At 44.0% G+C, this 72089-nt stretch overlaps 1 protein-coding gene and 2 long non-coding RNA genes across 3 annotated transcripts; 2 read left to right on the forward strand and 1 right to left on the reverse strand.

The window, feature by feature from the left end:
* Positions 1-14342: 14342 nt before the first annotated feature.
* LOC139078092 (uncharacterized) lies at positions 14343-15978 on the reverse strand. The gene is made up of 3 exons (XR_011530849.1): positions 15582-15978; positions 15057-15229; positions 14343-14683 (listed from the first exon to the last, which is right to left on the reverse strand). It is a non-coding gene; the product is annotated as an uncharacterized lncRNA (long non-coding RNA).
* A 47-nt stretch (positions 15979-16025) lies between these two features.
* On the forward strand, positions 16026-24634 carry LOC139078170 (uncharacterized). Its single transcript, XR_011530992.1, has 4 exons — positions 16026-16728; positions 19045-19228; positions 21434-21557; positions 24393-24634. It is a non-coding gene; the product is annotated as an uncharacterized lncRNA (long non-coding RNA).
* A 28809-nt stretch (positions 24635-53443) lies between these two features.
* Positions 53444-69496, forward strand: PROKR2 (prokineticin receptor 2). The gene is made up of 3 exons (XM_008533426.2): positions 53444-57140; positions 59299-59893; positions 66100-69496. Exons 2-3 carry the CDS (start codon positions 59436-59438, stop codon positions 66794-66796), a joined length of 1155 nt encoding a protein of 384 aa, XP_008531648.2. The 5' UTR covers positions 53444-57140; positions 59299-59435; the 3' UTR covers positions 66797-69496.
* The last annotated feature ends 2593 nt before the right edge of the window (positions 69497-72089 follow it).

Here is a 72089-nt window from a genome sequence, read left to right on the forward strand (position 1 = left end):
GGTGTGGAATATTTAGATCTCTTTCACACAGATTGGATTTCTTTTTTAAATTACTTTTTTGTTACTAGACTCATTCCTGGAATGAGACAATACGCAGAGATTTGACTACAAGAGTGCCAAGGTTTAAGGCGTTTGTCCAATGGCATCTGTCAATGCCCACCAGTCAAAGACAGCCAAGCACACTCCTGTAGTCAAAGACGAAGTTAGGTTTGTCGAGCTTGCAGCAGCAAAGGAGGACACACTCAGAGGAAGCAAGGGGCCCCTCGGTGGGGGCCCTGGGCGGAGCCTCTTAAAGCATTCAGGCTTGTGCTGGGAGTTTATAGGGAGTGTTTAAGAAAGCAGAGGCCAGTTGACATCTGAGCTGTTTTTCACCTTCTGAGGTCGTTGTGGGCTTTGCTGCTTTTCAGAGTGTGGATTTGTTCTTGTTCTGGCTCATGCTCATTCCAGGCTGAGTTCATCCACCAAAACAAAGTTGTTTCTTGAATTATAAATGCAACACCATCAGCTTTTCTTTATTAATTTGCTATAATAGTTCTGATGGATAACGTTTTAGGGGAAGCATTTTCTCAGGGTGTCCAGGGACATCACTGCAATTTACTTCCATCACTTTCTCTATGTAGCTCTCTGTAATAGAAGATTGGATGATAGGTTTTTTTATGCCTCTCCATTGGGTCAATTTGGTGAATTGTATTTTTCTAGAAATGTATTAGTTTCATCAAGATTTTCAAATATACTTGCATAGAGTCGTGCAAAGCAGTCTCATGATTTTTTAAAAATTTCCTCAGTTTTGAAGATTTTTCTCCTTGACATTTCCAATTTTGTATGTTTATATTTGCTCCCTTTGTTTTTTACTAATTAGGTTAACAGTTTGTTTTGTTGATTTTTTTTAAAGAACCAATTTTTCTTATTAATTTTTGCTTTTATCCATATTAATTTCTTCCTTCTCCTTTTTCTGGCTTGTTTTTTGTTTTTTTTCTGGTTTTTAAACTTGGTTATTTAATACATTTTATTTTTCATTTTTGATGTAGTTTTTAATTCTGTTTACTGTTTATCATTCTTTTCAAGAAATTCTACAATTTCATTTAGTATTCCTTCTTTGATCCAAAAGTTTGTTTAATAGTGGGTTTTTCAATTTCCAAGTAGGTGATCTGATTTTGTAATTAATTTATAGCATTTGAAAACGAAATTAGGTTTTTTTTATTTAATTTTTTGTTGAAGTAACATTGGTTTATAACATTATATAAATTACGTTATATACATGTTATGTACTGTATATGTATATACATGTTATATAATGTTATATACATCATTATATTTCTTTTTTTTTTTAAAGATTGGCATCTGAGCTAACATCTGTTGCTATTTTTTTTCCTTCTTCTCCCCGAAGCCCCCCAGTACGTAGCTGTATATTGTAGTTGTAGGTCCTTCTTGTTGTGCTATGTGGGACGCCACCTCAGCATGGCTTGATGAGCAGTGCCATGTCTGTGCCCTGCATCTGAACTGGTGAAACCCTGGGCCACCAAAGTAGAGTGCACAAACGGAACCACTCGGCCAGAGGGCCGGCGCCCATCATTATATTTTGACTTCTGTGTAGACTACATGGTGTCCACCACCAAAAGTCTGATTGTCGTCCATCATGGTACACATGCACCCTCTTACCACTTTTGCCATCCCCCCTCCCACCTTCTCCTCTGGTAACCATCAATCTATTCTCTGTGTCTATGTGTTTGTTTGTTGTTGTTGTTTTTATTTTCCACATATGAATGAAAATCATACAGTATTTGGCTTTCTCTCTCTGACTTATTTCGTTTAGCATAATACCCTCAAAGTCCACGCATGTTGTCGCAAATAGCAAGATTTTATCTTTTTTACAACTGAGTAGTATTCCACTGTATATATATATATATATATATATACCATGTCTTCTTTATCCCTTCATCCACTGACAGCCACTTAGGTTGTTTCCAAGTCTTGGCTATTGTGAATAATGGTGCAATGAACATAGGGGTGCACATATCTTTTTGAAGTAGTATTTTTGTGTTCTTTGGATAAATATCCAGAGGTGGAATAGCTGGATCATACGGTAGTTCTATTGTTAATTTTTTGAGAAATCTCCGTACTGTTTTCCATAGGGCTGCACCAGTTTACATTCCCACCAGCAGGGTATGAGGGTTCCCTTTTCTCCACATCCTTTCCAACACTTGTTATTTCTTTTCTTTTTTAAGATTGGCACCTGAGCTAACATTTGTTGCCAATCTTTTCTTTTTTTCTTCTTCTTCTTCTCCCCAAAGTCCTCCATTACATAGTTGTATATTCCACTTGTAGGTCCTTCTAGTTGAGCACTTGTTATTTCTTGTCTTGTTAATAATAGACATTCCTATGGGCATGAGGTGATGTCTCATTGTGGTTTTGATTTGCATTTCCCTAATAATTAGTGATGTTGAACATTTTTTTGTATGCCTGTTGGCCATCTGTATATCTTCTTTGGAGAAATGTCTGTTCAGATCCTCTGCCCATTTTTTAATTGGATTGCTTGGTTTTTTTGTTGTCGAGTTGCATGAGTTCTTTATATATTTTGGATATTAACCCCTTAGCAGATATTTGATTTGCAAATATCTTCTCCCAGTTGTTAGGTTGTCTTTCACTTTGTTGATGGTTTCCTTTGCTGTGCAGAAGCTTTTTAGTTTGATATAGTCCCATTTATTTATTTTTTCTTTTGTTTCCCTTGCCTGAGAAGATATGACCTTCAAAAAGATACTCCTAAGACTGATGTCAAAGAGTGTACTGCCTATGTTTTCTTCTAGGAGTTTTATGGTTTCAGGTCTTACATTCAAGTCTTCAATTCATTTTGAGTTAATTTTTGTGTATGGTGTAAGATAATGGTCTACTTTCTTTTCTTTGCATGTTGCTGTCCAGTTTTCCCAACACCCTTTCTTGAAGAGACTTTTCTTTCTCCATTGTATGTTCTTGGCTCCTTTGTGGAAAATTAGCTGTCCATAGACGTGTGCATTTATTTCTGGGCTCTCAATTCTGTTCCATTGACCCATGTGTCTGTGTTTCTGCCAGTACCATGCGGTTTTGATTACTACAGCTTTGTAGTATATTTTGAAATCAAGGCGTGTGATACCTTCAGCTTTATTCGTTTTTCTCAGGATTGCTTTGGTTGCTATTCGGGATTTTCGATTGTTCCACATAAATTTTAGGATTTTGTAATTAATTTAATGCATTTTGATCAGAAGCCAATTCTTTAGAGTTTATTGAAGTTTTCTTTGTGGCCTAAGACATGGTTGATCTTTATGAATGTTCTGTGTACAGTGGAAAAGATGTATTCTTCATTATTGGGGTTAAGAGTCAGATATTTATAAGATCTACTTGAACGTTGTGTTGCATAAGTCCTCTGTAGTCTTCCTTATTTTCTTCCATATGATCTGTTTGGAATTGAGCAAGCCGTATTAGAATTTTCTACTATTAGTGTATTTTTTCTTTCTCCTTTCATTTCTTCTAATTTTTCCTTTATGAAAGTTGTTAAAGTGTTATTGGGTACATAAATATTAATAACAGTTATGTCTGTAAAGTAAAGACTTTTGCCATATAGAGTGTCTTTTCCTGTCTTTTTTTAATGCCTTTTGGTCATAATTCTACCTTGTCAGATATCAAGATCGAGACCTCTGCCTTCTTTCAATTTGTGTGTGCCTGATATATCTTTATCCATCCTTTTATTTTCAATCTTTTCAATCTTTTTTTTTTTTTTGGTTTATCTCGTACACAACATATTGTTAATTTGCTTTGCTACTCCATCTGAAAAACTTTTTTGATTACATTTATTGATATAATCAATATATTTTATCTCCATTCTTACATATTGTTTTATTGTAGATGTTTAAATATTTGTGTCTTTATATATAGTCTTTAATACATGGTTTATTTTATCTGCTGTCTCTTTGGGGAGGTATAAATTTTACGATTTAGAAAAGTTTGTATTACTGTTCTAATGTTTACCTTTATACTATTATCTTTATATAATTCTCGTAATCTCCCCCTTTTGACTATTGGTTTTCTATTATGAGCAATACTAAAATTTTTAAATAATGTCACCTTTCCATCTGCTTTCTCCCTCCTAGTATTTGATTTGAAATTTTTTTTTACTCCCGGTTAATACCTATAAGGCAATCAGTATGTTTATTCCACTCTATATATTCTCCCTAGACACCTTATTTTTATAGTTGAACTGTTAGAGAATATAGCCATTTCATACTACTCTATCTCCCTTATAACCGTTGCTTAATCTTACTTCCACAGGTGAATATATGCTTAATGCTCATCACTGGTCCTTATGTCCTTGTCCCTTTAATCGTTTTGGTTGTATAAGCCCATTCTATAATAGATTCCTCAGAAAGGGCTAAAAGGAATTATATGTACGGAGTTCATACATGTTCATAAAAGTTGTTTGTGGCCTTTGAACTGAAAGGTACATTTGGCTGAATATAAAATTTTCACTCATATTTTCTTTCCTTGAATGTCTTAACTATATTATTTCATTGTTTCAGGCATAAAGCATTACATCAAAAATCTGATGACAGTCTGGTTTTCTTTCCCTGATAAATGACTTGATCTTTTTTTTTCCCTGGATACCCAAAAGATTTTGTTTCTCAGTTCTGGCCATTCTGGGTTGATTTGCCTACATACACGAAGTACCCACTCAACATACAGTTTCATATCTGTTTTATTTCATAAAAATTTTCTTGAGTTATAGTTTTAGTATTTACTCCATTGTGTTGGCTTTCTACGTTGGGGCTTCCTAGTGTACATATGTCAGATCATTTTTGTTTGTCTTTTATATCTATCGCTTTCTCTTGAATCCTTTTTACCTTTTTTTGTATTTATTTATTTTAAAGATTTTGCTCCTTTGCAAATTTTCTCTTAAACCATTATCTATGGTAATTTTTACTCTTGATTTTCTTCTAGTTTAGTCTTCAGGTTTCTGAAATAATTTTTTCTATTTCTAATTTGTACTGTTTTTTTCCCATTCTTTTCAAAACTTTCTTTTGTTATGTCACATTTTCTGAGTTTTTCTAACTTTTATTTATGTTTTTATTGCTTTTATCATTTCATTAATTTCTTTTATCTTGTTTTAAAGTATGAATTTACAGTCTTTATCTTCTTCGTGAGCACGTCTTTCTTGCATGCCTTTGTTGCTTGAAAAAGGGTTATTCTGCTCCATATTCTCTTCTTCCTTTATAGTAATTTTGCAGAGGAGTCAAACTTTTCGGTGGCTCATTTTCAAGAGTGATTAAGTTTTCTCTACTCTTAAGAGGAAAGATGGGCCAGGATGGCTTTTATGGCTTCATAACTCTCAAGCTCCCTCCTCGATTGTTTTGGGAAGTGATCACAGAAGTGGTCTCCCTGAGGGGTGCCTCTGCCTCTCCCCTCCCCCACTTTTATCTAGATCTTCTCTTTCCTTTGCCCCTATTATCCCTATCCTGTTCAATTTGGATTTTATGTCCAATATTTCTTCTCAGCACAGACTATTCCTGACAGAGACAGTCTGAAGAAAGCATCTAATCCTAAGGATCAGTCTTGCAGAGAAGTGAAAATTGGGGCAAGGCAAGCATCAAGCTGGGAAGAGCCCCGCAGTACATCTGGGGAGAGGAGGAAAGGCTCACATCCCGTGTCTGGAGACTGAAGGTAGGGAGGCCAGGCAGCCCGGGAGAGTGCCATGCCCTTTCCAGAGGCCCGGGGCAGACAGGACAGAAAGTCTTGACATGTTTGGGTGACTGGGGTCTCCCGGTGGGCCTAGTCCCCACCTTCTCCTCTCATGAGAGCACAGCCCTCCCTTCTCCGCTCCAGAGCCCAACGCTGTGCTTATTCACATGTGCCACTGCTCAGAGAAGAGGAGGTGGGTGAGGGGGCACCCAGCTGCACTCAGAAGATGCCACCAATGGAAATGCCCTTAAAGGCAGTGGGCACATTTCACTTATTTAAATGTGTATTGAAGTCATACTGCGTGCCAAGCACTGCCTAGGTGCTAGCGATTCAGTCTCTGTTAAGACAATTGGCCAGAAAGACGTGAAATGCTGTTTGCAGTTTTGGAAACAATTTTTTTTTTTGAGCAAAGCTAATAAAAGCATATCTGTTTAGTGAGTAACTAACCTATGACAAGCATGTATATACATCATATCATTTAATCCCCCTCAACAACCCTGGAAACTACATAATGTTATTCATATTTTGTCTTTCATAACTGGCTCAGAGAGGTTAATGAACCAATCAAACCTAGATCTGTCTGGTTCCAGAACCCATGTTTCTGCCAATACATAAATCTGTCTCTCAGTGGGTCAGTATTGGTCAATATTGGATAATAACCATACGACTTGACCTCACCAGCATCCGTAGTTAACCACTCAACTAACTGGGCTAAAACCAGTAAATTACAAAATGCTCTAAAAAGAGAAATAAGGAAGAATGTTGGGTAAACTTCAAAGTTGTTTTGCCAAAGCCACAAAAAATGACCAACCTGCAGGTGTGGTTCCACTGCTTTCCGTCTCCCACTCCCTGAGTGAGAGTGGCTCAAAGCCTTCCTCCCCTCCATCACGCAGGGCAAAGAGCAGCCATCATGGAGGGCCAAATCCTAATGCTTATTCTTTACTGCTATAATAAGCTTTAAAAAGAATAAACTAAAGCTATATCTACACATGAAAAGCCCACAGTTCAGTGAAAAGAGTCTGACTGATTTCTTACTATTAGATTTTTTTCTCAACCTTGCTGCTTTTGTTATGTTATTGGCACTTAGTGAAGACTGACAGTGAAAATAACTTCCCAAAATAAAAAATATTGGAGATTGATGACATGGGGAGAAAATTACCCCACTTTCATGTAAACAGAGGAGGATTAACGCCACGTACAAAGTACCAAATTGGAAAGTCCAACAAGCTAGTGTCAGAAGGCTAACAATGCTTTCAAACCAAGAAGTCATGTGCTGCGGCCGCTCTAAAACAAGGCTAGTTATGGTGAGGAACGGCTCCCAGAGCCAAGGCACTGAGCGGCCGCGTGGCCACGAGAAAGGAGTTATTAATAATATTAATCACTATTTAAAAATATTAGAGTCTTCCCAGGTGATGCAGTCTTGATGGCTTGACACCTGTTCAGAATGTTAAACCCTCAAAGCCAAATCCAAATTGCTATGTATTAACCTAACCTACTCATTCTAGGCTCTGATTATACATAATATGACTTAACCGGTTCTGTATTTGTTCCAAGCGTGCGTTACCCAGCAGGGCGTACTTCTGTTTCTTTTGTTTCCTCCCAGCATCCAGGCACTATTCCAAAGCCTTTTGTTTATGTGCTTTTATCTACAAAGTATCACTGCTCTTGGGGCTGGAGGACTTGGCAAAGGAAGGTCCGTCTACCCACCAACCAGCTAAGATGAAGCAAAATGGTTTGAGGTTATTGGGATGCTTGGCTGAGAAATGCCCCTGATGGTCACAATCTCACCGGAACAAGCTGGACCCCTCACGAGTCTGACTCTAGATACTACCTCCATGATTCTGTTCATATCTTGTTTTGAAAATGTTTGTCTACATAACAGTCTCCCCAACTACTGTATCTCATTTACCTGTTGTTAACTGTATTTTATTGGGGTATAATTAATATACAGTAAAGTGTATACATCTTAAGCATACGGCTCGATGAAGTTGTACCTACAACTTGCACCTGTATAACTACCACCCAGATCAAGACTTAGAACATTTCTATCATCTCAGAAAGCATCCTTCTGCCCTTTCCAGTCAATTGTTTCTCTTTTAAGAGTCCAGCACTTTCTCTTTGTGGTTTGGCATTAGAAAGAAATAGGTCCACCAACTCAAAGGAAAAAATAATAATAATTCCTTTAAAAAATGGATGGAAGACCTGAATAGGCATTTTTCCCGAAGAAGACATACAGTTCACCAACAGGTACACGAAAGATGCTCCACATCGGTAATCATGAGGGAAATGCAAACCGAAACCACAATGAGCTATCACCTCACGCCTTTAGAATGGCTGTTATCAAAAAGACAAGAGATAGGTGTTGGCGAGGATGTGGAGAAAAGGGAACCTTTGTGCACAGTTGGTACAAATGTAAATTGGTGCAGCCACTATATGGAAAACAGTGTGGAGGTTCCTCAAAAAATTTAAAATAGAATTAGCATACGATCCAGCAATCCTATTTTGGGGTATCTAGCCGAAGGAAATGAAATCACTATCTTGAAGAGATATCTGCATCCTCATGTTCATTGCAGTATCGTTCACAATAGCCGTGTGTGTGTGTGTGTGTGTGTGTGTGTGTGTGTGTCTAGGAAATCCTGCCATTTGCAACAACAGGGATGGACCTGAAGGTATTATGGTAACTGAAATAAGTCAGACAGAGAAAGACAAATATTGTATTATCTCACTTATATGTGAATCTAAAAAAAGCCAAACTCATAGAAACAGAGAGTAGAATGGTGGTTGCCAGGGAGTAGGGGTTGGGGAAAATGGGGAGATGTTGGTCAAAGGGTTGAAACTTCCAGTTATAAGATGAATAAATTCTGAGGATCTAATATTCAGTGTGATGACTAAATACTTGAAAGTTGCTAAAAGAGTAGATCATAAATGTTCTCACCACATCAAAAAAGATGATAATTATGTGAGGTAATAGATGTGTTCACTAACCTTATTGTGGTAATCATTTTACAATATATATGTGTAACAAATTATGACGTTGTACACCTTAAACTTACACAATGTGACATGTCAATTATATCTCAATAAAGCTGGAAAAGAAGGAAAGAAATAGGTCCATAAAAATAACGACCACAGTAAAGAGCTCCCACCTCCCGGGGATGAAATTGTCGTTTTCAAAGGGTCCAATAGAGAAGAGTTACCATTTGCAAGTAGCAGAACGTGCATCTAACTAGTCAGAAGTCTGGCTCTTCTGAATAGAAACATCAGTAAAGAAATCTCCTAGCTCATTTCTCCTAGCTTAGGACTCTCATGTGAAATGAGCATTTGGGGTCAAAAAGCTCATTTTTCTCTGAGAGATGATTTTTCCAACTTTAGAATCTGAAGCATTTATAAACACTTACAGGAATAAAAAAAGGGTACCACTTCTAAAAGCCCAACAGTATTTCTTACGTTTGAGAACAAGAGTACATGGAATGAGGTCTCACAGATGAAATCTTAGGTTTGGCACCACTTGCTGTGCAATCTTGGGAAACTTACGAAACTACTCTGTGTCTCGGATTCTTCATCTGTAAAATAGGGACAAAATAGCATTTTCCTCGTACGGGATTGTCAGAACTGAACGAGTTCATATATCCAGATTAAAAACAGTGTCAGATGTATGGTAAGGGTCCGATAAATGTTAGCCATTCATCATCATCATCATCATTTTCATATGTTCCTTCTTAATCGCTGAAGAATAAAAAGAGAGTTTTACCAGTCATATTGTTTGTTTTCTCAAAATTAAAAATAGCCTTTATTTGCCAGTTATATAAATAACATGTTTACTGTTTTAAAAATTCAAAATGTGGAGAAAAGAGTAAAGAAGAATTTACAAAAAGAAAAATTCTGAGACTCTCACTATCTGAAGGTGATCGCATTTATATTTTGATAACTAGCTTTTCATCTCTCAGCATATACACACATGTAAACTTTCAAAGGTGGGATTATATTATACAAGCTATTTCATCACAGAAACTTTTCTTTGTTTTTAGTCTTTTTTCCCCTTTGTGCCTGCTCCCTCTTTTTCAACCTTCCACAATTTTCACTATGCTCATCAAATCATACACATGTGTGGCTGGCCCGGTGGCGCAGAGGTTAGGTTCACACGTTCTGCTTCGGCGGCCCATGATTCACTGGTTTGGATCCCAGGTGTGGACATGGCACCACTTGGCAAGCCATGCTGTGGCAGGCATCCCACATATAAAGTAGAGTAAGATGGGCACGGATGTTAGCTCAGGGTCTTCCTCAGCAAAAAGAGGAGGATTGGCAGCAGATACTAGCTCAGGGCTAATCTTCCTCAAAAAAAAAAAAATCATATACATGTATGTGTTTGCATATATAAAGGTTTTTTGTATTTTACAGACGTAGCATATACATATATATACATGTATCGATACATATGTATACATTTATAATATGTGTATTATATCGCTATATACCTTTGTCTTTATTTTTATCACTCTCTAGCAAAAAAAACATTGACCATTGTACACATACTATGTGCCAGGCACTCTTCTAAGCATTTACATTTGTTCTATCAACTGATACATTTCTAATACATATGTTTAAAGGCAACATAACACTCCCTAGAAAGAATGAATTACAATTTATTAAATCAATCACCTATTATTGTGGATTCATGATGTTTCAAGTATTTTTCCACTAAAATAGTTAAAGTAGATAGCCTGTAAAAATATCCTAGGAGTGGAATTTCTAGGGTGAATATTTTTAATGTTAACTATAGTGGTTTACCCCACCACCACCACTGAGTGGGAGACAGAGGGGTTGTCCCCATCATGTCAGGAGTTCCTGTGATTTTCTGCAGAAATGACTTCCAAAGTCCTATCACATCATGCAGAAGTACAGTGAGTGGACACACAGATAAGGGGGAAATGTGGCACCTTCCAGCCCCAGTAACTCCCCAGGCCGCCCTAGCCAGGGCCCTGCACAGGAGGATATCACCCCCAGACCTGCACCTCCCTGTACACATGGCCCAAATTCAGTAAGGTCCCACTCTGCAGAGAACAGAACTCAGGCCCAGGTGGAACAGAATAAGTCACAACTCAATTCACTGATGGTGATGAAATCCTAAAAAATAATCCTGTGAAGGTAGATACATAGGATACAGATTCTGCCCTAACAATTCAGTGATGCCAGAATTTCCAAGATATACCTTTTAGACTATGTGTTCCATTTCTTCACGGACTCTAGCAGACAGCAGTGATGGCCAGCCAGATACTTTACCCAGTGTGGAAACAGATGTCTGATTCTGAAGGACGCAGAAGGCATGGAGGTCTGTACGAGCAGCTCGTCCTACCCAGAGAATGGAGAACAACAGAGGAGGAGCTCTTCAACAATGGCTCCCACGAGAAGCCCCTGAGTGGCATCTCACACAAGATCACAGAGAAGAAGACACCCCCGATTCCTGCGGAGGGACTGCTCAACAGCCATTTACTCCCCAAGAAGGCCGAGTAAGCCACAGAAGCAAGACTGTGGGAGGAGCTTGGTTGCCCCAGAGAGAAATCTCAACATCTACCTCCTGATCCAAAAGATGAAGATGATTCTTAGCTCATTCACCTCCATCATGTCCCAGCTGCTTGACAAGGTTGGACCAGCTTTCTGTGGAGTTAAGCAAACTAAGAAGCTGGTGAGTCCCAAGGAGATGAAGCCTAAATCCCAATCACCTCTTTGCCCCCAAAGACCAATCTGGCGAACAAATTCCAACACACTGTAGACCAGAACTTATTAGGCAGTGTTCCACTTATCTAGTGTTTTATATATATATATATATAATTTAAAGCAACAGCAATCATTTTGCTCAGGAATCTGCAATTTGGCTTGGAGGGTGGAGCTCATCTCTGCTTAATGTGGTATCAGCTAGAGCAACTCACTGGGCCTGAGTATCCACTTTCAAGATGGCTCACTCACTAGGCTGGCAAGTTAGCACTAGCTGTCAGTAGGAGCTTGGCCAGAGTTAGCATCCTGGGGCTTCAGTGCCTTTCCACGTTGGCTTCTCTGCAAGACTTCTTGAGCTTCCTCACAACATGGCAACTGGGTCTAAGAGTGAGTGTTCCAGGAAGCCTGGGCAGAAGCCAAAAGCTTTCCATTACCTAGGCTCAGGAGTCCCAGAACATCAATTCACCACATTCTTTTGTACAAGCTGGCCATTAGGTCCAGCTCAGAATCAAGAGGAGGGCAATTAGCAGCCACCTCCCAATGGGAGGAGTGTCAGAGAATTTACTGCCATCTCTAATCTGCCACTGGTGGTGAGCTGCATCTGGCTGGATAGCTCATCCTAGGGGAAGCCTCCAGGTGCGTTTAAGTTGTGTGTTCTTGTGCTTCCTCAATAGAACACCATGCTCACTCTGTTAGGAGAGAACACTAGATGATGATATGAACGTAGATAGACTTTGAAACCCGTGTTCACCAATTCCTCATTTGAGCTGCGTCTATCCACTATCCTCATACCCTTACAAATTCTTATAAACAAGGCCTTCACCTACTTACCTTTTAGGGATCTATTGCCTAAGAGGTAAAAGAAGCACTCTGTACTAAACTGAATATATATCATGTCAGAAACTTGGACAAATCACTGGACTCATGCAAAGAGTTCATAAAATCTTTGCAGAATTTTACAAGTTTAATAACCTGATGGTTTAATATTTTTTCTTGGACTGTAGCTACAATAGAAATAGTCTGGGAATTGTATCCATTCAGCCAATAAGGACTTCAGTTCCACTAGCTATATCACATAAACTTCCCTCCTGCCCACAGCAGCCACTGTCCATTTGCATAGGATCTGAAATCAGAATGCCTCACGTGCAGCGTAATGCACTAATTTTAACAGAATTATTTTGGGACATTAAATATGGATTGTTTCTGTGGAAGCTGCAATCCTAAGTTATTAAAATTTACACATGCACAGAGATTTAATGAAGCATTCTCTCTGCAGCTCCTTCTCTCCCTTACACACATACATGCACACACACACACACACACACTCCAAATGCACCATACATTTCTCTTGATTAAAAACCCCCAAAGTGAGATAAAGGGAACTGCATTCAAGTTCTTAGAGCTGGAGCAGCCATGACCCTCCCAATTGGTTCCCCATTTGGGCCCTTCCGTACACTGAGTTCCTCCAACAGAGACACACAGAGGCCCTATCCAGGGATGGCGGTGGCAGTCCGCACCATGGAAGCAGCTCTGGCCTCTGAGACATGACCAAAGAAGATTCTAAGTCGGATAAAAATTGTCTTGATATTCAGAGGATGGAATGCCGACCTACAACTCCAGAAGCAAAATTAGTTATTAATTTTTTAAAATCATATCTACCCTTGTCTAGAGAAATCAGTAAGACCTAGAAATTAAAAAGGTGTCTTTGCAACCCAGAGAATGCTGCAAGTTTTCTGAAACTGTTGCTTGGCTCTTTTCCTTAGTGCTGTTACTGTGCAGGCTTTCTCCCTCCAAACTACGAGAGTGCCTTCCACAAAAAGTGACGCACCCGCAACTCCAGGAGCTGCCCCTGCCCCCGTCCACCCCATCAGGAAAGGTCTTCAGATCCTTTTCTACCTTCTTCCCCGTGTCCTTCTATCTCCACAGGTGGCCCCAAGCAATGGTAGAACAGAATACCTGCTATTTCCAGAAAATGTGTTGTTAACCATCTCATTTTTCACCTTCTAAATGGTTTGCTTTGGTTGCTTGATGTTTTTGTCCTTTCTTTTGGTCTTTGTGTCACAAAGACAAGACAAGGAACATAGATGTATTCCGAAGTTAAATAAAAGTATAATCAATAAGCCACCATAAATGGTCTAACCATTTCCTCTGTTTGTAAGTGTTAAAACACTGCGTGAAGTTAGCTGTGTGTATACTAACTCTTCAACCCTGCTTCAGTTCACTTCGGCCACTTCTACAGGAATGTTCCTCATGCTAGTTTTCCTTGTGTGTCTCATGGGATGTGCTGACAAAGGAAGCTGCATTCCAGACCCCTTCACCTCCCCTCTAGACCCCTAACCTGGGCCCAGGCTGCGCTGGCTCCTAAGGCCTGGCTGCCTTGCATCTGGCTCTTTGTTAAGGCTGACAGAAGCCTAATTGCATATTTCTTTTCTCATCGAAGCAAAATTGTTGGCATTCCACAGGAGCTGTTTGCTGTATAATGCACCATCTGGTCCTCTGTGATAAGGAAATAATTGATTATTTTGAAGACTCTTAACTCATCCTGTCTCTGCAGTATATGAAGAGAGAGAGGGGCCGAAATTTGCATGATAGCTGTGCTTGCACTAAAATGAAATAAGTGGCTGAAGCTTCAGGAAGCCAAAGTTCCCTTCTAATTAATTTATTTTTTAACAAATAGTGATAATGTGATTACTGTATGCCAGATACTGTTCTAGGGACTTTACAAACATTAGCTAATTTATCCTCAAAACAACCCTATACAGCGGGGGGGGAGGGAATGAGAAGTCTTAGGAATGTTCTGGTTCTTGATCTGATTGCTGGTTACCTGGGTGTGCTCAGTTTGTAAAAATATGTCAACTGTGTTACCACACAAACATGCAGTGCTCCTACCTGGTGCACATAAAAAAGCCAATTATTACAGCATCAGCTTTTGAGAAAAGAATACAGATTTATTGCGAGATCGATCTGCAAGGAGACAGGAGGTATAAGCTCTCGGATCTGTCTCCCCGATCCAGGGCTTGGGGTAAAATGTATAGGATGAAGGGCAGGGCGGTCTGAAGTGTGGAGACAGATGACTGGAGAGGAGAAGTGAGGTAATCAATGATCTGCACAAGCATCGTCAAGCTTCATGGCTCCTCATAGGACGCATGTTCACAAATGGTGGTGTTGGTACGATCTGAGGGTGGAAGTTTCAGCCCCTTGACATCAAAAGGGTCACTTATTGGGCATTTGCACAGGGCCGGTTGATGGGTTGGTGATCTCAACCGACCTGAATTGGACAAGGGCTCATTTCTCAGTTCACGAAAAACCACTCTTAACTACTCAGTTGATAAGATGGGGTCAGTTAAACTGGTCCTAGAGGGCCCATGCTTACAATAGTATGCTTATAGTGTATATGCTTATGCATGTTATTCTTCAAAAGAATTAAAACAAAAACTCCAGTGTAACAGAGGCTATTGTTTTTACCCTTTTTATAAATGAGAAGACCAAGACTTGGAGCTTGCTTATGGTCACATAGCTGAAAATGGTACCCCCAGAAGGTGTGATGCTGGACCCCAGGCTCTTACCCAGGCCTCATGCTGCCCCTTGGTGTATGGTGTTCTGGGGGAGGGCTGTGGCTGGGAGAGAAGGAAGAGAATTACCTGCCCTCCCTCACTGCTGCATCAGAAGACACCCCACAGTAAAGAAGGCCTCCTTTGGTCACCAGCCTGCTCATTGTTGATGGCTTGCTCTCTGAAGAAATAAGTTTCAATCCACGAACCCAGGAAACAGCACTGACTTGGCCCAAGTGAAGCTGCCACCAAGTGAAGTGTGCCTGAAAGGATGAGGAGGACCCCACGAGGAATTCAGGCAGTGCAGGGAGCCAGCCGACGGGCGGGAGGGGACTGCAGGTAGACATGTGATAGCTCACCGCGAAGCGGGTAATACATTAGCCAGGAGTGGCCCCCAGGGAGGGCAGCAGGAGATGTCACGTGACTGGAACCCCCACACTGGAGCCTTCGACTTACCAGACCCTAGCCCCTCCTTTCCGCGAGATGACTTTTGGTAAACTGAGACAAAAGACAAATAGACTAAACGACCTAAAGAGTGTTTAGGCGGACACCCACGCTGACAACTCTACCCCTTCCCCAGCCAGCTCAGAAAAAACCCACGAGGGGGGAAAATACCAATAAACAAAACTTCCAAGGCACATGCTGAGATGACTAAGAGCTCAGTGTGGCTTCTTCCGCCAGCTCTGGTTAGGATCATACATTCCCAGTGTCATCTTTATCTTCATCACCGTTAGTCTTCTTCACCTTCTTTAGTCTTGATCACCATTTCATCTTCATCAACAGTAACAGCAATGACATTGGATCCCTGCTCTGTGCCAGGAATTTCACTCGTGATAAAACAAACAAAAACCCTGAAAGCTGAGTATTTCCTTAACCATGCGCTTAGGAGCCAAAGCACAAGCAGACGGCAGCTACAGCACTGCAAGGTAGGTTCTCATAAAGAGTGTCCACGATGCCATCTGAGCAGAGACCTGGCTGGTAGACAAAGAAGGCTCTGATGTCACAATACACTGGCCTCCTATGTAGGAGCTTAACCTCTTCAGCTGTCCGGGAGACAAAGATTCCAGTGCAAATAGTTCTTTTAGGAGGTCATCCCAGGGAGTGGGGAAGTGAGACAAAGCAGGGAAAAGAGGCAGCACAGGGAGTGTGAAGATGTCCGCTGTGGGCAACTGGAGCTCAGCCCCGCTGGGGGCCTCTGAGAGACTGCACAAACCACACCACAGTTGTCCATCATTTCACTGAGGACTAACCGCCACCACGTGTGACCAGCCCTGCACACATGCCAAGCATGCTCTAGTAGGCAGAGCCACGGGGTTTGCAAGAGGAAGCCCGTGGAGCAAAGTAACGCGAGAGCTGAGGGGCTGCCGACAGCCGCTGACAGCCTCAGCAACATCTTTAAACCCTCGAGGCCACCTAAACAGGTTTAGCTTAATGCATCAGCCAACTGAGTCCTGTTTAATGCTCTAGACGTGGTGCATGACTCTCTGTGCTACTTCCTGTTCTGGGTGGGTCCAACCCTCCAGGTAAGACACGACCCAGAGAGCCAGCCCAGCAAGAACTAACTGGAGTGCTCTGAACGCTGCCTGCTCAGGGTGCCAGGGCAGTGATGGGTCTGCATTCCTGATTTCCAGAATTTTCTTTAAAGCATAGGGCTAGAGTAGACCAATCTCTCCAATGTAGATTCAGATCTATGGATTTATTCTAAGAACAAATTCAACTGGAAAAGTAAGAAGTCGGCATTCCTTGGAGCATGATGAGCAAGGTAACCCTTTCATACATAACGCGCATTCTTCCTGTTTGTTTTATGTCCTTTCCTGTAGTATACCCTTCCCCACTCCTTCCCAGACCTTCCTGGGCTGGGAGTTCACTGTTTGCTTCACTTGCATGTTATTTTCCTCCTCACCTACCATTGCCATAAAGGAGAGAGGGCTTATGGTCAAAGGAACTGGATCGGGCTGCTGCAACCAAGATCTGCCTCAAAAAAAAAAAATTCTGATTAACCTGAAAATTCAAAGAACAGGCACACCCCTCAGTGCTAAGATTAAGGCTGTCCGTCCACCGGGGAGGAGAAATAAACTGTGTACACCCACACAATGGAGTGCTGATATGCTGCAACAAAGATGAACCTCAGAGGCAAATGCTACATGAAAGGAGCCAGACTCGAAAGTTAGAAAGTTATATACTGTGTGATTCATTTACGTTGCATTCTTGAAATGGCAAAACTGTAGGGACAGAAAACAGATCAGTGATGGCCAGAGGCTAGAGGCAGAGGGAGGTCTGACTGCAAACAGGGCCAGCTTCAGGATCGAGGAGCCTGAGGGCTGTATGCCCAGAGAATCCCTGAGCTCGGGTTCACCCTGTGTTGTTGCTGTTTGAAACTTTTAAACATTTTATCTCTGAACTGGTGGATCAATGGAGTATGCCCCTGTGCAGAGAGGATGCATACAATATTCTTACCCCACACCGGCCCTTGCTGCCGCAGCCATGTAGAATGCTCACGATGACTCATGAGCACAGAACTTCAGATCCACGACGTGATGAGAGCACAGTGAGAATCAAGGCAAGTACAAGGAAAGCCTGTCACAGGACTTGCCGGCTCCGTAGGGTGTTGGCAGAAAGTGTGTGTATCAAGAAGCAAAATAAAAACTATCGAGTTAGTTTCGTGCAGTTTTCCATCATTATAGTAAGAACGAAATACGTCTGCCAGCACGAGCTACGAAATACGAATTGTATAATTTCACTGATGCCACATATCAGTGTGCTCTTACATTTATTTGCATTTAAAACAGGCATTATACAGCATGAAAATGAATGACAAAATTTATGCTAATGTAAAATTTTAACTTTTCTTTAGTGAGAACATTAAATAGCCAGTAAAAATCACCATGACAAGTCAAAAGAAACTGCAGAAGAAATAAAAAAGATTGTACCTTACTATCTTTACTGGCCTTTTTCCCCACATTTTGAATAGGACCCTGAAAATTCTAGAGCTAGCCCTGGCTACAAAGGAGCAGCACTGGGGGATTTGGGGAAGTGATGGGCATCATTTAATGCGTTGACTGTGGTGGTGGTTACACTCACATGAAAAAGGCTGAGTTTTACTGGGTATAAAGTAGACCTTAATTTTTAAAATGGGTGACTGCATCTGCCTTTTATGGCTTTTACTGATAACTAAAGTTAAATCCAGCAAGCCTGCTTTTGAGTGTGAAATGTGTAGGAACTGCTGCCCAGTATGATAAAATAACGAGTTCTGAATGTTCGTTCCTTGAACTTTCGGAGACTCGTGCTAACCAAAATCCCCTTCCTTCTCAGAATCTCTGCCTGGCTTTGCTAGTTTTCCCTCAAACAGAGCTGGCTCATAAAGACCACCTTCTCCCAAGGGCAGAGCATCTCTGGGACAGGGGACACAGGTGGACTCGCTGCAGTGGGGACAGCCTGCTGGAAGGCTGACATCCAGAAGTCTCATGGGACGTGGTTCCTCCTGCAGAGCAGACCAGCGTTCTCTTGAGACCATGTGGGGGCCTCTACAGGGGCCTACCTGCTCTCCCGAGATCTCCCTCCAGGCTCAACTCTGGTCCCCCAAGTCTCCTGTTAGACCTCTATGAACCTGAAGAGCAGGGCCCAGTCTGCTCGTTGCCCTGCAGGGCAGAGTAGAGACTCTGCAGGCTGGAGTCTCCTGCTTCAGTGTCACACTGTCCTCAAGTCCAGAACTGCATCTCTTCCCAGGCACCTTTAGAGACTCAAGCAGCTAGTGAATCTCTCCAACACAGTGAGTTCTTGGTAACATTTGGCCAGAGAGTAGATGAATAACCCGTGAATAAGCTCAGACACAGAGGCTTTCAACAATTAAATCTTCATGCCGTTTCCTCCCTTCTGCGCTGGAGGATCCCGGGCTCTCAAGAACTGAAGCAATTTTCCAAGCATCCTATTCTTGCCAAAGAGCGAGCCCAGAATACAAACCAATGCCTGAGTGATACCGCCAACCCCAGGGCACACACATCCCCACCCTGGCAGTAGCTGAGGCCGCAGCACGCCATTGAGACATTCACTGATCACTTCTCCATTTTCCCTCTGCAAGTTTCAGCCAACTGATAAAAGACTCGGAATGTCTGGAAGAAAGGCCCAGCTCTGTGAAGAGAGAGGCGCTTAACTTGGAAAGCCTTGGAGTTGAACAATTTCTGTCCTCGGAGGGCTGGGCTGGCATCATCCACTTGGCTGGTTGGAAGCAAGTGCCGCTTGATGTGGGCTCTGAGAAAACCCAGGTATGCCGGGGTCTCTGGTTGCTTCCTTGGAGAGTGGGCTCCCCCTAGAGTGGGCTTCACTGATGGGAGGGAAGAGGTTTGGAGGAAGCAGAAGACTGCCCACAAATCCCAGGTGGCTGTACGTGCCACGCTTTTCTCTCCCTTTAAAGAGTGTCCCTATTCTGACCCTGCCTAGTTCCCACCAACTGTGGGCATATTTCTCTCCTCTGGATGCCATGGTTGAGAACTCAGACTCCTGTGTCTTCTTGTCTTGGGAAGATGTTTTTGCCCATGATATTCATGAGCAACTGGAAGGTAAAAATCAAAATGGAAAAGCCAAATCAAATGCCAGCTTGGGGCAGAACAGCTGGCCCTCTCCTTACCCTCCATGCCTCTGACCAGTGTCCTACCTAAGCAGGGCTCTGCAAGTGGAGAAGGATGGGGAGGTCCCCAGGGCCTGGGAAAGAGGGGTGACCAATGGGAATGTGTTTGAACTCTGGCGACTGGAGCAAGGGGCGCTGGGAGCTGCAGTAAGAGATGTGAGCGCAGTTAGGGAGTCGGGGACACACCAAAAAAGCTGAAGAAGAGAGAAAGAAGGTGGCAAGTCTGTCCCAAGAAGCCATATCTGGATAATGCAACCGTTAAGAGCACGAATTTATGACTTTCAAGACTCAGGGACTTTGACCATTAGAAATAATGACCTATTTTATTTAAATTCTAATGGGAGAAGACAGTAAAAAATAATAAATATAAAAAATAAGTGAATTATACAGTATTTTAGAATGTCATAGATGCTTTAAATGTAGATCAGGGAGGATCCGGAGAGCCATTAATGGAATGGGTTACAATTTTAAATAGTGCAGTTAGGATGGCCCTTATTGAAAAGACGACACTTGAGCAAAGACCTGAAGGAGGTAAGGAAGTTGGCCACGTGGATATCTGGGGTAAGGGTTTTCCAGCTGTAGGGAACAGCCAGTGCAAAGGCCCTAGAGTGGAGAGTGTCTGGCACAAATAAGGAGCAGCAGCGGGGCCAGTGCAGCCAGGAGTAGAGTAAGCAAGGGAGAGAGAAGTCAGGAAGGGGATAGGCCACTGAAGGACTTTGGTTCTTACTCTGGGTGAAAGGGGTGACTTTGAAGGATTTTTAGAAAGGTGACATTTATGTTTTGAAAGGATCGCTTTGGATGCTGTGCTGAAGAGCCCAAGCAAAAGCAAGAGAGCAGCTCTGAGGCTAATACCATAATCCAACTGAGGGGTGGTGGCTCAGACCAGCGTGGTAGCTGTGGAGGTGACAGGAAGTGGTCAAATCCTGCATTTATTTTAAATGAGGACTCAAAAGGATTTCCTTACCAATAGGGAGTGCAGTGTAAAAGAAAGACCTTAGTAGACTCCAACTGGGGACCTGAGCAATGAGAAGGATGGAGTTGCCATCAACTGAGATGGAAAGGATTATAAGGGAAATAGGTTTTGGGGGGAAGATCAGGAGTTCAGTTTGGGACATGCTGAACTTGAGATGCCCCCAAAACATCCAAATGGAAATGTCAAGTGGGCAGCTGGGTGTTTCAGTTGAGAGAGAGTTCTGTCTGGAGATACGCAAAGGGAGATGCTGGAGCCGTGTCACGAGGGAGGAAAAGGCATGGGGTCTAGCTTCCAAGTGGAAGATTCGGAGGAGCTGGCCGGCTCATCTGTAGTAACAAGAGGGAAGAGAGTATGAGCACGTGTTGGGGGAGGGGAACCTCCTCGTAGAAATCTGTGGATTATCTCTGATGCTTCAGTTTTCTCAGTGGGTAGGAAGCAAGGTCATGAGCTGGGAGTGAGGATGGGGCCGAGATGATGAAGGATTTACGATGCTCTAAGCATTTTCTTCCTGTCTCACTCTTGTATTTTAACTTTGTTTTTGATGTCTTCCCCTATGCAGAACTTTCTCATTTTTATGAAGTCTTTTCTGTTAATAATTTCCTTTATAGCTTCAGGATTTGAGCCTTATTTAGGAAATCCTTCCCCAGACAAAGATGATAAAATGATTCTCCTATATTTTCATCTGGCACTCTTTAAAGATCATTTAGATTTAATTCCTCTGTAATTTAATTTTGTGCATAAGGTATGGTAGAAACACACTTTTTCGTAACTTGGTTCTCAAATAAGAGATACTTTGTGTGTGGGGCTCAGGGGTGAGTTGCATTCGAATGCAGGATTCTGACAGATGAAATTGCTTTGTTTTCTTCTTAGTTTAAATGAACAATCTCACTTCACAGTGAATATAAGACCAGATTCTCGGGATGTGCCGCTGCTTGGAGGGTGCCGGGTGATGGGTGACCTGCCCGTTTGCAGACTGAAGAGCTGTGCCGCCCAGGTGAGGGGCCCCATTACTACTGCCTCTGTGTCTCTCTCTCACTTTTAAAAACTCGGCTTATGTCGCCACCCAGAGAATGTGTTTGCTGTTCTTTGTAGGAAGGATGGTGGTTGTTCCAGTTTGTGAATGGACCCCCCCCCACCCCAAGCGTATTTATTCAGATGCAGCCAAGAGCTTTAAAGAACAGCCCCTGGGATGCACGACAGGCTGGAGCCAAGGCCTGGGTGGGCATGCAGCCCCCAGCCTCCCATGCTCTGCCCACCCCTCATCAATGGGGACCCCCCCCAACATGCCCCACCCTCCCTTGTCTGACCTCCCACCCCCAACTTGCTCTGATATAAAGGGCCTTGGAAGGGTCCTGGAAAGGTCCTTGCTACACTTTGGCACCTAAGAGAGAAGAGGTGTGCCTCCCAGGTGTGTAAGTGCACATCTGTGAAGGCTGCCCCTTCTTCCCCTGTTTTCTGTACATTGTCACCTCCTAATTAGACTGAAATCACCACAGACAGATTAGTTCATCTCTTTATTTAGTATTTCTCCAAACCATTTTCTCTCCACCCCTGTGGGCTGAGGGTCCAGCATAGAGCAGGGAGGAAGGAAAACAAAAGTTTTACCGACCCCACCTCTACCCCCCCAAAATTTCTCCTGGGACTAAATTATTGGTGGGGATTGAGCACCTCCGATTTCACCACATTTATGACACTGAATCCCTATGGAGCAAATTGGTACAAGCTTTCTGAAAGGCAATTTGGTAGCAGATATCAAAAGCCCTGGGAAATTGCAAACCCTTTGGCTCAGTAAGTCTTCTTCTGTGAATTTGTCCTAAGAAAATAATTATGAGATTATATGAGTTACATGAGAAATGTAACTATAGTGAGAAAAAAAAAGGAACTAGCATTAAAAACCCACATCCATATACATCTACGCAGAAGAAAAAGAGATTTTAAAGGCATATGCAGAAAAATATTAACAGAGTTAGCTCAGGGTACACTAATTTTAATTGTCCTTTTCCATTTATCAGTATTTCCTAAATTTTCTATAATAAACTATCATATCTTTTATTATCTATAGATTTCTCTTTTTCCTTTTCTTTTTTGTTTCTTTTGCTGAGGAAGATTAGCCCTGAGCTAACATCTGTGCCAATCTTCCCCCACTTTATATGTGGGTTGCCACCACAGCATGACTGATGAGCAGTGTAGGTCCACGCCCAAGATCCGAACCCAACAACCCAGGCCGCCAAAGAGGAATGCACTGAACTTAACCACTAGACCATGGGGCCAGCCCCTATAGATTTGCTTTTTAATCTATAATTCCTTGGGTGTGAATTTTCCTGTTTGTTGAATCTGACGATTCATTCCCAAACCACCTGATTTCCACTCACTCAATCCACAGATACATGTTGACTAGCTAGAACATCTTCTGGGGCGGTTGATAAGGGCAAGGAACTGAAATTCTAATTTCCTCTAATTTAAATTCATTAAATTTAAAAACCAACATTATATTCAGTTATGAGAAACCTTTAAATAAGTATAGAATAATTTTTTAACTATAAGTTTTATGAACTCTAAACACACATTAAATATTTCCAATGAAAATCAAACATCCAAATGAAAATGTGCAGTAAATATAAAATACACACTGGATCTCAAAGACTTTTACAGAAACAAACAGTGTAAAATATCTCAGTAATAAATTTTATACTGACTGCATGTTGAAATGATATGTTGGAAATTGGATTAAATAAAATCTGCTCTTAAAATTAATTTTACTTTTTATTTTTTCAAGTGGTTAGCAGAAAATTTAGAATCATGTATGTGAGTCCCATTATGTTTCCATTGGACAATGCTGCCCTAGAAAACTATGGGAAGACCACGTAGCATAACATGAGGAGTCAGTAAATTTAAGAGGGTAAACCTCACGTTTTGTATTTTTTACCACCAAAAAAAAAAAAAAAGAATCAGGTACTTGCTTTTTTAATCTAGTGATAACACATTCTTTTATTAGAGATATTTTGTTTTAAATGTACAAGATGACTGTTTTTATTGCTAGTTTCACCTGGAAAGGTCAAGTTTTTTGTTTTGTTTTTTGGTGAAGAAGATTGGCTCTGAGCTAACATCTGTTGCCAATCTTCCTCTTTTTGCTTGAGGAAGATTGGACCTGAGCTAACATCTGTGCCAGTCTTCCTCTATTTTGTACGTAGGATGCTGCCACAGCGTGGCTTGACGAGCGGTGCCTAGGTCCATGCCTCGCATCTGAACCTGTGAACCCCGGGCCACAAAAGCAGAGTGCATGAACTTAACCACTACACCCCCGGGCTGGCCCCGAGCAATATGTTTTTGTAGAACAAAACTTGTAATGTAAGGAAAGCTTCACAGCGTTTTGGAGAAGATACCAGGGACGTGGCTCTACCTGCTTGACGGTTGTGTGTCCTCTGGCAAATTTTTTAACCACTCTGTGCTCAATTCCCTCATCTGTAAAACGGGCACGAAAGAATGTCCCTTACAGGGCTATGAGTGAGGATGATATAGGGAAAGTTCTGATATACAGGTAAATGTTCATTATCATTTTCAGTTATCTTGCAACTCTCTGAAAATGTTTTTAATTGTATTTTTGTTATTTCCATCCTGAGTTTTATTCTCATGTGAAATTCTCAGCCTAATGTTTGTTTGAATTAATAAGCACTCTCAAGAATCCTTTCTGTTCTCTTGAATTCTTCCATTAAGCCTCACAACCACAGAAGAACTTACCGTAATTGCTAATTAGCTCTAATTTATTATGTCTACATGAACGCAAATCCAGAGCGATAATTTTGTGTTTGATTTCTGTTTCTCTCGGTAGACTTGAGTGCCTCGGTGCCAACTGAGAGTCATGACTTAACAGGAGAATGGGAAAGCATCTGGAATAACCCACAGTGAGCTCAAACAGTGTCTGGTTCAGGGCTACTGAGGGCTGTCCAGACAAGCAGAGACTGGTATCAGGAAACCAACTCTCCCCTCACCTTCTGCCAAAAAAGGAACTACAAAAATAGAGTATGCTTCAGTGGGCATGGTGGAAATGCTACGTTGAATAGCCATGGAAAGGTGAATATTATTATTATTTTTTTTTTTTGGAGGAAGGTTAGCCCTCAGCTAACTACTGCCAGTCCTCCTCTTTTTGCTGAGGAAGCCTGGCTCCGAGCTAACATCCGTGCCCATCTTCCTCTAGTTTATACGTGGGACGCCCCCCACAGCATGGCTGCCAAGCAGTGCCATGTCCGCACCCGGGATCCGAACCAGCGAACCCCGGGCCGCCGAGAAGAGGAACGTGCGAACTTAACCGCTGCGCCACCGGGCCGGCCCCGGAAAGATGAATATTATTATAATATAATATAGGACAGTCTTGGGTTGCTAATTCCCTCCCTGCAGATTGACCCCCATCCCTGATCAGAACACGTCTTTGACATAATAAAGCACCGAAGTTGTACACCCTTCTGTGAAGGATCAGGGTCTACCAAGCTGGAATCAGGAACCACCATGTCCACCCCTTTGACACCTAGGTGCCGCTGGATGGAGCCAGGACCCTGGGAAGAGGGAGATTGGAGGCAGAAGGGACTGTGAGCACCAGCTGAGGCTCACAAATCTGTAAGATCAAAAGGAAACCCAATGGGAAGAAGAAAGAAATGTCTCTTGCTGTCCTCAGTACTGTCTGTGTGCTCGTGAATCACGACCAATAGGATGATTGCTTGATTTCTGGTAATGAAATCTGTCAGCACACCAGGCATTCAAGGCATAACAATAAGATAGCAATACTAATAGCTACCACTTATTGTGCGCTTTCTCTGCCCAGTCACTGGGCTAAGTCCTCTACATTCCTACACCATCTAATCCATGAGATGATATATTATTTATCTGTTGCTGCATAACAAATTACTCCAATACTTAGCAAATTAAAACAATAAACATTTCTTATCTCTCACAGTTTCCGTGGGTCAGGAATCTGAGAATGGCTTGGCTGGAGGCTCTGGCTCACGGTCTCTTATGAGGCTGTAGTCATCTGAAGCCTCCACCAGCACTGGAGGATCCTCTCTCGCATGCCTGGCAAGGTAGTGCTGGCTGTTGGCAGAAGGGCTCAGTTCCTTGCTATGTGGACTGCTTGAGTGCATGGCTGCTTGAGTGTTCTCACAACATGGCAGCTGGCTTCCCCCAGAGCAAGAGCCCTAAGAGAAACCAAGCTGCTGTATGTCTTTTTTGACCCCGCCTCAAAAGTCACATTCTGTCTTTTCTACAATATTCTATTGATTATATGGGTCAGCCCTATTCTGTGCAGGAAGAGTCTATACAAGGGCATGAATACCAGAAGAGGGGATCACTGGGGAACATCTTGGAGTCTGATGCCCTCAGGAGAGTATGATTATCCCCATTTCACAGTAGAGAAAACTGAGGCACAGAAGGGCAAGTCAATTTTCCAAAGACAAACAGCTGGTGTGTGGCAGGGCTGGGATTTGAACCCTGGTCTTTTTGACTGTAACATCACTCAGAGACAATGTTGAAGCCTGAGCTGTGATTAGGTGACAAGGTGGGTGGGGTCTACAGCAGTGCTTCAGGGCACAAAGCACGTATGGGTTTTGTGTCTTATGTCTTACGTCCTGGCATGGCAACCTCCACTTATGACATTGATTCCATGGCAGATTATCTTCTAAATTCCAGATATCCAGTTGGCACATCTTGAAACCCAACCTGCTAGTAAAATGAGAATTGCTTGGATCATCAAATTCCAGGCATCCACATGCGGTAATAATAACGTGACCTAACATAGAGCAAGAGCGTCACTGATTTATATCCACCAAATTGCCAGTGGGTGGGTCAGTTACAAAGGCTCTATTTTGGAGGAATGACTATGCCCAGCATTCTTTTTCTATATATCGATAACTTCTAAAGCTTCCTCCAACTCTGAAATTTCCTGATTCTTTGATTATAGAAAATTAAACTCTTTTATTTATTCACCACTTCCTTCTTTCCTATAATATGCAAAGTTACTCATTACCAAGAGAACTATTTGAGAACATTCAAACTGGAACTGTGAAAGCCAGAGAGAAGCCCATTTTATTCATTAAAATTCAAAACCTTATAAAATGCTCCTTGATTTTGATGTAAATACTTTATGTAATAGTTTGTATGCCTTTTGTTGCTTCTGCCATCCTTTTCCACTCTTTGTTCTGAGCACACAAAAAATGAAATTTTCTGCCATTGTATTCATCTGGATGAACATTTTTGCACATCTGTAAGACAATGAGAATCAGCATTCATAAGAAAGCTCCCAAGGCATGCAGAATCCTGAAGCGTCTTCTGATTTGCCAAAGGAAAAGTAATTATGTGACAATATCAAGTGTACTTGGATGTGTTTTGGAAAGTAATATATATGTATGATAATAATTAGTTGGTAACTGTTTAATCCAAATGCTCATTCTTTACCTAGGCAGATAATGGGAAACTTACCATTTAAGGGGAGAATTAAGATCGTGTTAGTAAACAGTAAAACTTAAGTGACTCTCTCGTCCCCAAGCCACTTTCTCAAAGAAAATTTTTAAATGCTAAATTTATTATGCCTTCCTTTTTTTTTTTTTTTTTACTATATACTTCCTGACATTTGGCCTTTTCATCTGTGATTTAATTTTTTTAAAAAGAGGTAGATTTATACGAACAATTGCCCATTAGAGAGTGATGAGTCAGAAAATGAGAACAGCTGAGTCATCAACCAATTTGATAAACTCTGGAAGTTACAATAAATATGTGGTGAGTGAGAAGGTGAACTCATCCATCAGTCAAAAACATCTGTGATGCACTCACCATGTGCCGGACCCTACATACACCCTTCATGCCTCCCAAGGGCCTGGAAGCCCGGTGGAGTTCGGCAGGGCCTCCTCCACCACCATCCCTGCATTCTAGAACACTTTTGGGCCAATGGTCTAGAACCTTTTTTTATCACAAACTTATTAAAGGACTTTGAAAATCTTTGTCTGTCTCCCGCCCAAATATTGATCTAAATATTTCCATCGTAACTTTAAATAGTTGAAGACAAGGTAATGTCTGGCATATTGAAAAAACTGATAAATAAAAATGTCACCTTTCTTTGTAACCAATAACCTTCTGTTCCTTAATCCATCCAGGACACCACTGCCTTTTCTGCTTCCATCTTCCAGTCTGTCCTTTGATTAAAACATCACTTGCCACCCAAAAAATAGTTCACTGCTCTCTACAGAGATACATTGAAAGAGATAACTAAATACATGGACAAATATTTATTTACCCTTTGTTTATCTGCAGCCAAACTTTATGTTAGTAACTGATACATCAATCTTGACTCACATTCAATAAAGAGCCTGGCAATGTATTGTACATGTGGATAATGTATTCACACTGATGCCAGCCCATACCTATGTATGTAAAACCCCTAACACAAGACCTGGCATTTGTCATCTTGGGTACCCTCTGTTGTGAAGTGCCCATTCAATTCTTTGCCCACTCTTCTGTTTGGGTGTCCAACTTTTCCTTATCAATTTTTAGAATCCACTCTGTGGTTTGCCTTTTTACTCTTTAGATAGTCTTTTGGTGGACAGATATTCTGGATTTTGATGTAGTCCAATTTTTCATTGTGTAACCTGTTTAAAAAGTTTTCCTACTGCCGAGGACATAAAGATATTCTCCTATGTTTTCTTCTAAAAACAGTATTGCTTTACCTTTCACATTTAGATCAAGAATCCACCTGAAATTGATTTTTGTGTAAGGTAGGGAAGGAGAAATGTGATTTCCTGGCACCTGAGTGTGGTGGCCGTAATTCAGTGCCTACCATTACGTACGATCCAATTACTAGCAATAGACTGGGGTGGACACAGCATCCTGCACCTCACTTGACTCATGGGTATACATTGGGTACTTCAGAGCAAGAACACACCATAAGGGAACTCCATGAGTTTTTCTTTATTTGCCAGTTTCTTAGAGGAAAAACCAAGTGTTATATGGACATAAGAGCCAGAAAAGGAAAACCGCTTTTTAGCAGAACTCACCCTCTCTCCAACTTGTTGCCTCCATTCTGTGAAATATAAGCTGTGAAATTAATAAGAGTAGTCCCCCTCAGGAGGCAATCTGGGACCAGCAGTGACCAGTGCAGCCAAGATGGCCAAACCTCTACCCCAACTAATTTTTATGCAGGTAGCCCATCTTTGCAGGAGATCTTTTCATCTCCACAATGCGCCCAGCACCGTTCTCCCTCCTTCCTCACCACTGCAGTGGCATGAACTGGAGGGATCGGCTTACCTTAAGAGGAACTATAAACTTATAAATAGGATGAAATAAGAGAGCTGATGAGGGAGTAAGAGGAGCTGTGGCTTGTAAGTCAGGAGATCTCAGTTCTAGTCCCACTAGGTCAATATCCGGTCCCAAGACTCTGAGCAAGTCACTAACCCACTCTGAGCCGTGGTTTTCCGGACTTTGAAATGAGGGTTGGAATGGATAGTCTCAATGGCCCCTTCAGTGCTGCGTGATTCTGTGAGATTCAAAACAACACTGTTTCTAAATTCGACATTAGGCTTTGGGGGACACCCCCAGATGTTGTGTGTTTTGATGATGACTGTTTCTCAAACCAGCAGTAAACTTCCTAAATACAATTAAAATAATAAAAATCTGAGAACCACAAAGGAATGCTGATTTCAGCTTTTCTTTTGGATGATGAAGAAACCCAGACCCGGGGAAGTCATGAGCTAATTCTTAGTTGAATCTGAGTCCTTTGACTCTCCGTCTGGTGCTGAGAACGAACCCAGCTGGCTTTATTAAACTGCATTTTTCAAATGGGTGAATTGGATGATGAAAACGCCACATTTATAGTTCTCTAGCTGTGCCTTGGCACTTAATAAAAGGAAAGGATGATGTGAACTATGGTGTTTTTCAGTCATTTTTTTCCTTTTGTGCCCACATTATTCCTGGAATGCCAGAGGGCATGTGCTTTGCAGTCCTCCATAGCACTGCCTAGAAGGAGCCGAGGGAAATAAGCTGCCAGTAAGCTTGTGGACCCCATCCCCAGCCCAGACTTGGGGCCCATCAAAGGGTTGGACACCATTTCCCCAAAGGTAGACTTAGAGGGGAAAGATTCACCTTGACGCCCTTTACTGGTGAAAGCTTTGGTGGGCTACCGAAGTCTGTGCTAGACAATTTACCTTCCGCTGTACCCCAGGGGAATGGAGGATGATAGGCAGAAATTGGCCGCATAGGCCTGTGAATTTCCCAGGGTGAGGATGAGGGGTCTTGTTACAGGGAACATTGATTTCCATCTAAAAGAATCAAGGGAACAAATCCTGAGCAGAGCCACTGTATTAGTTTCTTACCGCTTCCATAACAAACTACCACAAACCAAGTGGGTTAAAACAAGGCAAATTTAGTCTTTTATAGTTTCGGAGGTCAGAAGTCTGAAATGAGTCTTGTAAGGCTAAAATCAAGCTATCAGCAGGGCTGCATTCCTTCTGGAGACTTCAGGGAAAGATCCGTTCCCTTGCTTTTTCCAGCCTCTAGAGGCTTCCCACATTCCTTGACTCATGGCCTCTTCCTCCGTCTCCAAAGTGCGTCTCCCCACCCTTTGCTTTCGCCGTCCCATTCCCTTCTTCTGCCTTTTGACCGCCTCCCTCTTGTAAGGACCCTTGTGATTACATTGGGCCCACCTGGATTAAACACCTTTTGCCGTGTAGGGTAATGTATCCATAGGCTCCAGGGCTGAGGGTGTGGCCATCTTTGGACGGGAGGGCGTTACTCTGTCTACCACACTCACTATGCGGTCTTAGTGTTTGGAAGACAAGGAAATGTCCCACAGAAAATCACTACAACTACTCATGTGCTTTGGAAGGCTACTCCTCTCTCAACCTCCATTTACCCATCTGGACGATGAAGTGGTAGAAGCTGCTTCTAAAGTCTCTTCCAGTTCCAACACCCTATGGTTCTAGACCCGTGCTATTTGGTACAGAAGCCACTAACCACATGTGGCTATTGAGCACTTGAATTGTGGATAGTATCACATGTTGAAATGATAACATTTTGGATATATTAGATTAAATAAAAGATATTAAAATTAGCTTCACTGTTGTTTTTTTTTTTAAATACAGCTACTTGAAAAATTTAAATCACATGCATGGCCCACCTTGTATTTCCACTGAACAGCACTGTTGTGGACCACCTGGCCTATCCTTTATGATAGGAATCTGGACTATGATGTCCTGAGAAATGAGCATCTGGCCCGAGGATGGCAAGAAAATACATGGCGTGCATGACACCACTTCCCTTCCCCTTCCTGTGACAGACAACACTCACCATCCTTACTCTTTCCATTGTACCAGGATTTGGCCTCAGGATCCTCCTCAACGCAGTGCTCTAAGTGGTCACTAGCAATTGAACAGAGTTGGCACTTGTATCATTTGAGACTCATTTTGTTGCAACTAACAGAAAACCAATCCAAGGAAAAATTTGGGCTCATGTTATAAGAATTCAGGGTGGGTCTGTCTTCAAGCACACATAGATCAGGACTTCCCTCTTTCTCTCAGTTCTGCCTTCTTGCATGTCAGCTTCATTTTCAAGCTTCACATGAGGGCCCCTGACTACTCCAAGCCTTCATCACCATGACACCGTATCTGTCCAAAGAGAGAGTCAGCTTCCCCCAAGGCTCAAAGTCCTGGGTTGGGCCCAGTTGGCCCTGCTTGACCTAATTTGAGTTACGTGCCTCTCCTTGAATTAGTCACTGTGGCCAGATGGATGGAATTTACCAATTAGATTAGCCTCTGGATTTGAAAGCAGAGTGAACTTTCCAGAAAACACATGACCTGAGAGTTGGGTAAGGAAGCCCCAAACAAAAGTTTGTGAGGGCTGTTATCACAGGAAGGAATAATGGATGTCCGTGATGAAATCCCATTGCCACCTCCAAACTCAGAAACCTATTACTCTTGAGATAGACTGTAATGCTGTTTGACAACTCTAGTTGCTAGAAAAGTCTTCCTTATCTTGAGCCAAAATCCACATCTCTATAAAAATGACATATTCCTTCTTGTCTATGCGTGCAGCAATGTGGAATGTTTCCTTCCCCTGAAGGTTCATTCATTAATACATCCCACAAGTATCTGTTGATTGTTTATTATTCAAGGCTTAAAGATCCACAGTGGACAACAGTGGATGGTTGTTGAAGACGTTATATTCCAGGGGCAAGAGACAGGAAATAAATAAGCAAAGACACAAATAAACAAGAAATGACCACTGTTGGCTGTATACCCAACTTAGACGTTCACAGTATTGTATTGGTATAAGGGTCTTTCCCAACACCAGCTTCCCTCTGCCTCCTTCTGGGTTCCCCAGCATAGAAGTGTCCAACATGTGACTTAAATTCAGCCAGTCAGATGCTTTCTTGCTGTAGGACTAAGGCAAATGCCATGAAAGTAGAAGGGATGTTTGGAGATGTTGGCAGCATTTGCAGCAGACATTTCCTATGCTCTGACCAGGGCCGCGCTTCTCTTAGTTTCTGCCCAACCTCTAACCCCAATCTCCAACCCTAATCCCTATTTATGTAAGCCCAAATCCCTTTTCAATTAAAACCAATTTGGCTTAAGAGGGCCAGCGGTAGTTTCTGTTGGTTAAAACCAAGTTCCCTGACTGGTACAATGAAAATTATTTCCTACCTGAATCACCTCTTCTGTAGACTGTGATATGTTAGTGTCTTCAGCTTTTCCTTGAATCAGTTGGTTTCCAGATCATTCTCCATCTGGACCTCTGACCACTGTGACACTGATATAACTCATAAATAGTCCCCATACTTTCCCTCTTTAGGAGTGGGCGTGAGGGAAGGCTATGAATACAGAATTCTACGTATATCTGGCTTTCCTTTTATTTGTTCCAGTACTTCTTGGAGGATAGATCATAGATGGCAAGCAATAGATATGTCTTTGTAGTTTAATACTACTTTTAAAAATAATTGAATATTTTAATTAAGTGATACCCAGAGATTCTGTTCTGTGACTAAGAGAGCCTGTAGAAGTGGGGGCAAAGCCTCTTTGAGGACAGGAACAATTTTTTAAATTTCCTTGTATTTTTCCGAAGGAAAATCACTATGTAAATAATTGTGTTTTAGCTTTACTTCCTTCCTAAAATACACTTAATGTGGTTTGAAGAAATTTAGACGTAAAAAGATTTATTGGCTCACAGTCCTGGGAGTAGAGCAGTTCAGACCTCGAGGGACAAAGACTCAGAGGTCTCCTTGGTGGTCACACTATGTCTTTTGAATCCAGGCTTTGCTCGTGATGCTCCTTGTGCCTGGAACATCGTCCCCAGCCCATCCTGTCTCCTGGTCTTCGCTGTCTAAAGCCAGTTCATCCTGCCATTTGTGGCCTAGAGGGGACGTCTCAAGAGCCTTTCTCTGTCCCCCTGGACTAGCTTCAATATCCTGTCATTCACCTCTCAACACCCTGCATTTCCTCCTCCTTACAATTTATTTACTATCTCTCCTTGCTCAACACTATGATGGTAGGGACGCCATTGTTCACTGCCAAATCCCCCACACCTAGCTGAGTGCCTGGCATAGCTCTCAAAACTTCGTGTGCTGAATTGAATTAGTAGAGAAAAACGCGGAGGAAGAAAGTCTGCAGGAGGCAGAAGGGATCCAGTCTGAATATGCTTCAGGAAAAACAGTCAATGAGGCCGGATTGGAGTGGCCCAGTCTTCCATTGTGAGTACGTCCCAGCTCTGAGAGTGGCTCATATCTTCTTTAGGCACTTGGGGCTCCCGTGGCGTCCCCTCCACCAGGACCAGCTCTCTGCTGGGCTTTCTGCGTGTCCGTGGGACAAGCCCAGACAGACGAGTTCACAGACTGAGTCCAGCCAAGGTCCTTCACTAACCGGGTGTACAGCCTGGGAGAAGCTACTCACCTTCTGTGGGCTTCATTTGACTCACCTGTCAAAGAAGCAGTTTGTGCAGAAGGACCTCGAATGTTCCTTCCACCTCAAACCCCCAGGTAACTAATTTGGATAGAGTTGTGGAAGAATTTTCCATTAAACCTCAATCTGAGTAATAGAAATAATACCAAGCCTTGCAACTCTCAAAAGGGAACACTGTTCTTTCTTCGACTACCTTGTAAATGATAATGGCAGAGGGGCTACAACAGGCCATTTTGGATTTGAATAAGCGCTGATTATATGTTTTTCTGTTTCTCCCTCTTTTCTGATTACTTATCTAAAATGCAGGTTAGGCTGTGCATATGTAATGAGTATTTGTGCTTTTTGGAAAGAAGCTGTAACGATCTGTAAATACCTTCATTATGAGTTTATAACCTCCTAGATGCTCATCTTACTCAATAAAATTATTTCCTCATAAAGCTCTGCCCACGTGTTTACTGAGTGGGCTTATGGAGAACAAATAATCACACAGACGTTTCTCTTCCACAGAATTCCAAAGGTGATTTAAGAGGGCCTCCTGGAAAAAAAAGATGGTAAAACTGCTATTTCAGAAAAAATAATCTGGCAAAATTGTTCGCAGATCAAAAAAAAAATAAATTGTATTGCAAAACTTTACTCAGAAACATTAGCAAGATATATTTTAGGACACTTCCTAAACTTCTAATCACTTTCAAGTGTCAACACTCTGTTCCAAGCGAGGTTTTGGAGATTAATTCACGCAACCATGTGGGTTGCTAACGTTCCTGATCCCATGCATTGAAAACAAGACATTGGACCCAAACCCCAAATTATAGGCTACAAAAAAATATGCAGTAGGAAAAATCACATCAGGACTCAAACATTTAACAACACCCACCAGTGTTGTTTTTTTATTTTTATGAAAGTATAATAACATAGATATGGAAAAGTGCACAAATAGTAAATGTACAGCTTGATATGTTTTTTACAAAATGAACACAGCGGAGTCATGAGCGCCCAGAGCAGGAAATAGAACATTGCCAGTCCCCCTAGAAGCCCTCCTTGTGCCTCTTTCCAGGCACTTCTCCCTCCAAGCTGACTTCCGAATGAAACGACAGAGAAAGGCACCTGAAAAGGTACGTCTAAGCTAAGAACGGCAGGATGAGTAGGACTTTTACACAGGGAAGAGTCAGCGGGCCAGGGGTAGACAGTGTCCCAGGGAGGCGGAACACCAAAGCCTGACATCTCCCAACGTAGATTACTTTTGCCTGTGTTTGTGTTTTATATACTGGAATCATACAGTATGTACTCTTTTGTGCCTGGCTTCTTTCATTCGACATTTTGTCTGTAGCTGTAAATCATTCATTCTCATTACTGTATTCTAGTGTGTGAATATACCTCAATTTGTTTATCCATTTGCTATTGTGGGCATTTAGGTTCTTTTCAGTCTGCGATTATCACAGAGTTTTCCCACCAATATTTTTATCAAAGAATTAGATGTGACATCCCTGGATCATTTGCCCAGTAGTTTTGGAGATGAGAGAATGAGTGGTACAAAACCAATGAACTAGAGCAATGGTTCTCAAGTGCTGGGGTGCCCCGGCATCCCCTGGAGGTGTTCTTAAGCACGATGGTTGGGTCTCACCTCCAGAGTGTCTGATTCAGTAGGTCTGTGATGGTGATGTGGATTAAGGCTGCCCCAGCTAGAGAAGCCCAAGGTGACTTGGCCTACATGCCAAACTATATGACCCAGTGGACTTTTTTTATGGTATGAATTAGGACTGCTCCAGGGAGAGAAGCCCAGGGCATCCTCACCTACATGCCGATCTATATGGCCAGATTCGTATCTAAAGTTATATGACCGCACAATAACCAGACCCCATCTGCACCGCAATCATTTAATGACTTTTTACATCATCTTTGCTTTTCTCCAGAAAAAATAAGTCACGTACCCATGCCTTATAAAATTAGCCCTAACCCTCAACTCGGGGCAGCAGCAGGAGCTCTGACTGCCCTTGGGTCCTGTCCCCACGTACCAGCTCTGCCTGCCCATGGGTCCTGTCCCCATGCCAGCGGGGGCAGCAGCAACTGCTCTGCCTGCCCATGGGCCCTGTCCCCATGCCAGCGGGGGCAGCAGAAGCGGCAGCAGCAGGAGCTCTGACCGCCCATGGGTCCTGTCCCCATGCTATTCCACACTATTCTCTAAATAAAAGAGCACTACTGCCAGATCTTGAGAGTCTAAGAAATCTTTCTTTCGACTCCTTGGCTCACCGACCCCGCATCAATGGGGTCTGAAAATTTGCAATTCTAAAACATTACTGAGTGATGCGGAAGCTGCTGGTTCAGGGACCTCACATTCAGAACCACTGAACTAGAGATATTCGCAAAGCTTTGCCTTTGAGAGACCAGCTATTATCAAAAGTGCCAGATGAAGGGCACCAACAGTCTGCAGCAATCCCTAATGCCAAATTCAGTGTCAAAATCTTTTCAACTTTGTACAGCTCTCACACAGAAAATTATTTCTGTCTTCCGTGGAGGAAGGAGATCTTTCAGGTTGCAAGAAACAGAGACCCACTCAGATTCCCTCAGGTGATTCGGTTTTTATAAGGAGAAACAGGGAGTACGGAAGCCCAGGAAATAATACCAGGAGCCGCTCAGCCAGGTCTTATATTGCTGTGCTTGCCAAACTTAATGAGCAAATGAGTCACCAGGGATTTTGTAAAAATGCAGATCCTGAGTCAGGAGGACAAGAGTAGGGCCAACACCCTGCATTTCTAACGAGCTTCCACATGATGCTGATGCTGCTGGTCCACAGACCACACATGGTAACAAGATTATGGAGAATGGAGCATCCCTCACCCCTGTTGCAGATGCTGCAGCAGCACTGGTTGTCTGCTGGCAGCTCTGAGGACCCTACAGCAACTCAAGAAGTCTTTCAAGCTCAGACTCAACACATCCATTTCTGCCTTTCTTTATAGCCCTCCCCCACTCACCCACCACTGACCTTCTGCCCCACGCCTCCCACTCAGTCATGTCATCTGCCCACTCATGGCTTCTCCTGCTTTGAGCTTGTGCTCACTCCCTTCTCTCCAGTTCTGTGCCTCTGGACTATCTGCCAATATTGTTTCTGTATCGTACATTCAAATTCCCCAAGAGAGAAGATCTGATTGGGTAAATTTCCTGTATAGGATGCTCCTTTTGGATAGAGTTCTTGCACTTCAGAGACCAGAGCATAACTACCTGTGGGTCAGAGGTGACAATCATTGGCCTCTGAGAAACATGGGCATGTGGTTCAAAGGATGATAACCTTATCAGTGGTTCTCAGCCTTGGCTGTGTAGGGACCTGAAATTGGCCACCGCAAGATATGTCTCTTTGCCATCAGGATTATTTGAGGCTGATTGCTTTTGATAAACTGGGACAGGGAAGGAGGCTCTGAGGAATGGAACTTGCCCTTTCTTAGGACACATTTACATTTGTAAGGTAAATCTCTATCTGTAAAAGGTGTCTCCCTCTCTGCACCAGGAAGAAGAAAGGGGATGACCTTTTCTCTAGAAACTCTTAATCAATACCAAAGGCAAGGACTTAAATCTGCATTTTATTGTGCTAGTCTGGTAACCTCCTGTAACTAACTTTCCTCCCCCTCCCAACGATGGCATTTCTTTAAGGATTAAGCATCTTTCCTTAGGCTGGGAACTGATTGCTGCGCTCACCTGTGACCTCCCAGCTCCATACAATCCACTTGCCTCCTGCTACGCCCATCGAGATAGCAGACCCACTACCTGCTGTGTCCATCAAGCACTGTGCCGACAGGGCAATCTTGTGACTATTGTGGGAGGGACTTTTCAGTCACATGTGAAACACCCTGTTTGGGGTATATAACCACTTTGTGCACCCCACTTCTTGGGTGTCCTTTCTTCCTTCGGGAAGAGAGGCCCCAGGCCATGGTTCCTCATAAAGCTTTGTTTAATTTTCTCTTGCTATTCTGTCTCCTGCGAATTTAATTCGTTCTCCGGCCAGACGAACCCACATTTGGGAAGAGGAAATGTCTTCCTCCCCTACAGCTGCATACTAGAATTACCTACCAGGGAGGAGGGGGCATTTAAAAAAACTCCCAGGCCAAAGTTAAAACATAGAAATTCTATCGGTTTAAGGTGGGGGGCCCAGGCATTAGTGTTGTTTGTGAGCTTCCCAGGTATCTCTAAATACGAGCCAGTGTTGAGAGTCACTGACTATATTATGCTCCCAAGGCTGCTGTAACAAAGAATCGCAAACTGCCTTAAAACACAGACATTTGTTCTCTCACAGTCCTGGAGACTGGAATTCCAAAATCAAGGTGTTGACAAGGCCATGCTTCCTCTGAAGCCCCTAGGGGAGGATCCTTCCTGGCCTCTTCCAGCTTCTGGTAGCCCCAGGCATTCCTCGGCTTGTGGCAGCATAACTCCAATCTCTGTCTCCATCTTTACATGACTGTCTACTCTCTGTGTGTGTTTGTATCCAAATTTCCCTCTTCTCATAAGAACATCAGTTATATTGGATGAGGGCCCACAGTAATGACCTCCTCTTACCTTGATTACATCTGTAGATTCTATTTCCAAACAAGGTTGTGTTCACAAGTATCAGGGGTTAGGACTTCAATATATCTTTTGGGGGAATAGAATCAACCCATGACCCTGACCTTTATATAGAAACCTTTCAGCAGGGGGTCACCCTGTAAAGTTGAGACAGGCATGCTGACAGTGTTCTGAAGGGGGTAGTATAGGTGACTACCACTTTGCTTGACCTGTCCTTCCCGCTTCCCCAAAAATAAAGCCATGTTGGAAACTGGTAGTCTCAATTTTCCCACCCAATTTTGAAAAAGCTACTCATTCTGCCCTCTGCAATCTCAACACTCAAGAAAACAAAACCCATACCCTTGATATCTACCTTTGGAAGGTGGTTACCCCCATCATCCCAATTCATTCTCAGACCTATTTACGAAGTTGCAAAAAGAGAGCATTTTGCTCTCATGTAATTAGCATCACACACTTTGCAAGAAAATCACAACTCTTGAAACCACCAGAGTAGATCAAGCCAAAACAGAACTTTTATGACCAGAAAAATCTAGCAGGTTTGTCAGGTTTACTTCATAAATGATGGGGTTTTATAAGTTGCAGGGATTATGCTCCCCCATTAATATAAGGATATAAACGTGGACAGAGTCTTCATATGTCGCTGACTTTTTTTGCATATTGACATTTAAGACATTTGCAAATTATCTGACAAGTGTAAGAATGTTCCAATATTCCTTCAGGACTGTGCGAATAATACTTCCATGTAAATACAATTACTACCTCCCACTCTTTTATAAGTCATCAGTTACATAAGTGGTGGCTCAGAGCTGATTCCAGAAGCCTGAGTGATTTTGGTCTAGAGTTGGCTAGACCACAAGACTACCCAGTTGCCACAGAAATCATATTTTCAGGACAAAAGCAAGTTTTAGCTGTGGCATTGGCCAAACAACACACTCAAAATGTTTAATGGTCACTAAGAGACCATGACAGCATCCTGTGTATGCTGCCATCGCCTTTCGGGAGAGCTGGGAACACGGTGATTATCTGGGCACACCCTGGAGTCAGCCAGACCTGGGCTCCTGTCCCGGGTTAGCTGCTCACCAGCTGTGTCCGCTCGGGCACATCAGCCACCGCTCTCAGCCTCGGTGCCCTCAGCTGGAAAATGAACATCATACTGCTTCCCTCATCATACTGTTTTGAGCATGAACTGAAACAAATTAAAGTGTTTAGCACAGTGGCTGGCACACAATAGAGACTCAATAAATATTGGCTATTAATGGCTATCATTATTTCTGAGATAGCAGTCACCGTTTGCTCACATAATTAATGTCTGCGTATGTGCAGTGTATTATCCGAGAAGAGTGCCCCATGCTCCCCTTCCTTTCCCCTCGAACCAGACTTCTCTTTTTCTTCTTTCTGGTGACCTTCCAACACATTTTCATGTATCAAAATCAGCCAGCCAACATGCCATGGATTACCTGTGTCCTGCGCTGTGCTGGGATCTTGAGAAATGCAAAGGAACAGAAGGCACCATTGTCGCCTCAGGGGGTTTACAATTTTGTATGATTGGAGAACCAGGTACATCCACTTGAGGATAAAAGAGGTTTCATAGAAGAGGAGTTATTTGAATTGAACCTTGGATGAAAGCGGGAGAAGGTCTGGTGGGAAAGGCATCCTAGACAGAGAGAACAGCATAAGCAAAGGTCTGGATTATAGAAAGCAGAAAAACAACATAAACCCGAAGAAAATAGAAGGAACATAATAAAAAACAGAAAACGGTGCAAAAATACTACTGAAGAAAGAATGGCTGAGAATTTCTCAGCATTGAATAAAGACAGGAGTCCACAGATTAAAATATTTTGACAAGCGCTCAGTCAAATAAGTCTAGTTTGTGTCTGTTTGTTTTTAATTCACACATACACATATGGTGAAACTTCAAAACAAAAGGAACTTAGTGCTGTACCACTTGGCTCACGCGTCAATGAAGGATGAAGAACAAGCCGGCTATGAGAATTGACGTGCATTGCGGTTGATCATAGACACTTTGAAGGCACTTGCAGCCCCTCCCAGGGCTTATTAAAAATAAAAAAGGATAAAGATAAAACTCAAAAGCAAGCAGAGTGGAAAGAAACTTAGCTACGAAGGACCAAGAATCAGATTGACTCAGGTTTGTCTTTAGCAACTTGGCTGCAGAAGTCACATAAGTAATAAATATCTTCAGAGTGCTGAAGAAAAATAACTTAGAAATTGAAATTTTGTATAAATGGCTCAATTCTTGAGCATTTGATTCTTTGCCGACGCTTTATGATTTTCTTTTCTTGTCAGAGAAAGAAATCAATAGCATACTGTTATTCGTATTTTAAAACCACATCCAAATGTTAAAATAGAATATGAACAATACTCTGGAACTGAATTCAACCAAAGAGTGGATTCAAATCCATTCACAACTCCCTCCTAGGTTGAAACACGTGACTCTCTAGCCTTTGAGCGTAGCGTTCCTGTTGACTTCACTTCTGACGAAGTGCTGAATGTGGTCTTCCGGGAGAATCCTCCGTAATTTCTGTATCTCTTCAGTCGAAATACACAGATCCATCTGAAAGAGCAGCCAAATATCGGCTGCCATTCCCAGTATGTGCTGCGAGTTAGGAATTTCCAATTTTAGAAAGACTAAGAAAAGAAATTGGTGGGATAGAACGGAACAACTTTTCTATCCTTGAGATTTGATAAAAATGCAGAAAGTACCCTCTCGCTGATAAGAAACAATTTTTTCATTTGTTTTTTAAAAAACATGCTTCAATGTATTATTTTAAGATTATGCTGAATCGTTTCTTCTTGATTTACCTGTAGTCAGTGATCTCTTTCAGTAACAGCATCCAACAAATGATTTATAAATGACAAAAATGGAAAACTACGGACCTAAAGAAAGAAGTCCAAACTCCTTGATGTACCAGGAAGTGAGACTGCCCGTGTTGTATCCCTTGGCCGTCTCTTCAGGGTTAACTTTCACAGTGACCCTCAGCCGCAGCCTACTCTCCAGCCTCACCAGGTGGCCTGTGGCTTCCAGAATGCTCCATGTTGCCTCACACCTCCACGCCAAAGGTCACCAGCCTGAAATGTCTTCCCCTCTCCTACCCATTTCCTTCCCTCCTCTAGGCTACCAACTTGACATCCAAAACCAGCTCAGAGTCACATCTCCTACCTAGTGTTGGTAACATGCAAAACTTGATGATTTTCTTTTCTTGTCAGAAGAAGAAATCAATAGCATACTACTATTTGTACTTTAAAACCACATCCAAATGTTACAATAGAATATGAAGAATTCTCTGTAACTGAATTCACAACTGAATTCAGACCAGAAGCTGCTTTGGAAAGTTACCATGAGACCCCAGAATGTAAAAGGAGAGGAAAACTTCACCATCCAGGGCTCAGAGGCCCAGCTGGGTCTTCCCTTGGAAGGAACCATAGGAGAGAGGAAAATTTTTAATTCTAAATTTTAAGTCTTGCTTAGGAATGATTTTTAAAAGTAATGCATGCCTGGCCAACGTGGGCTACATGAGCCTGGAGTCTATCCAAAGTGGAGCCGGCCAAAGTTTCATAGAACAGTATCCATTTCCTGTTTCCCAACTGAATTTAGGATGAGTAGTTTGGAAAGCGGTAGGATAGATGAGTGATAATCACAGTTCCATGTTCCCTGTGGCTTCTCAGGGGAACACACAAAGCACCAAAGCAACGTGACACCAAGACAGTGCCAGAAAGGACAGGAGAAGGAAGAGCAGGGCACTTTCTGCGGCAAAATGATTGCAAAAGCCAAAGTGAGCTCTGGACCTGGTGGTTGGCACATGGCAGAGAAGTCCCTACTTTAAGCAGAAAGACGCTGCTAAGATGGTCGGAGCGAGTCTCCTGGGGCTCTCCCTACCCCAGCCTCCTGGGAACTTGTGCCCAAAGACTCCCTGGCATGTCGTACGAGAAATCTCTGAGATTTTTGCTCTTGTTCTTGTTTTTCACCTAAAAGCAAATTCAGAAAATTCAGACCATTGATAGAGAATGAAAGTTTGTCATTCCAGTTTTAGTGCAAATATCCAAAATATTTTCTCCAAGTTTTTATCTGGAAAGTCCAAACCTATTAAAATTTGAAAGAATAGAGCAATGAACATTCGCATACCGTCTCCCCAGAATTACCAATTATCTTGTTGCAGTTGCTTGCTTTTACTGAAACTAATTGAAAGTAACTTGCAGACATCAAGACAGTTAACTCTGAAATATTTAAGTGTGTGCATTCTAAGAGTCTTCTCCTACACAGCCACAATACCATCAGCACGTCTTAGAAAGTTAATATCAATTTAATAATATTGAATATACAGTCTATATTCAAATTTTCCCAGGTCTTCCCACCAATATCCTTATCAGGATCCATTCTAGGATCACCAATTGCATTTGATCTTCACGTCTCTTTAATCTTTTATCTAGAATGTTCTGCCACTTTTGGTCTTACATGATATGGGCATTTGGAGGTATCCAAACCAGTAATTTTGCACAATGTACCTCAACTGTATTTCTGTGGCTATTTTCCTCATAACAAGATTCAGCTTATGCATTTTTGGCAGGAATACCACAGAAATAAGGTCATGCAGTGCATCAAATCAGAGGTCACATGATGTCACTTTGTCCCATGGTTGGGAATGTTAACTTTGACCCCTTGGCTAGTGATACCCTCTAGGTAACTCCGTTGTAAAGCTACCTTTCCTCCTTTCTAATTAACAAGAAATCTGAGGGTGGATGCTTCAGAGCTGAAGTCTGGAAGGAGAAGAGCAATTATTGGAGGTGGAGTGAACACCACGATCCATCAACAATTCTATGAAGGAAGAAAATTAATGCAAGACCATTGAGGAGCAAAGTAAGTGTTCCCTTCCTGCATGACTTCCCTTACACACACACGCACACACACAAACACATGCCCACCCACACTCCAAGGATCCTTGGAGATGCTGAGAAGAGGAATAATGGGATAGCCCAGATTTACGGGATGAGAGTTTGAACCATTCTATTTTCAAATTAAAGAAGAAGGTAACGCAGAATGCTGGAAGAATTGATGGCATTGAGGTGGCAAGCACCCTGGTGGATTGTTTGCAGTAATTAACCCAGTTTGTTCAAGGCCCCTTATATCCATGCCCTTTAGTAGTGCCCTCTCACATGGGCTCCGAACCTGGCTATACGATTTGCTTTAGCCAATGGGACAGTAGCAAACCACACAAGCAGAGACTAAAAAAGTGTTTGCTTGCACATTGGGACTTGCTGTCTTGCTGCACTTGGAACCTTGAGAGTACCATGTGAGTGAGGCCAGGCTAGCCCACTGGACAGTGAGAGACCACATGATCCAGTCACTCCTGTCACTCTAGTCTTCAGCTAGAAAACCAACGGTCATATGAGCAAAGTCATCTGAGACCAACTAGCTCATATCCAGCTCACAAGCTGACCTCACACACATGAACAAGCCCAGCTGAGGCTAGCCAAGCCTGGCCCAGATCAGCAAAAGCCCCAGCTGACCCATAGACTCATGAGAAATAATGAATAGCTCTTGTGTAAAGCCACTAAATTTTGGGACAGTGTGTTATGCAGCAAAAGCTAGCTGATACACTTAGGAGCCACTCTAACTCACAATCTTTGGCTCAAGGTAGAAACTGTTACCTGTTTTTTAAAAAGTCAGATCCCTTCTCATAGATTATAACCTTTTTCAAAACAAAACTTACACTGAATCCTTTTCAGACTTCTCCAGAAAAAACTTAAAGTAGTTTCAGCAAATTCTAAATTCAATTGAACTCAAAATCAATATCTTGTAAATTTCTACATAGGTGCTTGTTTTTGTACAAGATAGACATGTGCAGTTGAAGAATACATTTGAACTGTTGAAATGTTCTTTAGTTGGGCTGTTAACATAAATAGACTCTTCAGGAGAAATGCCAAGCCTCAATGAAGACCAATCAATTCAACTTTAAGGAGTAAATTTGTTGAAAAAAGCCTAAAATAATCAGAAAATCCCATAGAGCGCTCAGACTTTGCTGCATAGTAGAATCATCTGGAGAAGCTTTTAAAAATCCCAGTACCCAAGCCACACTCCAGACCAATTAAGTCAGAATCCCTGGGAGTGGGCCCCAGGTATCAGTATTTTTTTACAGCTCCTCGGGTGATTGCAGTGTACAGCCAAGTCTGAGAACCAGACCCACTGAACGTGCCCGTTTATAAATGAATCGACAGATGTAAGTCATCCTGCAGTCTGGGTAATTGAGAAGCAAGAATACAGCACATGTTCTACAAAAACCTTCACAAAAGCATCAGAAGATTTTACAAAATTCACAAAAGCATTGTTCATCTCCAATTTCTACTCATGCGATTTCACATTCAAGGGAAGAGAATGTAAAATGAGTGATCTGACAACTAAACTTCACAATTATCCAATAATGCTTAAATTTTTTCTCCTCCAGAGTGTGAAAGAACTCTGAAAATGCTCCTGAACTCTGGACGGTTACCAAAACACCCCAGAAGTTGTTCCAGCTGTTTAATTATAGGACTAAATATTGTAATACTTTTCTCAATAGCCTGCTCCTCTCTGAGGATTCCCTATTCTGTCTCCGCCTGCCTGGCAGAAAACGCTTTTAAATCTCTTTTGAAGATTATTCTTGGCTTGCTATTCTGAGTTCCTTGGCCCCTACATCCTAACAATTTTATGACTCAACCGCACGACTCCTAAACCGTGTGCACAGAAAGTCATTGCATCTACATTGTGACTTTCCCATAAGGATCTTTTGTTGCTCAGGGATTCGTCTACATTTTACAACCTGGCTGCTACAAATCTTCTGCAGATTTTGAGCCAAAGATCTCTAAAATGAGACAAACTTTTTCTCCCCAGACTTTTCAGCCCTTCCAAGTCACCACGAACAGTTAGCTGCTAAGTCACGTCACACCTACAACATAAAACGTGGTGTATAACTCAGTGTTCTCTGAACAAGAAGACAGCACATCATGATGATGGGGTTAGAAGAGATTCAGAGACTTCACGAAATCTCTGCCCCGGACAGGGCTAATTCAACCAATTATGCCCATGATGTAATTATGATGTAACCATCACATCTCCTGCCATGATTGCCCCATCCAGCCCAGAGCTGGTATTGAATGTCTTGAATTGAATCAAGTTGGGGTTATTTTGCGGCATAAAATAGACCATAGAGTCTGAAACAGAAAACCTAGGAACAGTCCCAATGTCTCAAAGAACATTCTAAGGTCAATTATAAATATGTTGACCTCCGACTACAAGAGGAGAAAATGCCTTGTCATTTCACAAAGGCCAATAGAATGACATTTTGAAGTGTGTGTCCAGCTATATTGGGTCTAGAGGGATGGTGAGGAGCTGGAGAAGAGCCATCAGGAAACTCTGGAGTCAAAGGCAATTTGGAAATTCCATGTCATCAGCAGGACAGAGAAGCGAAGTCAGAGTGAAGGATGACCCATCAGGAGAGACTGCTCTGCAGGGAGAAAAGGGACCCCAGGGACTCCTGACACAGCCTGGAGTCTCATCAAACAGGAGAGAGCAGAGAGTGGGGAAAAGAACAGATGCAGAGACCAGCAGCTTTCCCAAAATACAGATGGGGTTTTATGTCTAATATGGGAACAAGGTTGACAATTACAAACAGATCCAGAAAACCATGAGCCAGTTCATAGGGAGTGCATTCAAACAAAGTTCACAAAGGAAAAATCTGATTGCTTTGTCTGAGCCAGGGATCCTGGTTCAGCAGGGGCCAGAGAAGCCCCCCAGACCCTGCCTCCCTCTCCCAGCAAGTACAATCCCGTACCATCACAGCTGCTTCTAAGTGCCCCGAATGAAAATCTCCTGAAAGAGAATTTCTCTTCCTTTCTTTAGTAAACCATTTGTTTTTTAGTGGTAAGTCTCAAAAAAGAAATCTTGTATTTCACTCACTTGTCTGATGGTACAAATTAAGACCAAGTGATCTCTATTTTTTTCCCTTGGCTGTACATAGCAACGCATTAACTTCAATTTAATCATGTTCTCCCTATTTACAAACAAAGGTTACAGTTTCTTCATGGAATATGCCAGCACAAAGTACCTCCAGCCCCTGTGTAACATGATCTGCCTGAAAGAGGTAGGGTGGGAGGTGCCACAGCTGTTTTTGTTGCTGGAACGGGGATGGGGGGTGTGGGGGAAGAGTGCTATCTCCCCACCCACCTGCTCGAGGGAGATCATGTGATTCTGCCTGCCCCCACCCCAGTCACAGCTGATCGGACCAGAGGAGGACAAGGGCTGCCATGTACTGTTGTCTAGGTTGTGCCCTGCACAAGGAAAGGAGTGGGTGGGTGCAAGTATAAGCCTGACTGTGTGCCCTGGCTCAGGGCTGCATCTACCTAGAGGAAGGATGGCTTTCCCAAATAACACAATGCTCCCTGTGGGCTAATGGCCTCCTGGGCAGATGCCTGACCCAAGCTGGCTCAATTAAATTCTGTCTCCTAGGCATGTCAGATTCCTGGGCTTTAAAACTGAGATGTCAGAGGGAGCTGGTCTGGGACAGGGAGAGAGGACAGAGCAAACACACAGAGAGAAGAGGATGCAGAAACCAGGAGGAGTCCCCAGAATGTGAAGACACAGCCCACTGTGATGACCCTCCGGCTGTGATTCTGGGCCCCAAGAATTCTGACTTGGGTTCCATGAGACAGGCCTGGCTCTCTCCCCCAGATTGCCCTCCTCGGCTTGGGCTGGTGGAGGGCACTTCCGGTGGCTGCTTGACAACCAGCGCTGCTTGACTGAGGCAAAGACCTTGTGAAATCTACTCCCCAGGTGCCTAGGATGCATCTTCCGAGTCCTGCGCCTGATCAGCATAACCTCCCCTGGTGTTCCTCTTCTGATAGAGCCCCTGACATGAGGAAGCCTCACCAATGTTTAACTTGCCCCTAGGGGAGCCTTTACACTGCTTAACCATTTGACCAGATGGTTCTTAACCAGTTGTTTGGCTATTAGAAAGCATTTGTGCGAAACTATCTGATTAGCTTAATTCATCCCCCAATTAGCCTTTCAAAAACCTTAAAGCATCAAAAAAAATTGTTGTTTACATGGTACCAAATATCTGGACAATTGTTGCTTTTGTTTTGTACATGTATATTCTTTGCTAGACAAGTAGTCTGCGTCTTCCGCGCATCACTTTAAAAATAGACAAATTAAAAATTCCTTCATAATTTTCCACCTAGAAATGATCACTGCTCACGTGGTGCCATTTCCCTTTCTGAGATTTTTTTCACATGCGTGAAGTGTCTGGATTATAAACAGCTTTCTATTACAGGACAGTGACTTCTTGGAGAGCCAGCCTGGCTTGGTGTGACATTTTTATTAATAATTGTTTTTAAGGTGAAGCTAAAAAAGCTTAGGGGGAAAACCTCATACCCAGGGTAACGTATTTGAGCGACCATCAGGCACAGTGAAGGTATTGCTTCATTTGGGGGAGATGCAAAGATGATAGACTGTAGTCAAAATCATAGACATAGATGGGGCCGGCCCCTTGGCCAAGGGGTTAAATTTCCACGTGCTCCACTTTGGCAGCCTGCGTTTGCAGGCCCAGATCCCAGGTATGTACCTGCTCCAATCATCAGCCATGTTGTGGAGGCATCCTACATATACAAAATGAAGGGAGATTGGCACAGATATTAGCTCAGGGCTAATCTTCCTCAAGCAAAAAAAAGCAAAAACAAAGAGGAACAATGGATGTTAGCTCAGGGCGAATCTTTCTCACCAGAAAAAAAGAAAAAACAATCATGGACATAGAAAGTAGAAAGGTGGTTGCCAATGGCTGGGGAGATGGGGAAGGGAATTAGAGTCTAATGGGTACAGAGTTTCAGTTCTGCAAGATGGAAAAGTTCTAGAGATCTGTTGCACAACAATGTAAATATACTTACCACTGAACTGTGCACTTAAAAATGGTCCAAGATGGTAAATTTAATGTAATATGTTTTTCACTACAATAAAAAATATATGTTTATATAAAAGATGATAGACTATCGTTCACTAGTTCTGGGAATTGCAAGACTTTTGTCTAAACCAGTCCAATTGCAAAACGACCCCCCTGAGGGTGGTAAGTGCTACCTGCAAAAGCACAAGTGGAAAATGGTAGATGTCCCATCAAGGACACTTTCTACTTTAAAAAAAATAGCAACAATCACTACCTTGAGACAGAAAGTAGAAGCCAGCCCCTCGCTCTGAGAAACTGGGGCCCACCAGCTGGGCCTCAGAAAGGTCGCAGAGTTAACTGGCTTTGGAAGACACACAGAAGTATACAGGGAGATGGTGACTGGAGAACCGCCTGCAATTCAATATCCAGTGACACAGATTGAATTTGTTGGGCTTAAATAACAGGAAAATTGCAGTTTGAACTCCAGTTTTGCCGGTTACAAAGCAAAGGGCATTCTGTGGGAATGGACACATCAGGAAGAAGGCAATGAATATCAAGGAGGGCCTTTGCCATAAAAAAAAAGGGGGGGAGGTATTGCGGCCTGCCTCGTGGAATAGTGGTTAATTTTGTGGGATCTGCTTCAGCAGCCCAGGGTTCACAGATTCCAGGCACAGATCTACACACCACCCATCAAGGCACACTGTGGCAGTGTCCCACATACAAAATGGAGGAAGAGTGGCACAGATGTTAGCTCAGGGCCAATCTTCCTCACCAAAAAAAAAACGGGGGTGGGGAATGAGGGATGGACTTAGAAGAAAGAGCGTGGCCTCTGCTGGGCCTTCAGACAGGGACCATGTCAATGGTGGGCTCACTCCTTCACTTCTTACCTTTCAAAGTAAGTATAAACATGAACATTTACAATATCACACCTCAGCTGTCCCTTGTCTGCCTTTTCCTCTGTCTTTCACTCCAACCTCCTCTCCAGTTGGGGGTCTCTCGGTTGGGAGGCTGGGTCTCAGCAAATACAGACTGCATGTCTGCGTGGAGTCCCCTTCAGCCCCTACCTTGTTTTGCCATGTGGAAGCCCAGTAGCCCCTACTGGTCCTGTTGACACCCTAATCCTCATCATTCCCTGTAAACGGTCCCTAGAGGGGCAGGGACAGCACTGTGCAGTGAAGACAGCGCAGGTATCCCAAGACGGGGCTCAAAGCAGGTGGGTCGTTCCAACTAGCGCAACCCCCTCCCCACTCTCCCCCCCAGCCCCTGCAGCTCTCCCCTTCCATCCCCCAAAGTCAAGGAGGCGCCCGTGTTCGTGTCCTCCGACGCCTTTGTTTAGGGGCATCTTTTATCCCTTGTACTGAGATCGTTCGGGAGTAGCAGGATTCAGAAGCTACAGATTTGTGTGTTCCTAGCTCAGTTCCAAAGGGATACAAACGCCCAAAATGTGCCACAGCCGGACTACAGGGACTCCTGTGAAACCCTTTCTGGACTTAATGTTAGCTGCCTTCTGTTTATAAAGAGACACGTGTGCATGATTCAGGCCGCTTACTGAGTATATAGTTTCTCAAAATCTGCTTCCAGTTCCCTGAACAAGCTGTGCCTCCACATAGGCCGCTCTCTCTCACTTCTCCATCTTCCCCCGCTCGGCTGCACCTTTCAAGGCCCCCATTGACTAGCAAAGTGTGTTACACTGAGCTGGGACTCAAAAAAGCCTGTGGAGGGGCTGGCCCCGTGGCCGAGTGGTTAAGTTCGCGCGCTCCACTGCAGGCGGCCCAGTGTTTCGTTGGTTTGAATCCTGGGCGCGGACATGGCACTGCTCGTCGGACCACGCTGAGGCAGCGTCCCGCATGCCACAACTAGAAGAACCCCCAACGAAGAATACACAACTATGTGCCGGGGGGCTTTGGGGAGAAAAAGGAAAAAATAAAATCTTAAAAAAAAAAAAAAAAAGCCTGTGGAATATGTCACAATTTTAACTTTTTTTTCCTCGCTCCTATGTGTTTTTTAAGCAGCGTTTTCAACTAGAAGAGGATTGAAAAATGTCCAAACTGAATCAAATATCAAGAAAAAGCCCCAAACAGGATTTTTTTAATTTAAAAAAAAGAAAGAAAAGTATTCACACAATCTTGGCTGATACAAGCGATAATAAGCTAGGAAAATAGGGTCAGTCTGCGAGGAAGAGGCTGTCCTGTTTTGCAGCAGAGCACATTAACGTCCACTTCTTATAGTCAATGATTTCCATCCAGGGATTTTTAGTTTCCACGTTGATTTTTGTGGAGAATCTCGTAAAGAATGAATACTTGGAGAAGCCAGGAAAATCTTATTGATCTATGGAGTAAGAGTCTGGCAGCATGGGACCCAGGTGTGTGTACTCCGAGAAATGTCTTGATATACACTCTAATTGGAGAACTCCATCATGGCCAGTCTGGGCTGGACCGCTCATAGCGCGCAGAGTCAAGCACGGATCCTGGAGATCCTGTTCATTCTTCTCCTGTTTTGTTCAGCTCTTGCCTCAACACCACACTCCCCCTGAGGCAGGCAGAGTTCCCCTGAGCAAGAGCATGTGTGATGAATCCTGACCCCAGCCTCTCTCTCCCTTGCCCTAGGGAATCCACAATTCTCAAGTTGGTTGCGATGGAAAAAATCTGGAATTTGGAGCCTGGTTTGAATCTAAACTCTGCCACCTATTAGCTGTGTGACCTTTGGAACTTAATATCCCTGAGCCTGTTCTCCCCTGCATGAAAATACCTGGATCTGTTAGGATTCCTTGATAGCAAGTAACAGAATCCAACTGTTGGAAAATTAAGCCAAAAAGAGAAATTATTAAGGCAATGAGGTGGCTCACAGAATCAGAACAGCAGCTGAAGAGGCAGGGCAGGCAGCTCTGGGACCCAAGACACAGGACTAATGGTGGTGGATTGCATTGTTAGCCTCAGTTCTTCACATCTCTCTGCATCCGTGCCCTTTGCCATGTAACTTTGCGACAAATGCCCTCCCACAGCAGGTGCGGTAACCTGCTCCAACCTGTGACGCTGGCCTCGGCCATGTGACTTGCTTCAGCCAATGGGATGCTAGCAGAAGGGATGCAGGGAGAGGCTTGGAATGGTTGCACATTGGGACTTGCCTGCTCTTGTACTTTCGCCATCACCATGAGAAGGACATGCTCAGACGAACTTGCTGGAGGGTGAGAGACAGAAACGACAGGGCCAGCCAAGAATTACAGTACAATCATGCAAAGCAATGCCCACATAGCAAATGTTCTGGGTGACACACACACACACACACACTCACTCTCACTATTGCAGTGCACATCTTCCAACCGGCAGCATGGGCACCTCTGTGCCTGAGGACTTTCTCTGACCACAAGGTTCTTCTCTGCCCATGTGCAGGGCAGACTGGACAGACCGGGGAAGGAAAACCCCTGCTAACAGCTGTCAGCAGACGGCTGGCAACTCCCTCACCCCCTCTGCTGGTAGAATGCTGGGTGCATGTTCCACACTGTGTTAGTCCTCTCATTCATCTGTCCTGCCAGAGAACAAGATCATTACCACCGAGGGAATTTCACTAACGGACCTCTCTGATATTGAATCCCGCTTTGAATCCATTGATGACCAGCTTCTTGCAAGGACTTTGCTCACTCAACCCACTCTCTCCCTACCGCTGCCTCCTCCTGAGGGCTCCAAAACTTTTTGAAATAGTTTAAAAGCAATCACAAATTTCTGACTGAAAATCTAGCTTTGATGTTAGCTACAGGTTCTTGTATCTTCCTCCGTAGACAGGGAGTGTGGCTGGCGGACACAGATCCTGATGCCTCATCTCACTCCTGACTAGCATCTTCCTGGCACTGCCCTGGGGGTAGATGGAAACCAGAGAGGGAAAAAATACTCTACCTGGATCAGGTGAGTCGACAAGCATGTCTAACAAAACCACTCCTTCTAGAACCCTGTGAAAGCAAAGTGGATTGAATGAAAAGTGGAAGCCAGTGCCAATGCACCTTGAACCATTAACTATGCTCCACCTTTTCCAACTCTAATTCATAGAACTTAACTACATTTATTTTCAAAGTAACTAAAGAGTTTACCTAACAATTTGTCTACAGTCAAAAACAAGGGCACATTCTTAATTTGATTATTAATTATTCTGTGAGTGACACACAGAAAATAACGAGGTCATTTTCTGGGGAACAGTGCCCCCCCACCCCCACCATGTGTTGACTGAGAGACACTCTGGATTCTGAACTGAGGACAGGTGTGAGAGAACAGCACCAGCGAGAAACCAGGCTTCTGAGTATGGCCTTCTTCAGACTCAACAGATATTCGATTATTGATTAAAGGGAAGCCCCCAGCACTCACCTCTACCAAAGACTGCTTACCGGGAGAGTGCAAAATGGTGAGACCCCCACAGAGTTCAGTGTCCCATATCTACCAAAATTACAAACGCTTTTGAGGCCGGCTCCATGGCCGAGTGGTTACGTTCTCACCCTCCACTTTGGCAGCCCAGGGTTTCATCGGTTCGGATCCTGGGCGCAGACCTAGCACTGCTCATCAGGCCATGCTGAGGCAGCATCCCACATAGCAGAGCCAGAAGGACCTACAACTAGAATTTACAACTATGTACTGGGGGACTTTGGGGAGAAGAAGAAGGAAAAACAGAAGATTGGCAACAGATGTTAGCTCAGGTGCCAATCCAAAAAAGAAAAAATGCTTTTACTCTTTGACTCAGAAATATCACTTCCAGGAATTTATCATCCAAATATATTCGCATCTATTCAAAAAGATGTTATATATAAAGTGATTCATTGAAGCACTACTAATTTCATATTATAGTGCTATACATAGCTAAAAAGTGGAAAATAATTCAATTTGTAATTTAACAGGCATATTTTGAAAATGTTCGACCACTGTGTCTAGCAAGGGAACTTTAAAAAAATCTGTAGTATGTCCACACAATGGACCACTCCACAATAGCAAAAGAAGAACAAAGAAACACTCCATATTTCCATATGTTGATATGGAAACTTCTTTTTTTTTTTTAAGGATTTTATCTTTCCTTTTTCTCCCCAAAGTTCCCCCTTGCCCCCGCCCCAGTACATAGTTGTGTATTTTTAGTTGTGGGTCCTTCTGGTTGTGCTGTGTGGGATGCTGCCTCATGGCCTGATGAGCAGTGCCATGTCCACGCCCAGGATCCGAACGGGTGAAACCCTGGGCTGCCCAAGCAGAGTGCACGAACTTAACCACTCGGCCACGGGGCTGACCCCTGGAAACTTCTTAAAGGAGAATAAATGAGTTGTATCATTGTATTTGCAAAAAGAAACACTCCAAGAATATAAAGGAAAGAAATAAAAGGGGGCCAGGAGAATGAAACAGATGAGGAAGGGTGAGAGTATTACTTCTCAATGTATAATTTTGTGTATGTTTGATTTTTGAATCTGTCAATTTATTATTGATTAAAAAAATTTTAATGGTCACATGGTATTTCATAAAATACATTTTAATCAAGTTGTGGGAAATTCAGCTTGTTTCCAATTCCTTGTTATACCAAACAATGCTGCTATGAACATCTTCGTCGTGAATCTTTACCTGCTTCGTTCATTATTTTCATAGGATAAACTCATAAAACTATCACTTCTGCATTAAAACGTGTAAATTTTTCTTTTTTTTTTTCTGCTTTTTCCCCCCAAATCCCCCCAGTACATAGTTGTATATTTTAGTTGTGGGTCCTTCTAGTTATGGCATGTGGGATGCCGCCTCAGCATGGCCTGATGAGCAGTGCCATGTCCACCCCCAGGTTCAGAACTGGCGAAACCCTGGGCCACTAAAGTGGAGCACATGAACTTAACCACTCAGCCATGGGCCAGCCCCAAAAGGTGTAAAATTTTCAAGGCTTTTTATATGTATTGATATCAAACTACAGAAAATTTGTACCCATTTTTTTAACTCTTTTCTTCTTTTCCCTGAGGAAGATTTGCTCTCAGCTAATATCTGTTGCCAATCTTCCTTTATTTTGTATGTGAGCAGCCATCACAGCATGGCCACTGATGATGAATGGTGTAGGTCTGCACCCAGGAAGCAAACCCAGGCCACTGAAGTGGAGTACACTGAACTCAACCACTAGGCCATGGGGGCTAGCCCAATAGACTTTATTTTTTAGAACAGTCTTAGATTCACAGCAAAACTGAGTAGAAGGTGCAGAGATTTCTCATATGCTCTCTGCCCCAACACATGCAAGGCCTCCCCCACTATCAACATCCCTCATCAGAGTAGTACATTTGTTACAGTCAATGAAACTACATTGGCACATCAATGTCACCCAAAGGTCATAGTTTACACTAGGGTTCACTCTTGGTATTGCACTTCTGTGGGTTTGGACAAACGTGTAATGACATGTATCCACCATTATGGCATCACAAAGAATAGTTCCACTGCCCTAAAAATCCTCCGTGCTCTGCTTGCTCACCTCTCCCTCCCCAACCCTGACATCCACTGATCTTTTGCTGTCTCCATAGTTTTGCCTTTTCCAGAATGTCATACAGTAGGAATCTTGCAATATGTAGCTTTTTCAGATTGGCTTCTTTCACATAAAAAGAGGAGCTGAATAGATATTTTTCCAAAGAAGACCTACAAATGGCCAAAAGGTACATGAAAAGATGGTCGACATCACTAATCATGAGGGAAATGCAAATCAAAACTACAGTGAACCATCACCTCACACCTGTTAGCATGTCTATTATCAAAAAGACAACTGATAATAAGTGTTGGTGAGGATGTGGAGAAAAGGGAACTCTAGCACGCTATTAGTGGGACTGTAAATGGTACAGCCATTAGGAAAAACAGTATGAAAGTTTCTCAAAAAATTAAAACTAGAACTACCATATGATCCAGCAATCCTACTTCTGGGTAAATATTCAAAGGGAATTAAACCATTGTCTTGAAGAGATGTCTGCACCCCCAAGTTCATTGCAGGATTATTCACAGTAGCCAAGACATGGAAACAACTTAAGCATCTATCAACAGATGAATGGATGGTATACAACAGTGTGTACATACAGACACACACACTCTGGAATATTATTTAGCTGCAAAAAGGAGGATATCCTACAATTTGGGACAATGCAGATGGAACTTGAGGGCAATATAAGTGAGTAAAATAAGTCAGACAGAAAAAGACAAATACTGTATGATCTCACTCATATGTAGAATCTAAGGGGAAAAAAGCCAAATTCATAGAAGCACAGAGTGGAATCGTGGTTGCCAGGAGGTGGGGAGTGGGAGAAATGGAGAGATGTTGGTGAAAGCGTACAAACCTCCAGATACAGAATTAATAATTTCTGAGAATCTAATGTGCAGCATGGTGACTATAGTTAACAACACTATATTGCATACTTGAAAGTTACTAAGAGACCAGATCTTAAAAGTTCTCACCACACACACAACACAAAACTGTAATTATGTTTGGTGATGAATGTGTTAACTAACCTCGCTGTGGTAATCATGTTACAATGTATACGTGTATCAAATTATCATGTTGTATACCTTAAGCTTACACAATGTTATACGTCAATTACATCTCAATAAAGCTGGAAAAAATAAAATGCTTAAAAAGGGGAGAAGGAAGGTGGGGTTAGTTCCACACAAGGTAGGAAAGGCAGAATCACAGAATGGCACCACCCAAAGAGTTTCTTTTTTTCTCCTTTGGTGAGGAAGATTGGCCCTGAGCTAACATCTGTGCCAATCTTCCTCTGTTTTGTATGTGGGGTGCTGCCACAGAGCAGGTTGATGAGTGGTGTGTAGGTCCCGGCCCCTATTGGAACCTCAAATCCTGGGCGCAAAGCAGAGCTGCCAAACGAAACCACTACGCCACCAGGCTGGCCCCCAAAGAGATTCTTGATCATCTATTCGGGAATTTTAAGTTGGCATCCCAGTGAACTGTACTTATTCTGAGATACGTTCTCTTTGGCCAACACAGGGGTTTTTGTCGTATTCTACATAACCCAACAGAGTACTTAAAAAGTTCTGAAACCCCAGACTCTGGAAAAATGGGAAGATCTGACAAAGCAGAATCCGTATTCTAAGGTACTCATGATCGGCTGGGATTCAACACTGGGGGACCCCTTTAGACCTTCAGTCTCCTGCCACAGCTTACGGTTCCAATTCTGTAAACCCAGAGCTTCCCTCTGTGCTTTCCAGCCGCCAGTCATTAGAATTAGCAGATCCTGAAAGTTTAATCCCCTCGCTCAACAGACATGTAAGGAAACCAAGGACCAGAGACGTCGTGGAAATCGCCTCAAATCAGAGCCTGTTGGCAGCAAAGTGGCGGGCCCCAGAGTCCCCTGACACACAGACAGGGGTCCAACTGGGATGTCTTTGAAGGCCCAAGGATCTGGCAGTGGTAAGCATCGCAGGGTTTTGGCGAGGACTTCAGGGTCGGAGCTCTGAGCAGGGCTATCTGCCCCCGATCCGCAGCTTCCTCCTGGGGGGCCCTCCCCTCCACCATCACCCACCGCTAAAGGCCCACTCTGCACTCATTGGAATCCAGCACCAGCTCTGGGCACGAAGGAATGCACCCCGGGCTCCTCCTGAATGAGTCACCTTGTAGCGGGAACGGACGCTGGTGCTGAGCTCCTGCCAGAGAGTGGACACTCGGCTCCCGCAGGGGTGACCCCCCCGGGGCGCCGCCGCGGGGAGCAGAGGACCTTGCCGGTTCCTCGAAATCGCACCATCTAAACCCGGCTGCTGCGATCCCATTCACACGGGGTGCGAGGGCGCAGAAACCCCTGCTAGGGGCAGACCCTGCGGACTGGGGGTACGCACCAACGCGGCCAGAGCTCCGTGCGCCCCGCGCTCTGGGCGCACCCCGTGCAGGAGCTGAGCACCCATCGTCTGCCACGGCGCGGAGGCAGGAGAGGGACCCCGGGGCGGAGTCGAGCGCCGGGCGGGGCGCGCTGTGCCAGGTCCGAGCCGCCGGGAAGAACTGCGGGGGCGGAGCGCCACCTCCAGCGGGAAGACAGAGACCGCGACGCGCCCGGCCAGCGCGCTGGGGCGAGAGGAAAGGAGGACAACCCCTACGCAGTGCCTCCGCAAGTGCAAGTCCAGGTCCCCGAGGTGGGACCCGGGCGACCCGACCCGCACCATTCGCTCCGGTCGCCCCGGCTGAGGAGCGCGCGGGGACGACGGGCCCAGGCAGGTACGTGCTGAGCTGGGCGCAGTCCCAGGACTCCATGGGTGGCGCGGGGGCTGTCGCAGGGGCTGGGGGCTCCGACGCCCACTTCTTTCTCCTGGGGACGCGGGCTGCTTTGCCTCCTGCCACTCTCGGGATGCGCCCCGGCTGGCTCGAAGTAGACGAATTGGTGCCAGGAGATTCCGCCACAACCCTACGGAGCCGCGCGGACCCGGTAGGAGACCGCAAGCTGGGACTAGGAAGTGCGGACGCGGGCGGAGGGCGCAGCAGGCAGCCTGGACTCGCGAGCGAGCGCCAAATTGCAGGGGAGGGCGTGCGTAGGGGGCGCCTGCCCGAAAGGTGAGCAGAAAAGAGGAAGCGCCTCTGGGAAAATTCCAGCTCACCGCCTTCTTCTCCTGCCCCCAGTTTTTTTCCCGCCCAGAAGCCCCGCACAGTTTGCTTTTGGAGCCTGAGTTTCTGACTTGACTCCCGCCTCTGCTAAGGCGGCGCCTCCGGGGACGGCGCTGCAAGGTTAATAAACGAGGGGAGGCAAGAGGGCTCCTGGAGCGGGTCGGTCCAGGGCCGGGAGTGCGTCCTGCAGAAATGGGGCGGGGACCTGCCCCCGCCGGGCCCGCGCCCTCTGCTCTCGGGTCTGGGGACTGGACAGCCGTGAGGGCGCGACTCCCGCCTCTCCGTGTCGGGCTGAGCACTGTCTGCGGGGACTGGGGCTCGTGTGAGACGAGAGGCGACCCGGAGGGAGGTCGCCCCCCCGCTGCGATCGTGAGCCTCACCTCGTGTACGGAGCAGGCGAGCGCGCCGCAGGTTAGAGTGTCCCTGCCACCCTACGACTGCTGTCCCCTCCGGAGGCAGTTCCTGTCCCACGCCCTCCCCTTCCTTTCACAGGGCCGGGTCACACCTACTGTCCAGTTTGGTCCGCTTCCTGCTCCCAGCATCCTGTGGCCCCCACACTTGGAGTCGTTTCTAGGGGTTCTAAGAGGTGGGGGAGGGGAAGGTGGTTGGTGGCTGGACGGCTCGGGCCCCCTTTCCGTGGATGCTGGGGTCCCGGTTCTTTTTTCCAGCTTCTCGGACGCCTTGAGCCCAATGGTGCCCTGTCGTCTGAGGGCTCAGCTCTTAAGAGACTTTCTTTCGTCTCCCGTGGGCGTCTCGAGACACCCAGAATATAAAGGACTTAGGCAATGAGGGACAGTTCCGTTCTCAGGCTCTCCTGGTCCTCGCTGACACTGCCCCCTCCCTTTGGGGGCTGTTTTCAGTTAAGGCAGGTCTTGGAGCAGCCACCCTTTCAGAGGACACAGACTTTGGTGACAAAACATGGTGCCTCTCGGTCAGAGCTGATTCTGGGAGGGGAACTGGGGGCATGGTGAAGGGTTCAAGGGAGCAGATCAAAAGATGGGGCAGGGAGGGGAAGCAGACAAAGGAGTTCTTCCCAGAGCTGGTTCTCAAAACTCAGAGGAGCAGCCTGAGAATTCCCTCCCACCCACAGCCTCCCCGGCCTGCAAAATCCTGTCAGGATCCTCATTCATTCATTCAGCAGATTCCCATCCAGCCCCCACCATGTGCCAAGTCCTGGGCTAGGCAGCAGGAATTTGGTTTACAGGAAGGTTGGGATTCAGAGAGCATAAATCACTGGCCCAAGATGACTCAACCTGTTCAAGTGAAAATAGATTTGGTGATTTCCAAGTCTGTGGTTTGGCGGAGACAGAGGGAGCAGTGCCTTGCTTTGGAGGAAAGACCCTGCTGTATGCCAGTCCCTTGGCTCACTGTCCCTGGCCAGTGGATGGTGCAGCAGTGATGGTGCCATAGAATCCTGGGCCAGCTGCCTGGAGCAGCCTTGGAAAGCTTCCAGAAGACTACTGTGAGGGCTAATAGGGTGGGGAGGACACTGGGCAATCAAACTGGTTCTGGCCCCTGGGAACAGGGCAAAGAGGCACGTTCTTCTTGGTGTCTCTGGAGAGTCCAGTCCATCCTATCCCCAGTCCCTCCTGACAGCAGCATAGCCAGTGGAGGGTTTCCTAACTTCCACATCTCATGTCTCCTCTCCCCCGGACCCTGGGTAGTTCTGTCTGTGGGTAGGCATTGGGTCTGATTGGCCTGTGACTGGGGAACTCTGGGGGAATGCTACGAGGTGTTCTCCTGCATGTTGTCCACTGGTTTTGTCTCCTTCCAGGATCCCGGATGGCATGTTGACTCCCCAAGGATGTGGGCAGGGTGCTAGACCTTGTGAGAGCAGAAAGTCTGGACTGCCAGCTCAGAGTGCTCAGACCCCCAAAATTCCCACGCACCACTCCACCTGCAAGCTTCACCATGGCAGCCCAGAATGGAAACACTAGTTTTGCACCCAACTTCAATCCACCCCAAGACCATGCCTCCTCCCTCCCCTTCAACTTCAGTTATGGTGATTACGACCTCCCTCTGGATGAAGATGAGGACATGACCAAGACTCGGACCTTCTTCGCAGCCAAGATCGTCATCGGGGTGGCACTGGCAGGCATCATGCTTGTTTGCGGCATTGGCAACTTTGTCTTCATTGCTGCTCTTGCCCGCTATAAGAAGCTGCGCAACCTCACCAACCTGCTCATTGCTAACCTGGCCATCTCTGACTTCCTGGTGGCCATCATCTGCTGCCCCTTCGAGATGGACTACTATGTGGTGCGCCAGCTCTCTTGGGAGCATGGCCACGTGCTCTGTGCCTCCGTCAACTACCTGCGTACAGTCTCACTCTACGTCTCCACCAATGCCCTGCTGGCCATTGCTATCGACAGGTAAGGATGTTGGGCAGAGGTTAAGATGGGGGCTGGACCGGGCTGCCCCTTCCTCCCTTCAGCTCTGGCAGGTTGGCGTTGCTCCAAATGTGAATGCTTGCCAATCTATCGTGGGGCAAGAGGAGACCAGGTTTCTCCACTTGTGGGTCATGTTCTCCCAAATGTGAGCAAGAGTGAGGCTCCCGAGCCCCCCAGCTCTGGGCCATGACCCAAGACACTACATCTGTTTCAGATATAGGCAGTCACATGACCGTGAGTGGCATCAAACACAAAGACAAAAGCAGTAAGTTCAGGTAGTACTACTTAGAAGCCACGTGAGAGTTAACCAGTTAACCAGCTTCCAGTCAAGACAGCATGTGCCAAGAGTTTCTGTAACCATTACCCAGATCAAGATATGGAACATTTCCATCATCTAGAAAACTTCCTCGTGCCCCTTACCAGTCAATCCTCCCACCCCAGGCAACCACTCATCTGATCTCTATCATCGTAGTTGAGTTTTGCCTGTTCTTTCACTTCATGAAAATGGAATCGTACAGTGTGGACTTTTGTTTCTAGTGATTTTGTTGCACAGCTGATTTTAAAATAAGACAACAGGGCCTGTTTGCAGGAAAGAGGGAAGGACATGCTTGCTTTTGCTTTTTTGCATACATCCATGTGCTCATTTGCATACATTTACATGAGATGTTCTAGAAGCCCTTGTTCTATTATAAATTTATAGAGTAAAATCTCTAATAGCAGCTATGACACATCTGACATGTGTCTTATTTATGTAAACAGTTGTAGGCCAGCATCAGACCATCAGTAGCTCAGTTTGAGAGGCAATTGATGTCACATCCTCTTGGTCCACTGTTGCATGATATGCTGAAACTCATTTTGATGATGTGTTTTTTAATCATCTTTTTCTCCTTTTGTCTCCTTTCATCTCTTCTGTTTTTCCCTCGTTCTCATGCTATTTAGGTTTGTTGTCCTTTTTCATCAACCAGTTGATTATTGTTCATTTATGATAATAAAATACACATATAGGTATAAGAGGCATCTTCCTTTTTCTAACATAATTCCTGCAGGAAAAATAATTTTGTTATTACAACTCTCAGGCTTTCGAGCCCTGAAATCAGTGTTTATGAAACGTACCTGTCAACCAAAGGCACAGAATTCCCCAGAGGAGATGATACAAAGTCAGATTCCTGGGCCCCACCCCAACCCTCTGGAATGGGACTCCCCTGGGCTAGGTCTCAGGAATCGCTGTAATTTTATCCAATTCCCTGAGTGATTCTGATGCTCACTCAAGTGAGAGTCATCACTAGTCTCATCCCCTTTGTCCCATTGAAAGGTTTGTCTTTATAAGATAAGGGGTTTTTTGGGTAACACAAGAGTTTCTTAGGAAGCAATCATCCTGTTACAACAAGTTACAAAGGGTGGTTCCTTTTTCACCACAAACCGATTCTGCCCCCATCGGCTTCCCAGCTCCACCAGCAGTTCCATCATTCTCCCAGTCACGCAAGCAGGGAAAATCACCATTATTCTTTGCCTTTCTCCCTGTCCCGCCCCCACCCCCCCCCCCCCCCCCCCCCGTGTTCAGCCCTCCACCAAGTCCTGGCAATTGTCCCTTCAACCTCATCTCTTGGCAAGCCATGGCGGGACCATTATAATGCTCCTCTAACCTGTCTCTTCACCCCCTCAGGGGCTCCTCACTGTCCCCTGAGATCCATACTCATCCGTATTAAGCATCAGAATATCACTCATTGATGAGTCTTCCTAAAATATTCCATTGCTTACAAAACCTCCAAAAGTTCCAGTGCCTACAGAATACATGCCAAATCCTGAGTCCAGCATCCTAGAGCCTTTATAATCTGATGCCAACCTATTTTTCCAATCTCATGCTGTGTATGGAGGTACAGATAGTCTTTTCCAAAGACTATGTTATAGACGTTATATTTTAAGTGCAATAACCATGTCTTCTATCTTTCTGTCTCCACAGTGGCTAGCACAGAGCCTTATACCTGTGTCTTAGTTTAGTTTACTCCAAAAATAGACTCTGAGACAAAGATTCATGTGCAGGTAGCACCCAGGGAGCACCTCCGGGAGTGGGAATTGAGGCAGGCAAAGGAAGGCAGTCAGTACAGCCATGCTAGTGAGCAAGTCTCCACTCTGGGCAACTGGAGCTCATTTCTGCTGAGGAACACTTGGAGCAGGTATAGATCACACCTCAGCCTTCATCCAGGAGTGGGAGGTGGGAGGGAGCTGGGGTATTTATACACCAACTCTCATAAGTCATTTGTGAGAGCTGCTCTGAAAATGCTGTGCAGGTCCAAGAGGACTCTGGAAGCAGGAGAAGGCCTTCAGACAAAGAAGTGAAGGTGTTGGCAGGTGGGAATGGATAGCTGTGCACTGAAGTGATAAGAGCAAAAGGATATGAGAAGGGTACCAAAAGTGTCTGCTAAGCCTGGTAGACCCACACAGGCTGCTCGTCCTGCTTTGTGCTTAACTTGTGTATATGGAAACATAAAGTAGAAGATACAGTCTTTGACCTCAAGAAGCTTTTCTTCCAACAAAAACTAGAATAATCAAGTGATAAGAGTGATTTGAAGGAAGCCATGATCATTATGTTACTGACATAGTCTGGGAATATTTCATGACGAAGATGTTGTGATTCAAGTGTACTGTCCTGACCACCTCCTGTTTACCCCATTGCCAAAGGCAGGATTCACTCGCCCTAAATAGTACAAGATGAGCAAACGCACAACACTTGACACTGGGCAGATGAGCCTGACAGCAGTTAATTAGACTCATATACTCACAGCCCAGGGAAGGAGGACACTGTACACCATGTAGGGACACATGGGAGTTGCACTCAGGAATAGATGAACCAGCAGAGGCTGTGGGAGGCACGCTTCATAGTGACAAGAGGATGGGGTGACCCTTGGCTCCCATAGGCGGATGTGAGTGGCTTATTTGAATAATTTTGCCAACTGGCAGGGAGGTGATTAGGTTGAGGATGGGGGTGCAGCTTGTCCAGCTGATAGAGGAAGGAGCAGGACAGGAAGCCTTTGCCACTGGGTGGCGGGGTATATCTGGGGAGAACGGAGGAACTCATGGCTAGGCGTTTGGGGCCCTGTGAAGCTCAAAGATGTCAAGGCAGCCCATGGAATTTCAGGCCTTATGATGCAGGAGCCTAATAAATAGCACTCCTTACTTACTCAGGTTCTAAACCCATTGAAAAATAGGCAAAATGATAAGAAAGATGGATGGCCAAACTCTCACTTTTGCCCTGACGACACTGATATTGGCTATCTGGGCTTTGTCTGTGGGCATGGGGACCACTTCATACTCGGAATTAGATAGGCCTGTGCACCCTGACACAGGCAGCCAGGAGAAGCATAGGCCTCTCTGTGTACTTCAGTTTATCCCTCAGCAAAATACGCCTGTCCTGCTACGTAAAAATATCAGAAGGGCTACCTACTGCCATTTCTGGATGCCACAACCAGAAGAAGAGCAAGGTTCATGTGCAGAGGGCCTGGAAGAGAAGCTGTTTCAAGTCATAGAGACCCTAGAAGGAGAGTGTTGACCTCAGAAACACATCCAAGCAGATAGATGGCAACAAAGACCTTGCCGATGTCGCTGTAGCCAATGAAGGAGTCATGGAAAATGATCAGTTTAAACAAAGTACTATAGTTCCCAAGATGCTTTATGTACATTTATCTTCTTAGAACTTGACAAAAAGCCTGAGAGGTTGTCAGTAAAATTACTATCCCCATTTCACAGATGAAGAAAATAAGTCCCAGGAGCATAAGAGATTTGTCCAAGTGCACAGCTTGGATTCACGTGCACAGCTGGAATCCAAGTCTTCTGAATATTATTTTTTCTGATTTATTTTATGACAACTCTGGATTTTGGAACATCTTACAGAATGAGGAAGATGTTATTAGATAAAAAGGAATTCAAATTTAAGAGTTGATGACAGAATAAGCAGGAATGTGGAAATTCTCTTTGGCATTGGTTATTGAGATACTTTCCATGCTGGAACCAGATTGAGAGAGAGAGCTATTAAGTCCTGAATGAGTTCTGCATTATCTAAGGACTTTGGACTCAGCATCATAAACAGAATAATGCACACCCCGCCCCCAAATATCCACATCCTAATCCCCAGAACCTGTGAATATGTTATGTTACATGCCACAGGGGAAATAAGGTAGCAGATGGAATTAAGGTTGCTAATGAGCTGATCTTAAAATAAACAAATTATACTGGATTATCTGAATAGGCACAACGTTATCACGTTAAGGTCCTTAAATGTGGAAGAAGGAGGCAGAAGAGTCAATGTCAGTGTCACAGTGATGAGATGTAAGAAAGGCTTGACTGGTCATTGATGGCTTTGAACATGGAAGAGGGCCATGAGCCAAGGAATGCAGGCAGCCCTAGAAAAGGGTGGTAAAAAAAAAAAGATACTACTCACACAGCCTCCAGAAAGGCTCCAACACCTTGATTTTAGCCCAGTGATAACCATGTCAGACTTCTGACCTCCAAAACTATAAGATAATAAATTTGTGAAGTTTAAGCCACTAATACACTCAGCCATCACAGAAAGACAGTATTTGTGGGATGTCCCTGCCCCAGTTAAGTATGGGCCAGCCCACTTGTCCTACTGTCCAGCCCTGTCAGCTTTGTGCCACCCAGGCAAGTCATGCGGGTTAACTGGTCAAGGCTGGGTCCCATGTATGGGTGAAGAACTCCAGCAACCACGGCTCATATTAATACATCCAGCTGGGGTGCAGCCAATGGTTGGGATGGGGTCCACCTACATCTCAGATCTTCAGAAAGCTGCAAGCTGGGGAGAGCCATGATGCCATGGGATTTCCTAATTGAATTCTAGAGATCAGAGCTGCCAGTGGGCAGGGGGCAGGCAAGAGAAGATAAAACAACCTCATCACAGAAATATTGCTGGGGACAGGCAGAAAAAAACAAGGCAGAAGGCCTTCTTGGTTGAGTGAGAAACTTGGAAAGGTGACCAAAGGGTCTGGTTACAAAGGAAAGGTAAACTGGATAGGATTTTCTACGGAAAGCTTTCTGCTCTTGGTCACAACTTGACTCAAGCTCCAGGTATGACATAAGTGTACATTTCCAGTGTTGAATTATTTCTCCCTGCTCCTCATGCCTCTTCTCTTCCTCCACCTTCTCCTGCCACCTCTTCCCCTCCCCGCCTAAAATGCATAGAAATGGTTCCAGGGCACCAAAGTACCTAAACAGGTCTCATTAGGTGTCTCTGGAAAGAAGATACTCAACCTACACAAATGAGCTCATTTCCCACAGAGGACTCCAATTTCTTTCCAGACAGTGTTGCTCATTGGAAAGAGCAGGAGAAAAGCCTTATGCTGTGTGGTACTTTACAGTGTCAAGGTGATTTCACATACCTTGTCATCTGAGTTTGAGACAGCCCAGGGAGGTGGGTGTAGAAGCTGTGTATCAGGAGCCTGGATTCTGGTCCCTGCACCAGGTGAGCTTGGACAAGTCATTTGCTTCTTATTAGATTCCTTGGGTTCCACCCCAAGCTCACCCCTGCTCTCCTGCTCTGTAATGCAGGATGACACCTAGGGGGAGGAAAGAGAAAGCCTGGCTCCACTGCCCTAAGAAAGGCCCCCACCTCTCACTGAGACCTGCAGCCCTTCTCTCACCTCTAAACCACGAGCTATTTGGAATGAAGAGTTTCAAAGGGACTATATTCTTAGGTAGAATGGCAATACTGAAAGCCAAGGGAGTAACAGTAAGATGCATACTACTGCTACTATACTACTAATAATAGGCCACATGTATTTATTGAACACCTGCTACATGCCACACATTTTATAAAATCATATCTAATGTTCACAGCGGCCCTGCAAGGTAGGTGTCATTTTATCCCATGCTGCATGTGATGAAATGAATCTCAGAGAGACTGATTCACTCCAGACCCCATCGCCAGTCAGGGGGAAAGGCTGGATGCATTCCACCTGTTTGACCCAAAGCCTGTGCTGTTTCCACTAAACCACTCCACTTCTCCAGATGCCAAATGATGTTGCTAAAATAAAATGAAGCTTGTTGAAACTGGATAATAGGCACATGGGGACTCGTGCCATTTTGTCTGGTTTTGTGTGTGTGTGTGGGGTTAGTTAAAAACTAATAATGTTTCCAAGTACACGTCTTTATTATTGATGGCTTCCTTTCCCTGCCAGGTATCTTGCTATCGTTCACCCTTTGAAACCACGGATGAATTATCAAACGGCCTCCTTCCTGATCGCTTTGGTCTGGATGGTGTCCATTCTCATCGCCATCCCATCTGCCTACTTTGCAACAGAAACTGTCCTCTTTATCGTCAAAAGCCAGGAAAAGATCTTCTGTGGCCAGATCTGGCCAGTGGACCAGCAGCTCTACTATAAGTCCTACTTCCTCTTCATCTTCGGCATCGAGTTCGTGGGCCCGGTGGTCACCATGACCCTGTGCTACGCCAGGATCTCGCGGGAGCTGTGGTTCAAGGCGGTCCCTGGTTTCCAGACCGAGCAGATCCGGAAGCGGCTGCGCTGCCGCCGGAAGACGGTTCTGGTGCTCATGTGCATCCTCACGGCCTACGTGCTGTGCTGGGCGCCTTTCTATGGCTTCACCATCGTGCGCGACTTCTTCCCCACTGTGTTCGTGAAGGAGAAGCACTACCTCACCGCCTTCTACGTCGTAGAGTGCATCGCCATGAGCAACAGCATGATCAACACCGTGTGCTTTGTCACGGTCAAGAACAACACCATGAAGTACTTCAAGAAGATGATGCTGCTCCACTGGCGTCCCTCCCACCACGGGAGCAAGTCCAGTGCTGACCTTGACCTCAAAACCAGCGGCATGCCAGCCACCGAAGAGGTGGACTGTATCAGGCTGAAGTGACTCATTGGTATTTCACGATTGAAAATCCAAAAGCCGGTACTCAGAGCACAGTTCACCAGTAACCAGGTTCACAGTCTGCATGGAGAAAGGGCAAGTGTGTTCACACCTCACTGCCCTGAGAAGCTGGATGCTTCTTGGTCATAACGTACAGTGAGACTAGACACAAACCACAGCAGCTGACATTTACTGATATCTGCTCATCATCTACTGTGTGCAAGCCACACCAATGAGATTAGACACGGGCAACAGGAGCTGACATTTACTGATAACCTACTGTGTGCAAAAATATTAAAATAACAAAACAAAATGGCAGAAGGTATTAGAGTCACCAAGCTATATCCAGATGTATAGATGGTAAGAGAGAGGTCACAAATGGTATCTGGACTCATTCTCTATCTTCCCATGTTCTGTATCTCATCAGTGCAGGAATGTCAGCAGGCTATAGAACAAGGCAGTCAGACACAATGGAATAGTAAGGATAAGTTCATCAGAGTGTAGGCTTTATAGCCTCATGGCAAGAGAGTTCATGCCATCACATTGAGCTTTCCCACCTAGCTCCTACTACCTCCCTAGGACATTCTCTATGATTCTGGCTGCCAGAAAAGAATTTTTTTTTCATACCAGGTCATTGGTTATCTATAATGGAGTCATTTCAAAGGAAAGAACCAAAAGATCTCTTTTCTACTGATGCTTGAAAGCTCATCATTCTTTTGGGTGAAGACAGACAATCCTGAAATGAGGAACGCATCCAGTTCCTGACACCTTAATGTAAAGGATTTCAGGGGCTCTAGTGTCAGGGAGGGCGGAGACAGAAAAAGGGATGGAGCTCACCAATGGCTATGAACATAATCTGTGTGGCCATTTTGCTAAGACCTGGACCACTTTTCTAGAACACGCCCTCTTTTGCAAAGATGAGTTTTACTTGAAATCCAAAGACCTTGGTGTAAATCCTAACTCTCAGATTCATGTGACCTAGATGTTTACTCCCTCTGCACCTCAGTTTTGCTTCAGTGAAATAGGGTGATGAAAATACCTTCTCTGCCTACTTTACAAGACTGTTGCGAGAGTCCATTGAGGTCATAGTTTATGAAAGTGTTTTCAAGTATACAAGTGATAAGAATGGATAAGTGATACTGAACACTATTTGGACAAAGGAAATGCCATCCACTGTGTCTTATTATGGAAAAACACTCCCACTTTTTCATTCTTGTTCTTTGGACCAGAGAACCCTGAACTCTTCACAGTGCAACCCATCTACACTGATGCAAAAAAGGAATCCCTGCCCTGGGTTATATCAGAAAGATATAACTTAGAGTCTCAGTGACCCCTCCAGACTTTCAGCATCCCTGTGGTCCTAGAAGTATTGACAGTCTTTCCTGCAGGTTGCCAAACAGCACACCGCAGGCCTGCATAAATCTGTTTGTGTTGTTATACATCTGTGGTGATTGTGTATATTTGTCCTCATTTCTTCCTGATTCATTTTGAAGCAGAGACTATGCAAATGGTACCTGGTTTGGGATTGACCCAAAAGACTCACATTTGGATAATCCTACTTTTCTATAGAGAAGGGATTGTTTAATTGTTTGCTTGTGTGGATGTGTGTGTGTCTTAAATTAATTGTTGGTTTGTTTATCCAACGGTGAAGTGTCAGCCAACAACCACCCAGCAGCCTCACCTTCAGCCCACTCATTGTACCCTCAGAAAATACAAACTCCCTTTAATATCAGCCTAAGCCAAATGGTTTGTAAATTCTGAGTTGACAAAATTACACAATGTATTCTAAAGCCAAGGAAGTAAGTATTTGGGGTTATCTGCATTTTAACAAATATAATAACTGTATTTTTATTTATTACCCCCATCTTGACTCTTCTTCTATTTGGAAGGTTCTTAGCGCCAGCCTGGTAGCATAGTGGTTAAGTTCAGGCACTCCACTTTGGCGGCCCAGGGTTTGTGGGTTCAAATCCCAGGTGCGGACCTACACACAGCTCATCAAGCCATGCTGTGGTGGCATCTCACATACAAAATAGAGGAATATCGGCACAGATATTAGCTCAGCAACAGTCTTCCTCAAGCAAAACTAGGAAGATTGGCAACGGACGTTAACTCTGGGCCAATCTTCCTCAAAAAAAACAAAATAGTCTTTGAGGGTAGACTGTATAACAACTGTGTCTGTCAGAAGAATTCAGCCCCTTTTTCCTTTTTAGCCTAAAATGTACCAGGCTTCCTTCATTTAAATGTAACGGGAACAACTTTTGTAAATATCTGTGTGTACTTGTGATTTTCCAGTGAGTACAAGTGTTATGATGTTATCAATGAAATAATTCACATATGGAATCTTAACCACAGAGTTCAGGCGTATTTTCCACCAGTCTTTTCTATATGTTAGCATATTTATATATAAATGAAGTAATAGCCATCCAAACAGTTCAACACTTAAAAAGAGAAGAAACTTGTTGAAGGCATTTTTGGAACAGTGGCAGCTCAGACCAGCAACCAGCCTCGTCTTGGTTACATCCCTCAAGCTTAAAGCCCAGGAGTGTCTCCATGCCTGCAAGTAAGCAAAGAACCACTACTCCGTGCCCAGGTTACCCTATTCATTTTAAAACCATCTTGTTTGTTTAATGAAGACTGCTGTTTGCATGGAGACTGTTCATTCCTCTAACTGGTGTTAAGGTAATAAATTAATTGTGCTTGTGTTTACCCTTTTTTTCTCAAGAGTAACTGATGGTAAGCTTAAGATACTTTTCACATGCTAAGATATGTAAACATTTATGCATATTATTATATATTGAAATTTGAATCTCATTTGGCAAAACAGATCCATTTCCTCCGCCAGAATAAGAGAAAAGATCTCTTTGTGATTACGCTATTAGAGATTTTTCTTTCAGCATCCAACATCTATAATAAGTTGATTCTCGAACTGAAGAAATCAGAAGATGGATTTTTGGCCCTTCAGGCATAAAAACCAATTCTAGACTTATGAAGGGAAAATATGACATGCCTGGGAGGTGATCAGAAAATTTTAAGTGAGCTTTATTTCTACGTGAAAATGATGGTTTGAAACTTATCTCCTCAGTTTAACCATTGTCTCTCCCTTGGGCTCAAGAAGACACATACCCAATAGGACACTAGAGAAGGAAAAGGTCTTTTAAAGGTGTTTAACTCACTCCTTTCTTAAGTGAGGAGATCTGAATTCCAAATGAGGAAATGACTTGCTTAAGGACACATAGCTAACACTTGCCAGAGCCAGAACATTGCCCAAGGTCTCACTCTGGTCCCGTGAACTGCACTCAGTAACTGCCCTCCTGAGTCCAAAGGAGGGGGCCCCCACTAAAAATGCTTACACAGCTATTTAAGCTGGTTTCTGACCTCCCAGGAGAATCTTAAGCTGCACAAAAGATACCTTCCCTTCCTCTGGTGAGACAAGAGTGCATCCCATCCAAGGGATTTCATGATCCAGACTCCAGGATTCCAGAGAAACCAGAGAGAATTACGTGGGGGCCTCTCTGCTGCTCGTGCCTTTCTTTTCCCTTAGTAAGAGAAATGCCCCACTGAGGGAAATCTGAACATAGCTGCCTTGAATGTACATGGGGCTATTTGGAAGCAATGCTGGAGCCATATGGGAAAGCAGATTGTGATGAGAGGTGACCTTGGTCCCAGGAAAAGCAGGCAGTGGGAGAAGGGGCTTGCTCACATTCAAAGACAAAGTAAGTCTGGGGCCACCCAAGAAAGAACGTGCAATCTTCACACAATTCCTACTGGCTGACCCTAAGCAGCAGTCATTCTTTGTGCCTCCCAGGAACCAAATGCCTTCTAGTCAGCAGGTCTGCCTCTCTCCTGAGGTATGCCAACCAACCCACACATTGCCTCCTGGGCTTGCTTGAACCACTTACTACTTTACAGATGCTCAAAGAAAGCCAAAAACAGGGCAATTCTTCCAAGAGATAAACTAGTGTGAAAAAAGTGTGTTTGGCACTTTTTTCAGATATACCAAATTGGTAAGAGGTGAGGGATTCACTGGAACATAGAAAGAATAAGTAACTACAGAACAGGGAAGTAGGCATGGGGGTTGCCTGCAAGAAGAAGAGAGGTCAGCCCTTGGAACAGAAGGCCATGTAGACACAACATCCTTGCATCCCTTTGTTGACTCTGTATACTGAATTCCCAAATATGAGTCACAGGCTGAGATGAAAGAGGTTGTCTCCAGAATCTCATTATATGCTGACCTTAAGTTCCCAGCTCTGGATCCAGCTTCTAACCAAGTTCCCAACATAATCCTCTCACCAAACCCTGCTGCAGGGATGGTCCAGTGTGTGCACAAAAGGGTCTTCCACCTATTCATCCAGTCTCACGGCTGGCTGCTGTGAAGGACAAAAATGATGGGGATGCAAGCCTGAATCTGAAGGTGACTCTCGAAATAATATATGATTAATTCTATTTTGAGGTTGAGATACTGGAGAGACACTGTAAGGACAAAAATGAAAAGAGTTTAGAAGACAGGTTCCTTCCAGCCATAGAGATCAGAAGGTTTGAGGTAGGGGGGAATTAGGCAGAACCCTGGAAGATGGGGAATGGTGGGGAGAGGGTATTCCAGGCAAAGTGAGCACAGATGTAGAAGAGGGGAAATGAGATGGAATCTAAGCAGAACAGCAATAGTTTTGTTTGATGGGCACGTAGAATTCAGAGTGTTTAAGGGGAGAACAGACTCAGGCAGCAGGTTAAAAAAAGAGTCTGGGGATGGGGGTAGACTCAATGAGCCTGGGATGAACGGTCAGACAGAATCAGGTTCAAATAATAATTCTTACTTACCATGTGAATTTGGAAAGATACCTTACTCCTTATCCAGGCCTTAGTTCCTCATTTGTAAAAGGGAAATAATAATAGTATTCACATCATAGAAAAGTGCCTAACACATCATAAGCAATCAATAGATATTAGCTGTTATTTTTAGAATGATTAATTGTGGGAACAGAATTTCCCCTAGAGGAATCCAGAACATTGTGTCATGTATAATGGATACAATATTTTGGAATTATCAAACCAGAGTATTTTTATTTTCTGTGATCCCAAGTCTCTAGTCATCTTGGACTCCCAACCATACCTGGCCAGCTCAAATCACAGAATTTCTTCCGTAGTGTAGAAGATGCCCTTCCAATGTTAAGGTTGAGACAGGAAGTTTAATGTCCCTCAGGAAGGAGAATATAACATAGGAGAAGTCTCCTCCACAGAGGAAGAAGAAAACAGAGCCCACCCCTTCCAGTTCCAATGGAGGTGGAAAGAAAGAAACAAAAGT

Source organism: Equus przewalskii, chromosome 21 (assembly GCF_037783145.1).
Source record: "Equus przewalskii isolate Varuska chromosome 21, EquPr2, whole genome shotgun sequence".
NCBI lineage: Eukaryota > Metazoa > Chordata > Mammalia > Perissodactyla > Equidae > Equus > Equus przewalskii.

Bases quoted from the DNA above. Each gene is read 5' to 3' on its own strand.
- PROKR2 (XM_008533426.2), top strand. From the start codon at position 59,436: ATGGCAGCCCAGAATGGAAACACTAGTTTTGCACCCAACTTCAATCCA. The intron at 59,894-66,099 runs GTAAGGATGTTG...TTTCCCTGCCAG, and splicing joins CTGGCCATTGCTATCGACAG to GTATCTTGCTATCGTTCACC.